At 37.8% G+C, this 53,357-nt stretch overlaps 3 protein-coding genes across 3 annotated transcripts in view; 1 reads left to right on the top strand and 2 right to left on the bottom strand.

Moving 5' to 3' along the window:
- Positions 1 to 10,634, bottom strand: part of rybpa (RING1 and YY1 binding protein a) — a 15,519-nt gene extending 4,885 nt beyond the window's left edge. The window contains exons 1-3 of the mRNA XM_039652878.2: positions 10,479 to 10,634; positions 9,927 to 10,052; positions 2,650 to 3,234 (exon numbers count right to left, since the gene is read on the bottom strand). Coding sequence (XP_039508812.2) covers positions 2,650 to 3,234; positions 9,927 to 10,052; positions 10,479 to 10,504 — 737 coding nt within the window. The 5' untranslated portion in view covers positions 10,505 to 10,634. The remainder of the gene's footprint in view (positions 1 to 2,649; positions 3,235 to 9,926; positions 10,053 to 10,478) is intronic.
- A 1,593-nt stretch (positions 10,635 to 12,227) lies between these two features.
- On the top strand, positions 12,228 to 18,670 carry ppp4r2a (protein phosphatase 4, regulatory subunit 2a). The gene is made up of 9 exons (XM_039652877.2): positions 12,228 to 12,388; positions 12,993 to 13,074; positions 14,544 to 14,714; positions 15,345 to 15,438; positions 15,539 to 15,576; positions 15,699 to 15,755; positions 15,901 to 16,038; positions 16,627 to 16,913; positions 17,221 to 18,670. The coding sequence occupies exons 1-9, from the start codon at positions 12,355 to 12,357 to the stop codon at positions 17,556 to 17,558; spliced, it is 1,239 nt and encodes a 412-aa protein (XP_039508811.1). The 5' UTR covers positions 12,228 to 12,354; the 3' UTR covers positions 17,559 to 18,670.
- A 158-nt stretch (positions 18,671 to 18,828) lies between these two features.
- Positions 18,829 to 50,505, bottom strand: pdzrn3a (PDZ domain containing RING finger 3a). Its single transcript, XM_039652876.2, has 10 exons — positions 49,474 to 50,505; positions 45,618 to 45,704; positions 43,455 to 43,562; positions 23,998 to 24,263; positions 23,784 to 23,874; positions 23,439 to 23,534; positions 23,205 to 23,267; positions 23,021 to 23,122; positions 22,725 to 22,805; positions 18,829 to 22,587 (listed from the first exon to the last, which is right to left on the bottom strand). Exons 1-10 carry the CDS (start codon positions 50,185 to 50,187, stop codon positions 21,121 to 21,123), a joined length of 3,075 nt encoding a protein of 1,024 aa, XP_039508810.2. The 5' UTR covers positions 50,188 to 50,505; the 3' UTR covers positions 18,829 to 21,120.
- Positions 50,506 to 53,357: the final 2,852 nt, after the last annotated feature.

Here is a 53,357-nt window from a genome sequence, read left to right as displayed (position 1 = left end):
TTTGCAGCGGCCTTGGTTCCAGAAGAATTTTTTTCCCATCTGGATTTTAAAGCACTGTATGCCATGAACCGAACCAAACCAAACAGCTACGAGGTAAATCCCAACATTACAAACGTTGATTTGAAGCACAATGGTATTTTAAAATGGGATAAAACTGATCCCCCACAACTAAGCCTGGTTTCTCCCGAAGTTTATTTTCTCCATTCTGATGGTTTGGGTTCCAACATTACTGTACTGACACCATTGCTTGAGAACTGAACTGAGCTGGAGGATAACATCACTAGTTTCTGCAGAACTGCTCTAAATATGAAAGGGACTAATTAATAATTGATGATCTTTACAATGGTACTGAATCAACACTGAATTAACATCAACTGAACAAAGACACTATTTTCTTTTAGAGCTGCTGTACAGCCGAAATGAACTGAATCATTGAATCATTTTACTGTTATCACTTTCGCCTAAAACGCTGTATAAATAAAGATGGCTTGACTTGAGCACTGCAAATGACAAATTCAAAATTAAATCTTAGGGAGATTCCATTATGATTTCCATTAAGATATCCATGGTGCTTCATGGGAGTGGGTGGCCGCTAAAGTGAGCTTGTTTTGCTTCTGATTGGTGGAGATTCACTGCAGAATCATGGGTAATGTAGTTTTCACCAGGAATTCCCATTAAAGGTAGGGTAGGCAAAAAAAAACAACATTTTTTGTTTTTCTGGTTTAAACTCTCTTCACATCTTGATAGCAATCTTTTTACAAAAAATAAATCTATAGCTTCTGTGGAAGTCTCACTGAAATTCAGTCTGAAAGCATTGATATAATGTCCTACCTGCCTGTCAACATATGTATTTCCATACCTCCACACACCTACTCACGCAAACATCCCACATCATCCCCATTTCATGAGGATATGCAGAGTTGTAGACAGAAAGTCACAGAGCACCACAAACAAACACCAGCCACCTTTCACAGTTCCTCCTGAACCAAAACAATGAGCTTATGCTGCATTCACACCATGTCGTAACCATAATAGCACAAAATAGCAACCTGTGATGTTCTACCAGACTCTTATGAGTAGTGGTCGACCGATATGGGTTATTTGATGGCGGATGCCAATATCTGAGAGCAGGGTGGTCGATGGCAAATATAAAGCTGATATATAAATATATATATATATATATATATATATCAATAAAAATAAAATTTTAATATATATATATATATATATATTTAAATCAATATTTAATAAACTAGACTTATATTTAAGCTGTGAAGCTGATCTTCTGTTCGCATTCACTCACTGCGCACGGACCGTCACTCGCAGTAACACGTTTATGCCAGCTACAAACGCACACTTCCCAAGAAACCACAGCTGGATTCAATTAAATCTACAAGGTTTGTGAAATTAAATATTTATTAGATATTCTGAGATATATCTAATAAACCCGTTTCCTGTTTCTAACCCGTCAAAATAAATGTCTGCAGCGCAGTCAAAATAAAAGTCCCGCTTTCAAAACATCGGCCAATCAGAAAAACTTATCGGCCGATGTGGATATTTTAAAAATGCCAAATATCGGCCGATATATTGGTCGACCACTACTTATGAGTTTCTCTGGCAAAACTATCAACGCCGAAATTGAGCACATTCATGTAGGGGTGTGGCTTTGGAAACTCTCTCTTCAAAGCTAGCTTGCTATCGCTAGCCTCTCCAAAATTGCCTACCCAACCTTTAAACTTTATTATTTAAAAATAAGTAGAAATAATGCAGGCTGATGGCTTCAACAAATATACCACTGATTAACAAATGTTTAGCTCACAGTCGCTGTTGCATCTTAAATGGTTTATAAGTTATCGTCAAAAATCAATTCGAAATTATTGGGATTTTTACTTCTGGAACCTGACTGTTGCACCCTATAAATGTAAAATTGACAACGTGTCAACAGGTTTAGAAGAAATTGACATCATGAATTAGTTGCATGTGTTTGTCTTTGACAGCCCTTATACCAATATCTGATTTACGACTGCACAATGAATAGAAATTAAACCGCACACGATTTGGCAAAGGCTAATTATTTAATGTGCAGCACAGCTCTGTGATCAGTAGTAAATGCTGCTCCACCTGAGAGCAGAGAGGACTCGGACGCAGACACGGCAAATATGCAGAAGTAGACAACGCACATCTTCCCAGGAAATCCCTGTGGGCTTCATACTATCGCTGTAGCTGAATAAACAGAAGATTGAAAGCTTTGATTGATTAAACATGACTAATAAACACACGACCGCTTTATTCTGTGTAAGCAGCCACATCATCTCACAAAAGGATGAGCTCAACTGTCATTATGAAGCGAGTTTGGAGTTCATGTTTGGTTGCACGTTATAAACGACTCAAACTTACATTGCTTTCAGATAAAGCAGAATTTACTACTACTGATCACAGAGCCGCACGTCACTGACAAGCTGCGCATAAAAAAATAAGAAATAAAAAAATACATAATCACAGCTTTGCGATTTCATAATCGCAATAAGCCAAATCGATTTAAGCGTGATTTCATGTTAATTGCGATTAATTGTGCAGCCCTAATCTGATTGGATCAAACCAGGACCATAAAAGACTATTTGCGGAGCATGGTTGCATAACACCACTCACTTTATCTTCTTAGCAGTGGGTTTTTTACTGGGCGTCAGGCTTTTATGTCTCTCTTTGGGTTTCTCCACCATGGCTCGTTCTATTTTCCCTTTTTTGATTTCGTCTCTCTCTGCACCCATCCTCTCTGCGGGCTGCATTCCAGAGTCTGCCGTGTGAGGATGATCCTTATCCATGTGCTCTCTGTGAGGCTGAAGTTTTTCCAGCATTGCTCTGTCCGTGTGCTCTCGGTCTGTTCTGTTGTGCTGCTGCTGCTGCTGCTGAAGAAGGTTTGGGGTCAGTCCTGTTCGCTCAGGCCCCCTGTCTGTATCGAGCATTTGCGGTTTGTCCAGCCCGCGTTCCTGTCTCCGATCCTTATGAGAATGTCCACGTTCAAGCTGACCTCCATCCAGACCTAATCTCTCGGGATGGTCGGAGTCAGGGTGGAGACTGCTGAGTCTATCTGAGTCGGAGTTGTCCATGTCGAAGTGGTCGTCGTCAGGAAGGTGTCTGTCTGTCCTTTCCCTTCTTTCTTTCTTGGCTGGGGGTGGGGCGGCGCACTGTTGAGCGACCTGCTGTGCCACGAGTTGAGAGTTTATCCTAGGTTTTCTGGAAAAGATAATGGTACAAGAAATCAAGTGCTATGCCAATAATGGAGCAGGACAGGGTGAACTCAGGTAAAGTGGGACCATTTCTGCTACTTTGCCACTGGCGTTTTAATATATGATGCCAGACAACCCAAACACGACACCATTTTAGAAATGATGAATGAAATGTTAAATACAAAACCTAACATGTCCCATTTTACCTGCACCCTAATATGTTCAGCAGATTTTGGACACACGTACTACTAGTTTCCATATTAGTTTTAATAGTAAAAATAAGGAAAACTATTAAATGGATGTATGGAAATTAGTTTGGAAAAATGGCATGCTATTGACCAAAGCAGATACTCTCAAAATGGAAATGACTTGGCTAATATATTGGATTTATGCAGAGGCATTCTAAGCATGTGCCTATGCTTCTACAAATGAAAATAAATTATATTTTTTATTTCTTATTAGTTCACTCTAATGCTAAAACTATGATATACAATAACTTTATAAATGAATACAATTTAAAATATCGTAATTTTTAACATAAATCATTACTATGGTCACCCTCTACCTCTGTCTGTGGGTTTTGCAAATATTTAACCAATGAGAAATACTAAAAAAGAGCTTGTGACATAACTCTCATAACGCCATTACCTCCTCAAACTGCCAGTCAAACCTCATAACTCCGCCCCATCTCTATCCTGAATGAAGTGCCACAAGCAGTTTGGACCATCACTGCTTATTTGCGATGCACGGGTAAATAAAGAACTGGTTCTCTGAATACAGCATTTTCTTTACTCAACAACACTATATAAAGGGTAATCCTTTATGTATTTGAGGAGTGGATAAGAGTGTCTTGCATTTGTCATCGAGCCACAGCCAAAACGGCCTGTGCGTAGCGCTACATTATATTGTGAGATTTTGGCCAAATGACAAAAAAATAAATAAAAAAAATAATCAACAACAGAAAAACAGGGTAAAAACAAGTGCCCACATACATAGCTACAATAGTCTTCATAGCTTTAAGCTAATAAAAATGTACGCAATGGACTGTCTGCCTCCGATGTAGCTGATATAATGACAAAAAAAAAAACATTCATGGAAAAAACACTTCATTTGAACTTGATTTTGGTAAAGTGTTAATGATATAATAATGACACACACTATCAAATTTGACATCACAGTGTTTAATTATTTTTTTTTTAAATTGTGTCTTTCCCACTTATTTCCTTTAAAAGTAGCGGTCAGTAGTTTCGGTCATATGGTTTGACGGTTGAGGGGGTCCAAAAGTAGCTTTTGCCTTTTTCACAATATGAGGCAAATCCAGCGCTGGATATATCATTCTATCAATAATTTTACAACACATGATGGAGTTTCATGTCTCAATATTCTCAATACTATATTAAAGCATTGAGAGATCAATTCTAGGCAACCGAGTTTGCTTTAAGAGTATGAGTGAGGGGTGTGTACTGGAAACATTACCTCTGAAAAAAAGAGTGAGTTTCAGCTAAGAGAGAACTACAGTAAATATTCATGGATCTGAGTTAATAATACCCCGCTGGCGGCTCTCTATGATGCTCTAATTATATTACCTGCTCCAGATTTAACTTCATACCGACAGAACATTATCTCCATTCTCTAATCTCATTAAAAGAACAAAGTTCGTTTTTCCAAATAAAAATATTATCTTTGCTGCAACGTCCAACGTCCTTTACCTAGACTGGTAAAATTATGCCCCCGATTATGCGATTATGGCGTTATATCACAGTTTCGAGTTTTGCCAAAATCCCCATAGCAAAGTTTGACAACTGAAAAACTACTTTGACCATTACTATAGGTGTGTTGTCCACTCTACAGCAAAATACTGTTTCTGTGTGGTCCTAAGAATGCACAGATGTATCAACCAATTATTTTCGGCCACCAGTTTTAAAACAGCCAATGATGTTCTGTCAATCATAAGGGGGTGGAAAAACTGCAACTGCAAATCATACTGTGTGTGTGAAGAAAATATCTTGTGTTGAATCTAGGGCTGTCTAAGTTAACGTGACAATAACAATAGCGACAAAGCAGGCTCTATTTGACCCTATGAATCACCTGTAGTTCAAGCCAGGGTTACCAGCTTCAGTTTTTCCCATACCAAATATCATTTTTAGTGCGCCACCAATCTAATAATCGCAAAGAGCTTTGTTACTACCGATACAAAGTCTTTTTATTTCCATCCATTTTATCACGGAATTTAAACAAATTGTGTTTTGCCGCTCTTTATTTCCTTTCTGGACAAGGACAGTACCGTACATACATTTTCAATGAAGGGACAGAAAACTCTAAATCTAAATCTAAATCTAAAATATCTTAAACTGTGTCCCGAAGATTAACGGAGGTCTTACGGGCTTGGAACGACATGAAGGTGAGTCATTAATGACATCATTTTAATTTTTAGGTGAACTAACCCTTTAAATGTGAGGTGACAGATTGCTTTAGTGTCCGGAGCGCGAGTCTTCTCTTCCTCTTCAATACGTGTTATAGCACAAACCATGCATGAACATCCAAGGACATGAGAGCCCGACCGATAAAGGATTTTGAAGGCCGATACGAATATTTGTTGGTTTTAAAATCCGATATTCCGATATATCGGCCGATATTTTTTTTTTCAGAAACGAGCAACAAAACATTAACAGATTTCCCTAACATTAGTTATGTATGAGTTTTAACTAAAATAATATGTTAAAGCATTTTAAAAAGAAACTAGTTTCCTTTCATTGTTGCAACAGAACAGAGGAACCAAAGCTCATTAATGTTAATGTTAGCGGCCTTCCACTGATGATAGTGGCATTAGCTAGCTTTGTGGTTAGCTAGTCTATGATGAGTCATAATTTAGCAATGGATAGCGTCATGCTGCAAATTGTAAAACATACATTTTCAATAAAACAGGCCGAGGAGAGATGATACATCTCATTGCTATAACCGTCACTTGCTATTAAAGAAATACTTCAGTCACATTGTCAAAAGTTAAAAGTTAAAAGGACAGTCAGTCAACTACACTGTAACAACGTAACGTAAGTATTACTAGCTGATTCCACTTCACTCTCGGCTTATGTAACAGCAGCAAAACTGGACATGATAGTCACACATTTTGTCATGCTTATTTGAGTTAAGAGAACTGATGGAGATGTTCTTTTAATTGTTATTCAGGTAATGTATGTCTCGTGACCAACTCACCATGAACACACTTCACCGATGACTATACAACTCCAACACTCATGACATGGTTGAAGCATGTTTCGTCCGACGTCCGTTTTTATTATATTTTTGAAATATTCATTTATCGGCCATTATAGCTGCCGATACAATAGTTTGGAAAATGCCTAATATCGGCCGATAATATCGGCCTGCCGATATATTGGTCTGGCTCGAAGACATGTTAAAAGATACAATACAACTTACCGAAATGTCTCATGCCTCATGTAATCGCTCAATCAGTGTTTCAACCGCGGAAAGACATCAGTAAAGCAGCTTGTGAATAATGTCACTTAAAGGGATTGTTCACCCAAAAACGTAAATTATCCCATGATTTACTCACCCTCAAGCCATCCTAGGTGTATGACTATCTTCTTTTGGACAAACACAATCGGAGTTATATTTAAAAATATCCTGGCTTTTCCAAGCTTTATAATGGTAGTGAATGGGGGGGAGGGGGGGGAGATTATGAAGCTCAAAAAAGTGCATCCATCCATCCTAAATAATAATCAATACGGCTCCAAGGGGTTAATAAAGGCTTTGTGAAGCGAATTGATATGTTTGTGTAAGAAAAATATTCATATTTAAAACTGCATTAGCTATAATAATAACTAGCTTTTTGCGGCTGCAGGGTGACCCCTAACCCGACACATTGCCCAGAGGATAGAGTAAAACAAAACACCTGTCAACCTAAGCTTACGCTACTCGTGCCTCAAACGTCATGTGTCGGGTCAGAGTTCACTCTTCCGCTGACACTAGACTCACGTACGCTTGTTACCAGAAGCCAATATAGTTAAAGGTGGAATACCTAAGATTTTTGCATTAAAATTAAATTAAAAGGCCAGTGTTATATATTTAGTTAAGATGATAACTTACAATATTCCAAATGTTTGAAACAATGTTTAAATTGAGATTTTAACCAAGGAAACGGGGCGTGTGAGCAGGGGTGAGCTGGGAGTCGCCAGTAAATCGCGTTATTTCCGCATTACCTCAGTTTCCGCTCGTACTGCGTGTAGTCCTGGACAAATGCGGAAGTTGTAGTTGTGAGTTAGCGTCTATCAAGCCACAAACGTCGGCTTGTTTCGCGCATTTGTTATGGAATGGAGCACAATTATTCTTTAGCGATTGCACCTGGTTCTGTCTACAAAGACAAGTCTCATAAACGCAAACGTCAACGAACGGGTCAACCAAACGACCCAAGAAGAATTTGGGACAAGAGAAATAAAACCAGCTCAACATCGGTGTGGCATTTCCTAAATGGAGAGAACTTCGTGAAAAACTCTAACTAGAAAGACACGTCAATCTTGCATGTGTTTTACTTGACAGCTGAGTAACTTCGTGTTCTGTATTCAAATTTCATGTCAGTAAACGATGCAAAACAATTAGTATTATCGCTAGAATGTCTTGTTGTATATGATGTGAAAAATCGTAAGGTCATATTCACCGCGAATACTAATGTGAACTGTTGGCTGTATCTTAGAAAACGACGCTTATCTGAAAAGTGTTTCAACCGTCCCGGCTCTACCCTAACATCTGTGATAACTAATTTACTTTTAAACGTTACTTTTCTTGCGGTTATGTCAGTTTTATTAAAAAAAAGCGTGTCATTAAACACAACAGTTATAGAAATCGAACTTTACCTCATCCATGACAACTAATTTTTGATTCCCGTCTGACTGATTTATCCACGGTGGAGTTGAAAACAACAGTTCCCATCATTCCGCGTTCCTCCACGGCGTCATCAGGCAAAGCCGTTGTTGGTGTTTTGAATATATAGCGCCCTCTAGCCGGAATAAAAACTTAGGTATTGTAGCTTTAATAAAGTTATAAATATGGATATTTTCTGCATGGCTTCGCTTCAGAAGGCATTTATTAACCCACTATCGTCATATGAATTACTTTTATGATGGATAGATGCGCTTTTTTGCACTTCAAAAGTTACCATACCCTCCCATTATAATTCAATTCAAATTGATTTGTATAGCGCTTTTCACAATACATATTGTTTCAAAGCAGCTTTACAGCTTTTCAACATGCATGATACATGAAAATACCAAGCATTATACAGCTTGGAAGAGCCAGGATAATTTTTACTATAACTCCAAATGTGTTTGGATGAAAGAATAAAGTCACATACACCTTGGGTGGTTTGAAGGTGAATAAATAATGGGATGGGATAAATTACAGCATTGTTTGGTGAACCAACCCTTTAAGAAAATTAAACCATCTGTATCAGTATCGTCAGATATCATTCTGAATAACCGGCAATCGGTAGGGAAATTACCCTCAGCTGTTGCTGCTCTGGTGTAGATGACACTCACTCTCAGTCACAGCAGAACGGCATCATCAAACAAACTCTCTACAAGAGAGCACGGACTTATCCTGTTGCTTCAACAAAGCTAGAAAATCAACATTCAAGCAGGCAATTTATGCCGAGAGGAGATGCCTGCATACTTCACACCGCACACAGAATACATGAAAAGACTGTCACTTTGACAGAGATATAAACACCTGCGATAGAGCCACATTCATCCCACGTGGTAATGGAGCAAAACTTAAACGGATATGGTGTTTCCTTCATGATCAGAGCAATCCTTTGAAAAACATGAAAGATGAAAAACTGCAAATTTACTGGGGTTTAAAAGTCTGAGACCACTGGCGAATTAATACCCTCATTTTTAAGCATATAACACATTTATACAATATTTTTATTAGAATTGTCAGCATAAAATTTGAATAAAGAGAATTTTTTTTTTTTGAGAATGCTCAGGAAAGAACCTAATGTTTCTGATATTTTGTACAGAACCGTTCACATGTTCAATGCCACTTATTTGATATAGTGACCTAGAAAAAGAGTCAGAAATATCCCCACTGTATCTCATTATCCACTATTGGGACATTTAAAACAGCTCGCATAATTATACACTACCATCTGTGCTTTGCTTTAGCAAAATAATTACACACATGCTGATGATCAACTCCAACATTTTTTAAATGCATCCTTTTTTTTCCCAGACAGACCCCTTTCCTACATCTTTCCTACATCGTACCCTAAATTCAAGCACATAACATTACTAATATAATAGCATCAGTGCATTAGTGACCACAGCGGTATATAAATCTGCAGGGTGTTTGATATTTTGCACAGTACTGAACAAACAGCTCAGCGTAACAAAACAATAACGCTGCACTTACAAATCAGATGCTTAATGCAGCATTTCATTTCCTATAGGATCATATAATGGGGCCCTGCGCACAGACCAGGACACTTCCATACCAGCCGGATCCTGTCCTAGAGAGTGTCATTGAAATTCTACAGGAATCAAATGACGTCAGCATGGATAAAGACACAATCCACAACAACAAGCCTTAATATCCATTTTGACATCCTCGCTGCATGCATGTGCAATGTGTTTATGATGGCTATGAATGCCTAACTCCCTCTTACAAGCTGCAGTGTCACTTTACCTTGTAGATGTACCTTTCCGCACATCACATATACTGCATTTGAATGCCTCTGCACTGTTTTTGAAGGTGCAGACGCTACAGTCCCAAAATCCGTTGTCTGCAGAGGGCTTGGCTTGTCTTTTTGGCCTGCAAGAATTAAAGAGGAAATGGTTAGGGTATTTAAATAGCATGCTGCACCCTAATTAGTGCGAGTGTCATCATCATATGCACTTAATTCTGCGTGCTGTCGTAGAAGACGCCTGTCCTTTACAACCACACAATAACACTTGCAATTTGACGATTTTGCACGCCTAAAGAATAAAAGGGCTTTATCTGTTGAAAAAAAGGCGAAGAACGAAGAAGAGAGGAGGCGTTTCCTAAATTCCCTTTGTCTAAAGCTGGATACCGGGAGTCAGGCAAGGCTTCGTATCCGCCATGGCTGCGCTTTTTTTTCCGTTAAATCCGACCAGGAAAAATAAGTAGACTTTAACCGCACTACGCGGCTGTTCTTCAATGTACACAAACGCGCAAGATGCTTTATGAAAAGACAGAGGAAATTAGATGTTTCTATACCTGGATGGGCTTTTCTTGTCGCCCATAATGGGAGAAACACCGTCTTCCAGAGGAGGGGGCTTCTGTAATGTACAGTGTGAGCTCCAGACAGAGCCGCTGCTGCTGTTATCGCACACTTGCACTCGCTGACCGCTGCAGCGCGAGGCGTCGGTCCGTCACGTGGTCTCGCCCTGAGCCAATCACAGCCTCCGCAGGGTTAAAAGTCTTATGTTTTAGAAAGAAATGTGCTCATTGGAAAATTATATACAGCATACTTTTATTGTAACCTATGCAGCTACATAACAAACAAACAAACAAATAAATAAATAAATTATTCCATGTCGCCTTCAGGATATAGAGTGAAGTCCAATTAAGTCCACAATGAAATTAAAAAAAACTGGGAATCAAAATGTAATGTAATAGTTTATAAATGTAAAACCTGGAAATGAGCAAAAATAAATATAGGCTATATATATATATATATATAAAAAAAATAAAAAAACACAGCTCAAACCTGTCTAAGTTGATTTGCTGGTTTTAGTTGGTCTCCCAGTCTGGTTTGTCTGCAGAAAAACATGATTTTGATATACAGTAACTTGAAAAATAAATTTTTAACTCCCTAACTAAATGAGTAAATGTGCCATTGATCTTGTGTCTTAGCACAAAAGTCAGATTTTCTTGCTTCTATTGAAGCACAAGATGCAATCTGGATCATCTCAAATCATCATCATCAGATTTTGCACGTAACTTCAGACGAAGAAAGTAGTAGATTAGAAAATGACAGCAAAATCAGATCAGATCCATATACTCTTTTTAGCACTCTATGAGAATTCAGATGTCGTTTGCATGTATGTATGCATGTATGAATGCATTAATGTATGTAGGTATGTATGCATGCATGTATATATGCATGTATTTATGTACTGTATGTATGTATGAATTTATGTACGTATGTATGTATGCATGCGTGTATGTATGTATGTGCATGCGTCTATTTATGTATCATGGTGAATGGACGTACGCATGCATGTGTGTGTGTGTGTATGTATATATGTTTCTATTTGTGTAAGCTCTATTTGTTGGATCACCGACAAGCAATTTTAATAAAGAACTTATAGAAAGTTTAGATGTAACACAGAAGAGAAAACACTATTAAAAAGATAAATGTTGGTTGTAAAGGTAAGACACATGTTGGGCATATTCTCATAAGTAACAATTAACTTATATCGCCTATAGGCTATAAAATACTTTTTTATGGTGCATACACTGTCTGCATCCCTCTGGTCACCTTTTAATTGACAGTATCTTGCAAATACATTTAGACATATTCATTATTCTATTTTACTAAATTAATTACATATCTGTTAATATTAACCATTTGACTTCATTTGACTATAAATTGTGAGATCCAAAATTCTTATGCTATTATTTAGTTACTCTTCAATGACATTCTTTATTAGATGGCATTGTAAGTACTATTTCATGCAACCTCATAAGCAATACATAAAAGATAAAACAAAACAAAAACAGAACTGCTTTATTATGTTCTTTCTAGACTGATAAATCACTGCCTCTAACTAAGTCTAAATATGACAGTACAGATGTTACAAGGTCTGCTTATTATATAACCTTCGACGTTTTATTTGACGTAGACTGGTGCATAGGATTTACAGAGTGATATGAAACAAATTAACAACAAACTTGTTTCTTGGTCTTTGCAAAAAGAACAGTTTTCATAAACATCCAGACCTGGCGCATGCTCAGTAACAGCATTTGGGTAGTGACGTCACCGACGCCATATTAAAGATTTGCTGCTGTTTTCTCTGTGTCGCTGTTGCCATCTTTCTGTTTCCAGCTGGACTCAGAGAGACCAGAGTGTAGCAAACATACCTCCACAATGGAAATCGATACACTTCTGGAAGCATTTCGAGGTACCGCTAACAAATAATGAATAACAGAAAAGGTTTGGCAAATTCGTTAGCTTGTAAGCTAAGCTAGTAAATCAAACTAGCAGCCAATGCTAGGTGCTGGTATTGCCGGAAAAGCTTTAAATGTCACTAATAATCGATATCGATCGATTCTCAACAATACAAAGATAATGTCTATGAGTTGATCTTGTAGATGTACCACGTTGGAAGTTGATAAAGTCCTCTGCTACACGGGAACAGATAGAAAGCCGGTTAGCTGTGAGCCACACTGTTGTTATGTGAGCACAGAATACACCGGTTCAGTCGCTTATTTACTCTGTCTGAAACTTCTTACTTGCATTAACTTGGCTGCATAGTCAGCAAAAAAAGTTTGTCGGGCGCTTATTTGTGTGATTTAACTTTGTAGAGGTGTCTGGAACAGAAATGTCAATTTTAAAGTACTTTATTGTCATTTTTTATACAAAATAACCGCGTGAACGCACACTACAAGCGATGACAGGCAATGACAGTAAAACAAAATGTCAGTCATTTTGAAAAACACAATAGTACGAAAGAAACATTTCACATGATATTAATGAAGCACTATTGTTTACTCTGTTCACTGTAGATTTCGAGAAGAAAGGAGAAAAAGAAACCTGCCCGATTTTGGACCAGTTTCTATCCCATGTTGCGAGAACAGGAGAGACCATGTAAGTCCAACACTCTCAAAGAGAGAGAGAATATTGCTTTATTCACAAGTATTTTAAAGTCAGCATGAAATAGAAATAGCAATGGAGAAAGTTACATCACAACGCATTGCATTCTGGGGCGGTGCCTCGATCTTTAGTGGATCTAGTATGCTACATACTGAAATTAATAAACAAATTAATACCATTTGTTGTTTTCCTTAATGATGTTTAACTCATAAAAGAGTAATTATCATTTCAACAAAGTGAGATATAGAAATTCTACATTGATTAAAAATAATATATGGATATGTTCACGCAGAATAAAACTTGTATAGCAGTCTTTTGTGCTTTTAGTCCAATGCACGATTTTATTTATTGTACTGCTCGACTTTCGACTTAATTAATTTTACCACGGGGATTATAAAAGTCAACAACAATGTGTTCAACAAGCTGAAAGAAGTCTATCCATATTTTATTTTGAAACGTTTAAGTGTAACAAGTTTTATTGTTGTCATTGTAAATATTCACTTTCCCATGGTCATGATGGGGAATCTGAGAATCTGGGTCACATTCAGTGGACAGACACTGACACAGACTGTTTTTTTTATTTTTATTTCTACACTAGACAGCCAAAGTCAATCCCTAGAAGTTTGTAACCTGTTTTGTAGTGGCTGTGTGCAAGTTCTGCTAATTCACATTCACAAGCCGGCAAACTGCAACAGTCATATCCGCAAACAAAAACAAAACTTTCAAAAACACTCAGCAATGTGATTATTTTATTGTTATTCAATGGGTTTAATCAGTGACCATGTTAATAGATATATCCAACGTCTTCCCATCACCCCCTCAACTTGCTTCCCATAGTGTTTTTACATGTAGAAAAGGTGAAAAAAGGTATAGTGTTGTCCAGTTTTCTCACTGAACGATGATGCCAGTTTAATATGGCATGTCTCCATGCAATGGTGACATATTTCACAATCACACTACCTTAGCAAAAAGGGGTCTATAGGGGAAAGGGGTCGATATATGGGGTCTAAAGACAGGCTGTGATGTCATCTTTACATTCTCTATAGTCTTTTCTTCCCTGTTGTGACGTGTATATACCATTGAAACTGCTTCAATTAAACAAGAAAAAATGTTGGTCAGGACTTGATTTTGTCTATGGGGAATTGATTGGATGGTCGTGGTTTGCTATTGGTTGATCTCCTGTGAGTGACAGGTTGCACTGGTGTGAAGGCGAAAATAATAATCCTGCCACTCACAAGAGATCGCATCAATTCGAAAACAACAACTGTTCAATTCTGACGTCTCGCCCTACGTTTCTTTTCGAGAAGCTGTTAAGCTTGGATATATACGTCACAATGGAGCAGAAAAGGCAATCGCAATTTTCAAACACGACTTTACTCATTCAGAGTGTGTTGTGAGAGTAAAACTATTAGAATAGAGAAGTTTCTAATTTTCTTTATTTAATCATTTACAACTTTCCTCAGCATTCAGTGGTCTCAGTTTAAAAACTACTTCCTCTTCAAACTGGAGAAAGTGATGGATGATTTTAAAGCCTCGTGTCCAGAGCAACGAGGACCTGCCAATCCTAACGTTGAGTACATTCCCTTTGAGGAGATGAAGCAGAGGATTCTCAAAATCGTCAACGGATACAATGGGTAAGAGACGGCTGACATATTTCACAGTTCGAGGTGGGGAAAAACATCGATACAGCGTAATCTTGTTATTTTGAGTGGGGTTATATTATTGACAAATGGAGGCCAAGTATTAATTGATTTAGCGCCTGCTTTTTAGCTCAGGATTGCGATTATTGTGCATAAATGCGGGACATAATAACAATTTGTAAAAAGTAAATAATTTCTCTCTCGGAGAGGCACAGTGAGCAGTGTTTTAAGGAAGCACATTCACTTAATTTGTATTTTAAAAACAAATACATTGGCTTTTGACAATTAATTTGACAACTGTAATTTCTATTAAAATGTCTAAAATTTGAGGAAGGAAAAAATTGAACGAAGGAGATGGATATGAAGATGAGAACTTTATCTTGTTAGATAAAAACGTATATGGACAAAGTTTTCCTTTGGGGACATTTGCAGTTGAGAAAAGGTAATCTTAATGCATTTCACTGTAATACTCAGCATGACGCAAAATGTTTAAAATCACAATAATTTATTGTGGCTTAAGAATCACAATGATATTGTATCGTGGGGCCTTTTGGTGATTCCCAGCCCTAGTTGTTTTCATCCCTGTGTGAAAATATTAAAATTGAAAATGATTTTTTGCTTTAGGATTCCTTTCACAATTCAGCGTCTTTGTGAGCTTCTTACTGAGCCAAAAAGAAACTACGCAGGAACAGAAAAGTTCCTCAGGGGTGTGGAGAAGGTATGTTGTGTTATTTTGTGTGTGTGTGTGTGTGTGTGTGTTTTTTTTTTTTTAAGTTGATAATTGAGGAAGATTAAATTTTTATTTTTTTTTTTCTCAGAATGTGATGGTGGTCAGTTGTGTGTATCCTTCCTCAGAGTGAGTTAAACTCTCTTTCTGCTCTATTTTGGGCAGCTTTTAATATCAGCTTTTAGTCATTCTTGTAATGTTTTTAGAATCGTTCTGCTGTATTTAATACTATTATGCATCTTTTTTTAAAGGAAAAAAGGGTCAGGTTGTGTGAACAGAATGAATGGTGTCATGTTCCCTCCAGATAGGTGAGTTTCACTTAAACCACCATTGTGGAAACTTTGAAAACCGCCTTATTAGTCACTAAACTAATTGAGTTTGAAATGTTATTGCTCACTGTAAAGAGAGACTAGATGTACCTGATTTTGATGTGCCTTTGATTGTCTGTGATAGAAATGTGAATGGTCCAGGAACACCCAGGCCACTGAACAGACCAAAACTCTCCTTGTCCAGCAGTGTAGCCACCAACGGCCTTCCTGACAGCACAGAAAGCAAAGAACAGGCCTCTGAGGAATCAGAGAGAACGGTCAAGTAAGTCCCAAATGCCAGTGTGTGCATTAGAGATGCATGGATCAGCTCTAACGTCACCTGAATCTGCTGCTAAAAATAAATCATCCACGCGCCACACAGCCGAACCTATGATTGTCTCTGATTTAGATATCGCATCTGATCGTCACATTATTCCAATTCTCAGTGTTAAGCGTGATGATATGGTAACATATTACATTATAGTAGGTTGATCTTAAATGTAAGTCTTCTTTGGCAAAATTACATTCCCTTAATAGCTTAAACGCAGGCTTTACTCCCTTCAAACTTAAATTGGAATGTCACTGTTTCCGTCACTGCGACTTCACACACACACATTATATACGTATATGAAGAGTTCAGATGCAAAAGCCTCTAAGTGCCATTTGAAATTTTCTTCTATAATGATCATTTTTATCAAGCTTGTATATTTAAGTTCAGTGATTTCACTTAAATGGCAATGATAATTACCTATTAATTGTAATTTAAGTGAAATTACTGAACTTAAATATACAAGTCTGATAAAAATCATCATTAAAGAAGAAAATTTCAAATATAATGTTTTTTATATATATATATATTTTTTTTTTTTAGTGAGTCTTCAGCATCAGAAGCAGACTGTTCACACGTTGGTCCAGTGAAGAGTAAACATTGTGAAGATGAAGATGCAACGAATCCTGAAACACCTGAAGCAAAGAGACTCAAGTTTGACAAAGAGGAAGATGATGATGATGAAGATGGGATGGAGAAAGAACCAGGTGAAAAGCCGTTGTCCTGCATATCAATAGCAGAGAGCTCATCGGATCTACCGCAGTCCTCATCAGACGTCACTGCGGAGGTGAAGGATAATAAACCTGACAAATTTGTCGCTGAAGACCAAGGTATGTCCTTTTCTAACATCCTGCGTTCAAATTTATCATGGCTTTAGGGTCACGGTTTCGGTACGGTTCGGGGGGGAAATGACTGCTAGCAAATAAATAAAACAAGAAAATAAGAACAAATGATCAAACTACAAGTATATCAGTATAAAATAAACTACAAGTATATCAGTATAAAATAAGTCGCATGTATAAATTGTTTTATTTCAAGCAGCTTGGTCATGTTGAGTAACTGCTGTGCTAATATATTATATCTTTGCATATCAGCAGCTGTTTGCATACATGACATTTTCTGCTCCTCTCTCTACAGAACCCTCCAGTACACAGTCAGAGGTCGTAGAAAACGGGGTTGACAAATCTGCTTCGGAAGATTCCCCCGACCCCTCCCACAGTCAGGCGACCGCCAGCGAATCGGACCTATCAGAGCAGCAGCCTGAGAGGGAAGAGGGCACCGAGGAGAAATACGACCCAGTCAGCAGCAGCAGCAGCAGTAGCAGCAATAACAGCAGTGACGAGGGAGTGTCCAGCGCAGAGACTCGATCTGCATGTCCCAGCAGTTCCACAGAGCCGACAGCAGAGGGCAGTACTACTGCAGAAATCACTTCAGACAGCTCAGAGACTGCAGGTGACACCATGGAGCAAGACTGAAGCGGTTTTTTTTACACTCTACTGTACAAACACCCCGAAAATCACTTATCCTGCAAGTTTAGCAGATCCTTTATAGACCAGGAGAGGAGGGCATCCGGTGACGTCCCTAAAGACCTCTCGTGAAAACATCTCCTCCTTATGACCCTTCTCAGGGCATCTTGACTTAATATGGGTTCAACTTCAAAAACTGGAAGCTCATCTTTCTGGTGGTTTAGTGGAGCATTTGCCATCGAATAACAAGAAAGCCTTGCGTACATGGCCGTTTTCTGTAATCCTGTTCTAATCACGAGCGTCTATCAACTCGACACCTTTCGCTTCACGTCAGTCTTTCTCCTGTTCTTCTACGAGGGAAAATGTGGCAAATGAATTTGTGTGAATGTGTGCACATGTTTGTAGGGGCACTTCCTTTTAGTTTTGAATAGTCAACGAATGATCTCAGGATTCCCGTTGACAGACAGACCAGTCTAAACATTCCAGGAGAACACCCCAATTTCTCCCAAATTGCCTTCTGTATTCATCTGCTGGCTTGAAGCACCAAGTGCTCAATAGCAGAATTAGACAGATTTCCTTTTTCTTTTATTTTTAGATTCTTTGATTTTAACTGCCTTCCCAGCATAGCACCGAAATGTATTAATCCACTGATGCTGGTAAATAGATTCTAAAATGGACTAATGTGATTTTCCATGCACTAGATACTTGAGTGCTGTTGGTTGCAATGTGTAACTTAATATAGTGAGCCTGTCTTTTCAACCGACATAATGTGCTTAACCACTATTGAGCCATCCTTATTTGTCATAAGCTTTTCATTTTGTTTCATCGAACAATGGCAAACATTTGTATGAAGGTTTAAACGAGCAACACTGTCAACACCCACATCTCTTAAAATACTTTACATGCTTCCTACAGGCATGTATACCCTCCTCCCCATACTTATTTCCACAGCTCCTTTTTGATATGTAGAATTTTTAAATTAGATTTTGTAGATTATGATGTGTTCACTGCTTTTGTGAAAAGTGAAATTGTATGAACTCCATGTGAACTGAATGCTTGGGCTTTCAACAGTATTCCTGAAGAGCAATAAAGGTTCACGTTAAAAGCAGCGGTATGCTTAATCTGAGGCATTTCTAAACTTTTATCTGAATAAAACTCTTTGGAATAATCGGGTCAAAGACACAATTCATTTGCACTGTAATATTTGGGAAGTGAAACCTAATTAGCCATCACGTTTAACACGTAACCGATGTGCGAGTAATGGGCAGTAACTGCAAACTAGAGTTAGAATTTTACTTCAAATGAATCAATTCTTGGAAAAACTATGATCAGTCATTCAATAAAAAAATTCATATATAAACTGATGTCAATTTTTTGGAGCGGGCTCAATTATTAAAACATGAAATCAGTACTCAGGCATGTGATTGGCTAAGGACAAAAAAGCAGGAAAATGTACCGACCCCCCCTCCACCGATCAATATATATCACAATATCTTTTCCGCAAAGTGAGAGCAAATGTTCAATCAAAGTCAAATATAGTCTTCACTGTATAAATTATACATTGATTCTTATTAAAGCTACTATTACAGTTCTCAGTCAAGAGCAGTGAGTGATTTCCTCTGTGTTTTATTTAATTAACATTAAATTATAGATAGTTCTCCCAAAAAAATAATTTTCATCATTTACTCTCTCAAGTTGTTTTAAACCTGAAAAAGTTTCTTTCTTCTGTTCAAGTTATTTAAGTTATTTGGAAGAATGTCGGTAACCAAGAATGTTGATGTTCCCCAGTGATTTCCATAGTAAATTTTTCCCTATGGAAGTCAATGGGGACCAGCAACTGTCTGGTTACCCACATTCTTCAAAATATCTTCTTTTTTGTTCAGCACATGAAATAAATTAATACAGGTTTGGAACAACATTACAGTGAGTAAATAATGACAGAATTTTTATTTTGGGGTCAACTATCCCTTTAAGAACAAGCGGCTGCATTTTTATTATTAGGGCTACTGTCACTTTAAGACCTGTACGCGACACGTCTAATATAGCCTACACGGAGCATTTGACAAGCAGATTTCTCTCAATTTGCTTTGAATTTAGACATAACCAAATGTTCTTATGTAAACCTTGTGTGTATTTGAGAGTATTAGCGAAATAATACTCGAAAGATAACTTAGTCCAGCAACCAGGCGCTGTTAGACAAGCTTTTAGTGCATGTGCACGTCGGGTGTTCGCGCTCAGAACAGCGTATCAGCAGTGAATGACATGTTTAACCTGCAAGGCTTTAAAGCACATGCAAATTAACTTTTGTGAACTCGCTGAACAGACAGCCGTTCCTCTGCGTTAATATTGCGAGTATTTGTCGCGTTGTACACTAATGCTGTTGAGACGGAGGTGTCAGGACTGCAACTGACAGAATGCACGATATACATATTCATACAAAAGCAGTCAGCAGCTTGCTTGGAGCAAGGATCATAGCGCAAATTTGAAATATATCGATATATCGCCCAGCCCTGGTGACCTAACTGTGATGTTCTTGTCAACTAACAACGATACCAGCGCGCGAGAGCGACTAGAGATACGAAATTGAGCAGGTGAACAAGCTGAACCAATTAGACATTCTCTGGCTGAACGCAAATACGCACGTCAGCCAGTTATGGGTTATGTCCTCATATTCTCTCCTTTTCACTCCGGCTGCCGACACCCGCCCCCCTCTTTTTTTTTTTTTTTTTTTTTTTTTTACAGATCTGCATGATTCACGTAGGTCACATTTTCAGGTCGGAAAATCCGGAATTCCGGATTAATCCGGAAAAATCACATCCCTGAGTACTTTGTTTCCACATCATTGTGTACTCCCAACTGTTGCATCACAAAAATCTCCATAAGCCGCGTTTCCACCGCAATTACCAGGAACTATTTTGTCCCAGGAACTTTTTTCATAGAAACATTGTTTTGCCCCAGACCGCTTGCTTACTGCGTTTACACCGCGGACTAAAGTATCGGCCCGGAAAGATTAGTGATGTTGAACTGCGTGCGACTGCTCCCCCCAGTCTGCGTGTTTGTTTTGAGTTTTGTTTGGAGGAAATTCAAGCTTTGCTGCTTTTGTGTGCGATTGGTTTACTAACGAGGTAATTAACAAAATGGCAGAAAAGAGACGAGCACCCAAAACGTATTTAGAAAGCTCATAATGCTATATAAAAGTAGACGTTTGTTATCAGCGGTCATTGATGGATGGTACGAACGCTCGCCATCGGGCAGAAAGAACAAGTGGTAAGAACCAATCTGCATGTTCAGCGCACAAGTCCCACCCCGAAAGTTCCCGAACTCTGAAAAAGTACTACCTTGCCAGCAGGGACTTTCTGGGGGGGGGGGGGGGGGGAACTTCATTTAGACCCTGGTTCAATCCTGCCCCAAAGTTCCTAGTTCCTGGGGAAAGTTCCTGCGGTGGAAACACAGCTATAGATTTGTATTAAGTACCTAAATGACCCACCTCCTTAAAATGAGGCAAGATTTCCCACAAACACCCGCACACAATTTTACACAGTAAACAAGTGCCCGAAACCAAAAAAATCCTTTACACTGTAGTCACAGAAAGGAAGGAATTATAGAGTCTATTCCCATCTGTGGACTTTGTGCCATGTGTCAGCAGCTCCTGAATGGTCATCCAGCTGTCAAATATCCTCTTGTTCCTCCTTTTCAGCATCTTTTTACGGCTAAGCTGGATAATATCAGGCTTCTCCTTGTCGTTCATTGCTCCTGTTTGTCCCTTGTTCTCCAAGTGGCACTGCTTGACCAGTTCACGCCGTTGACGCTGTTCCCTGGCTAGTGCCGCATGCTGTTTGCGCTCCTCCTTGTTCCAGTATCGACCCAGCTTTAGTTCACTCGTTGCATCGTCATCTGTAGTTGCGCTGCAGCGTTCTTCCCGAATGCGCAAAGCACGCTCTTTCAGTAGCTGATCCCTGATGGGCCTTTTGGTGATGTACCTTGTTCCATCGCCACGGATCTTTACTCTCCACCCCATCTTGGGCCGGGCCTTAGTGGGAGTGGTTTCTAGGCTGGCCAAGCTGACTTGACTCTGGACGTACTCCACAGCCGAACTCTGCTGGATAAGTTGCATGTAGCTTTGGTAATGTTGAGCATGGGCTGGGATGTAGGCTTTCTTGTGTGAGGAATGGTGCAATGAAGGGTTCCTTTTCTTACTCTGCTTTCTTCCCCCCTGATTCGTGACCTCTGGATCTCCAGGTAAACTCTTGGTGGGGCTGATCTCCTGAATAGGAGAGAGTTGATGCTTGGAGCAAGCTGTTGTAGAGTTGCGTCTATGCATGGGAGAACCTTTACTCTTGTCTCCAGGAGCCATCCTTTGGGAGTCAGGAGAATCTGACTCCAGAGCAGGATGTAAGCTCCAACAGCTCTCTCCGGTGTTGTAAGCACTAGTAGAGCCTTCGTAGTCAACCTGGTTATTAATGAGGTCCTGATCGACTTTAGTATTTATTTGCTCAGTTAAATGCTTGGTGCAGCATTTTTTGGCTTGCCGATCATCACCTTCAGTCTGAAGCCTGTGTGCTCGTATGATACTCAGGCACTCCAGCTCAATGTTCAGCAACTCCTCATTAAGCATCTGAACCTCCTGATCATCACAGTCTACACTAACCCTCTTTCCATATAGTGTGTTGTCATGCTCCAGAAATCCCTGAAGACCACTACCATTGACCAGGCATTTCAGTTCAAGCTGTTTCTGAAAACGTTCACAGGCCATTCCAGGTATGCCAAGGAAGTTTCCACTGTCTCCATTGTCAACTAAAAGGAAGGAGTCATTGCTTAAGTGCATGTCCCCACTTTCAAAAGTGCCTTGACTATACGTCTTGTGGTTTTCTGGGAGAGTGTCACAAAGGGAATTCTGGTCATCTCCTAAGTTGTCCTGCTCTGAGCTTTCATCATTACGAGTGCTTTCATCAGTGCGGCCAACGCCACTGTCTTTCTCGTGATGGTTGGACTGTAAGGTTGCCGTATCAGTAGTGCCTCCATCTTCTTCATGTGTGCTCTGTTAAAGTGAGTGGGAAGATGTTTTAATGGCTTGCAAATCACTGTAGTGATGTTATCACCTTTAGTTGGATCAAAGAAGCTATTTACTGTTGACTTGACCCTCATTAACTTATCTGTTGCAGTGAACTCCCTGACCTTGTTATGCTGTTGCTCCAGCATGCCCGTGTGCAAGTCATCTGCCAAGTTGTTTCGATCCTTCTCCAACCAGCTAACATCCTGTAACCCAAACCAAAAATGTAGTCATTCTTTTACTTGGGGGGTCTCCAAACCTTCTTCTGGAGGGCCACCTTGGAAGTTGGTTCAGGTGTTTAAATTGGGTTGGAGCTAAACCTTGCAAAAAGGTCGTCCTAGAGGAGCAGGATTGGAAACCCCTGACATAAATCAAATTAAGTTTACCAAAATCATCTGCAAGTTCACAACAGTTCACAGACCTGACTTTCTGGTCGAGCCACCAGGAGGGTCACATTCTTACTCTCCGCCTCGGTCAGAAGTGTCACTGCCTCCTCATGGCTCTGGATTTTCACTCCATTGATCTTCAACATGTGAAAAGTAAAATCGATTTTATGTTTTAGTCAAAGTATTCCAAACCAAAAATGAATGTGGAATAAAGTCTACCTGTATAATCTGATCTCCTTCCTGGAGTCTGCCATCCTTTGCTGCAATTCCTTCTGGGGCAATCTAAGCATGGTAAGAACAGTGTATTTAGCCTTAACATTTGATCCGTGAAACACTGGAAATACCTAAAGCTGCACTGAGCAAGCTTTAGAAATTGCAAGGTGTAATTGGACTTGCGGACAAAAATTGCCTGATCGATTGCTGTCCTGATAAATTCCTACTTAAGAACCCTACCTCACTAATAAAAATTGCAGTCGTCTCGTCATCAGTTTTGTAACATAACATCAGGCCAAGCTTATCATTAGTAGTTTTCCTCTGCAGATCCACTTCCTATGAAAACACAGATTATTTATTTGGATGGCAAAGAGTTACCATTTTAATTATTGGTAATATAAAACATAAGCAAAAGCATTTCTGAGAATTTTATAGTGCTTGCTGCTCTTACGATAGCTCATTCATTTGCATAGTAAATCCATGTGAAATTAAAGAGGTCTTGGGAAAATATTAGAAAGTAAATGAAATCAAAATTAAAATGACCTCATATCTCTAGAATGAATACAGTCTATGCCAACACAATACCTCATATTCCAGTCCACTACTCTCAATGTCTTTCTGTACGCCATCATGCAAGTCTGTGGAGTAAGTCGAGTCACGTCTTGCCATTTGGCACCTTCAGTATAATGAAACATGAACATTAACTGAAGCCTCGTTCACAGCAAATCTGAAAAACTCAAGTTATGATGGATCTCAACTTATGATAAAACTGGGCAAAGAAATGCTGACTAGCACTTACTGTGAGGGTGAATGGAAACTGTCCAGCACAGCCATACACAGTGGTGCCGGAGGTGACGGTAACTTTGCCATAGTCTCTATATGTTTCATATATTTCATTGTAACATTGGTCTGAGTACTGTTGTCCACCCTTTGGGCTGGTTCATGAGTATTGAGAGTCTTGTGCACAGGCCTGCGCAGTACCTTGACCTCAATGGGGTCTTTGGCTGCTTGGAAAGCCTCTACTGCTTGGTCATGGGTCGTGATGGAAAGGCTCCTTCCATTTACCTATGCAAAAAAAGAGGGGATGTTTAAATGAAAAAAAGTGAGGTGTGGTAATTTTTGATAAATAATTTTTGGTATTATTAAGGTAGGTAGTGTTGGTATAATGCATTGCTAAGTAGCCTAAGTAATTTGAAATAGTCTTCTACATGTTCATAACGTAAGGAACAAACCCTACTGTATATTTCTGACATGCATACTGAGCATTTCATTATATTTTAGAGAATACACTTTTAGAGAAAAAGAGAAAACTCTTTTAATCTTACGCACTGCACTTGCTTTGTCATCCCAACTTTACCGTATATACTAAACTTGAGTGCCACATGTGGCTGTACATTAACCTTAAAACCAGATGTGAGGTCAAAATCCAAAAACCTGTCTGACACGATCTATGTTTTGATCATAGTTCTGAATCCAATCCAGACATTGTCTGATGTTATTGTCACAGCTTTACTTTCAAAATTTTGCTGTATTAATATTACCCACACTATATTTTTATATATAGCATGATCAGATATTCAACCAACAAAATATTCCTGGGGCCATGAAATTTGTGAAAATGATCAAAAAGTGTTGCAGACTGGTGTTTAAAACAAAAATGGTGGTGGGGAAAGTTAAGTACAGTTAAATGGACATTTCAAGTTTAAAAATGTGTACCTAAATAGGAACATAGTAATATACTTAAAGTGCAAAATATATAATATATAAATATTAAACTATAAGTACAATGTTAAGTTCACTTAAAAAAAACTTACAAGTATACTTGTAGTATAGCTTACGTAGAGTATACTTCAAAGTGTACTTTCATAAACTAAAAAATGTGTATTTAACTAGTAAACTATCAGTATAACAATAAGTTCACTTGTATAGTTGCAGCACAAACAAAAACTAGTTGTGTACTCAAAGTTTACTACAGTTACACTTAATGTATCCTTATACAATAAAAAAGTGGGCCAGTTTACTCTAGTTTACTAAGGGAATTCAAGGGTCCATTCAACTCAATTGATTAATTTAATAGCCATATATATATATTTCAATTATTAAACTGGCTGACTGGAATGAGAAAAGCATAGAACTATAAGACACCATAAGGTTACAAACAACCTACAAGACACAAGTTAATGATTTGGTGACCAAGAACGAAAGACTCAAGGCGAATGTTGTCATATGAAACAATGACTTCTTGACCTAAAACAGTTAATTTGGCTAAACATTGCAAAGTCAGTCCTGAACGTGCAAGGGCAATACACCGATATATTTAAGTCCGGAAGCTCAGTTTTAACATTATCACACAGTTAGTGAGATTTCATTCATTGATTGGAGTCCAACAGGGTGTGTAAAAGCTTTTGAATCACACAAGGAAATGGCTAAGTGCCAGATAGCTAATGGGAGAGAACTTCATTTATCAAAGCGCTGCAGGTCTCAAATCTCAAAGCTAATGTCTTCAGGGACCTCGACTCAATCTGCTGTCTGTTCTGGAATCTTGCAGTGGCAATAACACACATGGGAACTTTGTCAGTGTGCCCATTCATGTGTGAGCTGACAAACTACTTTAAATTCACTCACTCGCACGGTTTCTCTTATGCCTTTTGGCACACGGGGCAGAAAAGTCACTGAATGTACTTGAGGTTAATTCAACGAGACACCCTTTGCCTGGCTATAGCGACTTTTAAAGTTCTGTTTGTAGAATTGTAGCTTGATAACCGATTAATGAATTAAACTCAAACTTTATTTCCAACTTTTTATAGAAAACATTTCATTCTGTATCTTGTCCAATTCACATCGTTTAAATTGAGGGGCTATAAACCAAAAAATGAAATTGTGCGCAATTGTGTGCATAAAAGAATTTTTAAGTTTTGTTATAAATTTCATTGATTGGTAGCTGCAGCCTTTGAATATTAAAAATGCATAGATGGGAAAACTAAAATATGTTAACATCAGATTTGCAACTGGTATTGCTAGCAAATTTCACAAATAATTACAAAGAAATGCATTGAAATAAATGTGACGTTTTGAAGTAGAAAGACTGAAATAGTATGTTTTACAAATATTTATTTACTTAAAAATTTTATACAGTGTACAACACAACATACATTACAGTACCGAAATTATTTGCCATATAAAAAATAATCATAAAGTATCTAGTTTCAGCAAAGTGATGCACCAAAATTTAATAGAGTTTGATTGGCTGCACTGACTGTGATATGAAGTTAATAAGCCTTATTTTGTCATCATCAATTTTTTGTTTTTATTATTATTTGCATTTAGCATTTGGGGTAACACTTTACTTAATGCATTTTAATTTTAATCTTTTTTAATGCATTGTATTGTCTCATGAATAATTAATAATCGTAACCACAGTTATAATACGTGATAATACTTATGCTACGTGCTTTAAATAGGTATAATGCATTGAAACACATGACAAACAACAAGGAATCTGGAAATATTTTAATGTATTATGAATACCTTCCAAATGCATTATCGATTAAGGCTGTAAGTAAAGTGTTATTGCATGTGTCCCCCCCTTGCGCTCTGCAAGTTTAGTTCACATTTTCAGTCATATAGGAGGTCAACTGGAGGTTAAATTACAGTGGAAGCTAATTAAACTGGGATTGTGGGAACGTTACCGTTCTATAATAAACCAAACCACATAAACAAACAAATAAACAAACAGCCTTTAAGTATTTTGACGGGACCTCAAACACTTCTCGCTCTTCTTCAGTAGAGTGTGACCCTCTCATGACCCTGTCAAAAGTACACAGTCTCCAAAACACATTCCTTCCTTCGGCAAAATAACCTTTCGCAACCTTTTTAGCATGCAAACATTCGGCGTAACCTCAAAGGCATTTGATATTTGCTCATTCAATCAAATTATAATTGATGCAATAAAAAATGACTGACATTTCTTAATTCATTTAAATTTAATCAGACATCCAGAGTATGTTAATGAAGAATAAACAAACCAAAATGACACTGTGACAAGTCAACTGCAACACAATGTAGTGATTTTTTTTTTTTTTTACCTGACATGTGCCTTGTAGTAGTTTGTAGTGCTCATCTGACCGCTGTATCGCACAGAGACTGCACCCCATGGTGGAAACACATCAGCAAATAGCAAAAAAACCTGATCATGAGAAAGTATCTACAGAGACTGAAGCTTACAGACACAACAACAACAGCAGCAGCAGCGTGAGTCTGTGTTTGTGTCTGTAAGCCACACGCATGTGAGAGCTTGTTCCCTCCTCCCATTCAGTGCAACCGTCTCTCTCTCTCTCTCTCTCTCATTAAAGGAGAGTGTTGTCTATATCCTCAACTATGTTGTTTTTATCATCATAAAAATAATTCAACCCTGTAATCAACAATCCACTACATTACCAAAGATGATGATAACCACGTTCCTCAGGTTTCGTAATGTGCGGAAACAAGTCGTGAAAATGTTTTGTTGCAGGCCAATTAAAAAGATCACTTCTCCAATTACTGGCACGAGCATGTCGATAGGAAAATTCTTGCAATAAAATGAGCAGCTCCTGTAATGCCAGCAAGCTCAACGGCGGTACAAGCACAACCGGAGGGTATTGCCATTTGTTTTTCCTCCAAAAGTACACGAATGTTCAGCCTGTGGGCTCCAGTCTGAGATGTAATCTGGCATGTCACAGACAGGGTAAAGGTTACTAAGGAACACCATGTGTTCATTGATTCGGATCATATTACTGCAGAAATGAACAGGAATTTAATGGTTTATTATATTATGAATAAAATCGTATTTGATCTTTCACATATAAGAGGTCAAAACAACTGTAATTTCAATTTTGTTTAAAGAAATAATACTTTTATTAAAGCTACACTGTGTAAGTCTTTTAGTCTATTCTTAGCTTAGTTCACTTAAACACTTAGTTCTTTCAAAAATATATGTGCTCATTAATGTATATTTACTTCGTTCAAATAATAAAGTATTCTCGTGAGTGTATAATATGCCATTGAAAATACATACGGGTAAGGGGTTCTAATGTCGGTCGCCATGTTGCCCCTCCATCTTGAAAATACATTAGCCAAAGAGGGACATACCCGTTAATTCAAGCTTCGCCTTTCGCGTTTACATTTGAGTTAACACTCATGGACGAGGTCGAACTGGAAGCCATGTTAATCTTGGACAACATTGGCCACCGTAAGAGTTAAAACGAAATCGGAATTGAGAGGAACAGAAATTAATATTCACTGGATGGTCATATACCTTTTCACCGCTAGATGGGGGTAAAAATCACACAGTGTAGCTTTAAGCAAGCATTTAATTATGGAAGCTGGTTTCCGAGACTAAATAAATATTTAAAAAAGGCAATTGCGACTTTTTCATTTCACCATTCTTTTTTCTCGCAATTGTGAAATTAAATCTCACAATTCTGACTTTTTTCTCAGAATTGCATGATATTGCGAGTTTGTATCACGCAATTCGAAGAATAAAAGTCAGAATTGCGAAAAATAAAGTCACAAGTGCAAGAAAAAAGCGGAAATAAGCTTCCATATTTAATTGATCAAAAGTGACAAAACATTTATAATGTTACAAAAGGTTTCAAATAAATGCTGTTCTTCTGAACTTTGTATTCATCAAAGAATACTAAAAAAAATAATTTCATGGTTTCCACAAAATTATGAAGCAGTACAACTGTTTTTAACAATGATAATAATAATATCATATTAGAGTGATTTCTGAAGGATCATGTGACACCGAAGACTGGAGTAAAGATGCAGAAAATTTAGCTTTGAATCACAGGAATAAATAAATAAATAATGGAGTCCTATAATGCCCTTTTCACAAGATGTAAAATAAGTCTCTGATGTCCCCAGAGTGTGTGTGTGTGTGTGTGAAGTTTTATCTTAAAATACCACACAGATATTTTTTCTAGCAATTGTCACTTTTTGAGGGTTAGCAAAAATGCACTGTTTTTGTGTCTGTCCCTTTAAATGCAGATGAGCTACTGCTCCCGACACAGAGGGCGGAGCTTCAAGAGTGTGTGTGTTAGCAGTTCCAATTGATCTATGGCTAAACCACGCTCCCTCCACTCAACTCGGACACACAGTCAACATTCGGGGACAGGCGCTATGGCAGCCGTCACAGTAGAGACATTTCACAGGAGGCAATTTGTGATTTTTGGAGACAGAAATATTATATATTATCTCAAAGTCACCTAAAGGGCCTTAACTATGCATTGGAGGGTTATATTAATAATTTTATAGTTGAGAAGGTCGATTAAAAGCTTCAGCTCAACGCAAAAATGTCCAGGTCACAGTGTAAACGTGATAACCCGCATATCGTTGCCATCACCGTTTAGTGCTACAGTATTTACATGAATCATTCAGCACAACATTGTTAACATTTGTTATCTCGGTTATTTACAGATACGTTAATGAAGCTAAGTGACATGATGTACAACGCAGCTAGAAGCTAACGTTAACGTTTTCTAATGCTAGGCTAACGTTACGTTAGAGATTTCAAAGATAACGTTCAAATATTTTGTTGATTTAACTTTGAACAGATGTAGACATCCTAGTTTAATTTCATCCACGTTTAGTTGCTGTTGTGGTCTACCACATAACTTAATCCAGAGCACACACTTATCTCAGTTAAGATGTGGCTTGGGAAAGGGTAAAAAATACACAATGTCGCCCAGCCTCTCGGGACCCTAGTATCGGAGTTGCATGTAGCTACCCCATGCACACCGTCTGACCATTTTAAACTTAAAATGACAAGAAAAAACATATGAAAACCCACTAACTGCAATGCATTTCAATGGACGAGTGTATTGGGTTAGCTGTGCACTGCGACTGGGTTTTAGGTTTGGGTTCAAAAACTTTTAGCCTTTTATGTTCAAAGAGGAGTCAGACAAAAATGGAGCCACTCAAGAAGAAGTGACAACTTTCTGAATGGTTCATTCAGGGGTAGGCAAGTTCTGTCCTAGAGAGCCGCTGTCCTGCAGAGTTTGGCTCCAATACTGAAAAAACCTCTCCTGCTTATATAGCCTTAGTAATCCTGAAGACATTGATTAGCTTGTTCAGGTGTGTTTGATTAGGGTTGGAACTAAATTCTGCAGGACAGCGGCTCTCTAGGACCGTACTTGCTTACCCCTGGATTAGTTGATGAATTTACAGAACTTCTTATCTATCTTCTAGCTATTGATTAGCATATTCTTTCATGATAATCTATAAATCACAGTCCGGAGGGCGGGGTTTATGTCAATTTTAGGGTTAGTGATAGGGCTGTGAATCTTTGGGTAGACAGGGAATCGATTCGATTCACGATTCATAGGTTTTCGATTCGATTCAAGAACGATTTGTGCAAATTCAGAACGATTCAATTCAATGTGATTCACATCAAAATTCTATGCGATTCGATTAATTAGATTCGATTCTTATTTTTTTATATGCATTATAGTATTATTTCAATGCTTCACCCAATGGGTCTTTATCTGGGTTTGAATTACACAGCGGCCTTCGGGGGTCAGATAGTGGGGATTTTGTCCATTGTTAATGTTAGTTCATGTTTGTTTTTAATTTTAATAAATATATTAGGCTATTATTCAAAAAAATTCAATGGCCTACAAATTAGCATTTGTAGAAACCTAAGTAGCCAATTTTTGAAAAAGGCTTTTAAAGTATTGCATTAAATTACATGCACAAATTAATGGAGACCTTTTCATCAGTTCCATTTTGCATCCTCTCAGTGCATTCGTTAACATCTTTTCACTGGATTTTGCTCGCGCTCGGTCCCATAGCTCTCATGTACAGATTTTTGAGCAGTCCATGATTGAGCTCTCCAGCTCTCTATCGAGAAAGCAATAGTTTTGAGGCAAACCGCTCAAGCCATTGATAAAGCTGCCATGCCATTGCGTGGGCACTATGAATAAAACGCTTTCATTGCGTGGAAACGTCGCAGTTATTTTCTTTAAGATAAGATTTTACTGAAATGGGCCATAACATTGACATTACCCGTCCTGAGCTGTGAAGTAAAAGCCCACTTTATTCAAGGGCGGGCATTTATTACATGGAAAGACTCTCCGTACACGCAAGCTGGTCTCTCGCTCGCATCGAATATTCACTTAAATAAACGATTCACGATTCAAAATACATGTTTCAGGATCGATACAAATGCTTTGTCAGGAAAACGAGTGAATCGTTACACCCCTAGTTAGTGATGTCACTATCCCGGGTCTCAATCTCTCAATTTTGAGCGTTGTGACTTAACAGAAGTTCTTCAAACAGCAACATTACACACTAACTAAAGTTAGAAAAGTGAAATCATAATCAACCCATTAAAATAATACAATAGTAAACAGTTATTTTTCAAATGTAATAATACCTCACAGTATTACAGACTTAACAGATTTTGACCAAATAAACAACATGGCATCATGGCTTTAGCATAAACATACACGCCACTTTCAAGTCAAGTGGCGTGTTATCTATACGCATTTTGAGCTATCGGCTTGTATGTGTGTATGTCTACGCCATTAAATGTCTGAGAGATTCCGCGTATATGTACACGCTGTTAAATGTCTGAGCGAAAAAAGACGGGTAGGTTTTAGGGACAGGGTTTGGGTAGGTCCTATAATATAACGTTAAGTCAACGGCGTTCATAAACACGCTGAAAAGCGATTATGCGTGTTGATAGCACGCCAAAAATGGAAATACGAATTGGCGTGTCATACATACGCCACTTCATGAGATAAATGCAGCCTTGGTGAGCAGAAGAGAACTGCAAAAAACCTTATAACTTCTGAATGGTTGTGTAAAATACTTACATTTGAATATAGAAACGTATATTTTTCTTGAAATATTTAGTTAAATAAATACATATTTACATATGCAAATACCATGTTACACTTGGTGAAAGGGAAGAAAACTAATATGACAAATGCTGAGTAATCTTGGCGACCGCGACCAGACACATGGCGTTCTCGAGGGAAAGAACACGTAACATCCAGCCACTTCCAGATCCCTGACTCCATACAGTGTGTTTGATATGCATGTAAACACCGAGGAAGCACATGGTAAAAGCAGCGGTAAAGGGTCGAAAGTCCCTTTACACTATTGTGTACTAATACTCAGATATCATTAAGCTGTTCCTTGGGGTCTATATAATCCCCTCACATGGTTCAGTGCTCCATCAGGCTAATGAAAATCTCTGCTCGAGGTTGTGTATCACTGAGCTTCCGCAGTGCATACAGCCAACCTAAAGCTGAAGTGTGGCATTTAATGTGCACTTTCCTCAACCAATAGCGTTAGTCATTATTTCTGCAATTACGTTTGCTAATGCAAGTGGTGCAGAAATTAAACATCCATCCCACTTATAATTTAGTTGCAGGAACCTCCAGTGTGGAATCAATTTAAAGCATTTGTCATGAAACTGGCTGGCAATTGAACTGATTCATTACAGAAATCGAGAGCTTTTTCTGTTCTGTGCTTTGTAGAGATCCATAATGTCTTTGGACAGCTGTGTCTGTGTGCTGTAGTTTAGTGTGGTCGTATATCTTCGATTTCTGTCTGTAAACTGAGGAGAGATGATTCAGTTTGTGGAAGAACACAATGTCAGGACTGAGTCACCTTTCGTGACTGTGCTGAGAGGAGCTCCGTCTCTTTTGAACATCTTAGGAAAACCATGACTCACACACTGACTGTTCTGTTCTGCTATTCTAATCCATCTGGATGTTGATATAAAAGTGTACCAAAGCCTGTTGTGGTATCTGTTCGGAGTTATTAAGTAATAAAGCAAACGAGACAGTAGCAAACTTCCTCCATTTTGTTTACGTTCTAGGCCGTGAGGTTCACGACTGTCCCCGTGCAGCAGCACAGTTAGATCGATGGTAGAGCACCTTTCATAACAGAGAGTAGTTCATCCACGTGTGGCAATGGAAAAGAATCCACAATCACTGCTTTATTTGGCTCTCTAAAGTCAGCGCACATCCTAATTTTACCTGCCTTTTTCTGCGTAACACCAGTTGGTGACACCCGTGCAGAGGCGTCGATTGCGTTCTGTCAGCCCAGCTGCTTGCACGCGGTTCGATCCTACGAACAGAGAAGTGGCAGACGCACAGGTGCTAGTGTATTTGTCCATCAGTGGGATTTCAGATCAAGTCATTATCAATTCAAATATAGTTATTATTATTCAAGAATGTCTTTTTTATTGAACACTGGTGTCTGCTATTGGCCATTTTACACAACCAATATAACTCAAGGGTGTATGATAGTCACCATGTAGCGTTCCAGTATTTCATGGCGCAAGCAACGCCACGGTCATGGATTTTATTCCCAGGTAACGCATGAACCTATACTGTACATGTACACCTTGAATATGTACGTCTGAACACATTAAGTAACTGATTTCATATGGCTGGATGATTAATCGAAAAATAATCGAAACCGAAATTCAGAGCCCATAACGGACGTAATTTTACCATGTCGGTTATTTCGGCTTTTGAATCCTATTAATATTTCCGCCCACTGTGTGTTAATGTACTTTTCCCTTAAAACATAATTACACACCGCGTGTGTAGTCACGTAACTCCGCCCCGTTCAGTCTGCGAAACGCATCCGTCCAGTTCACAAAACGCGTTGATTCCGGGAAATTGCCTGAACAAACACCTTCTGTATGAACGCAAACACGACCTGGGATTGGGGACAGAGCCGTGTTGTAACGATGGCGCTTAAGCCAGAATCGTTCGTCAGCGGGAAACTGTATGTAATGCGCTAGTTTATGATCAAATCAGAGACTAAAAAGGCGCAAGCGTGTTTTCTCGAGAGAGAAAAATCGCAGCTCATAAGCAAACTATAGACGCCGCTGAGACATGTCACGTGTTTTTGCGGGTTGTGTGTGAATGCACTCTCTGATTCCTCAAATACTGAGTCAACTCAGCTACAGGAGCTGCTCGTACCAAAGAAACACGCGAAAAAAAGCGAGAGACTGAAAAACGCCCAGCAACAAGTGCCTCCACTCCACAAAGCAGCTTTTGATAACACAAGCATTTACAAATGCTACACAATATGAAAAGGATTAGTTTTTTAGTTTTATTTTACTTTTAAGATGGCAATATTTACAATAATTTATTTTGTTTACAAAAAGAGATATTTTCTAAATTTTGTATATATTTTGAAATATTTAATAAGCATTAAAAGCTATCTGTGTGTTTCCTTATTTTAGAATTAAAAAAGATAGGATTATGCACTCATATTAGAAAAAAAATACATATTTACAGTATAAGCCTTGCCAGTGACATATGAGGAAGATTTTTTTTTAAATAATTGTTTGATAATCGTAATCGAGGTAACTTGTTCGATTAATCGCGATTATGATTTTAGCCAAAATCGTCCAGCACTATGGTTTCACCATGTCTTTTTACTCTTAACTAGAGCTGGTCTGGGTTTCCCAAAAGCAACAGTTGCCACCAATGGTCTCTACCGATGCTTTTGGGAAACGCAGCCCTGGGCGATTAATAGTTAAAAGATTGAGATCTCGATTCAAACAATCATGCGATCTCATTCATAAATGTACAGTATAGGTATGAAACAAACAGTTTCGTTATTTTTGTGTTACATTCATATTATCACAAAAGTACTGGGATAAAAGTTTCTTTCAGATATAAACACTGATGTCTACAGTGATCAAAATAGTGCAAATCACCTTTTCAAAGTAACTTGGCGCATTAAATAACAATTGTATTAATTACATCTTTACACCAACGACTTAATATAGGTCATTGAGAGATGCATTTAATTCATTCAAGAGAAGCATTTACTTGTTTCATTACTGAATTATTCATTGAATTTCATTCAAATGCTTTTTTTTTACTATTCAAAACTAGTTCAACTGTTCAAAAACATTTTAAAGGGGTCATCGGATGCAAATTTCATTTTTACATATAAATGTGTCTTTGCGGTGTGTGGACATTACCACCGTACAATGAAAAAAAAATCCTTTGTTTATCCTCAAAAAGTCTAAACACTCTCAATAATCAAGCGGTTTGACTTATGATGTCATATTGCTCATGCTCCGCCCACGACCACTGACGGACTGTCCCGTATTAGCATATTTCCGCCTTCAGCCATTTGTATAATGTCTGCCAAGGCAGCACTTCACATGTCTTGTGTCAACACGGAAGAGAGGGGTGGGGAGAGCAGTTGCTCATTATCATTTAAAGAGACATGAACCGAAACGGGACACTCTGAACAGAACCATTAAGAAATTTAAACCCAAGTATATTACAAACTTTACACAAAGACCTTACAGAATCATACCAACTTGTGGAAAATGGGCATCCGATGACCCATTTAAATAGACGGCAACAATATATTTTGTCAGAACCTCTGGTAAATTAGGCTACATGTTATTTTGTTTAGTTGTCTGTTTAGTAGGGTTGGGAACCCGAGAACCGGTATTATTTTTGAAAAAATACCGGAACCGTGCAAAATTCCTAAGTTTCGGCTCCGAAAACGGTTCTGGTGTGATATGTGGGCGAAGTGCTGGGAGTAACGTTAGATTATTTATTTATTTATTTATTTGCAAAAAATGCTTAATAATACAAGTATGTTGAATTTGTTTACATTACCAGTCTGTTAAACTCAATTGTCAAGTACTATAAGAAATAAACACAAAAAGGATTGAGGATTTTTCTCTTACTAATATTTTTTAATGAATGGGAACCGGAATCTGAATCGCTTGGCGGAACCGGAATCGGAACCGGAACCATAAAAAAATTTCTCACGATTCCCAACCGTACTGTTTAGAATCGTGGGACAAAAAAATCATGATCCTCAATTTAACCTGAATCGTGCAACTCTACACTTAACTGTGGTTAATCGTTCTAACTAACACTTTGCTTTTATCTTAATGAATCATGATTCAAACAGTGACTACTATTGCTTGCAAAGGAGCCGCACTCTCCACAATCACTATCTCCCCCACCACCATAAGATACTGTCTCCTCACATAAACATAATTACACAGTCACACCACACTCACTCATTTCCACAGAAGACAAGCCAGTAAACCTGTTTACAACATCTTGACATGAAAGCACTTGCCACATAGACACCTTGTTGTGCACATTTAGGACAACTTGTACAATAACAACCACAAATAAACCCATTAAACTTCTGGGGGCAGGAGTCGCCTTTCACGTGTAGTATGCTAATGCTACATAGCGTCCTTGCAGAATTAAGCATGAATATTTTTGGAAATGAAACATGGAGCTTATGAAATAAAACAACAACAACTGTTCAAACACAGACAGCTGACCCTTACAAACCCACCAGACGCCAAAACAAACTGAGGTGTTACAACATTCTGCTCTTGGCAATTGTCTGTCCGCTTTATCACAGCAATGCTAATTCTACTTCTGTTAAAGGGAAATAAAATCAGCAGCAAATGAAAAGCAGCAGTTTGGGATGAGAAAAAGTAAATGAAAATATATATATATTACCTGAATATTTTCCATTATAAAGGGATAGTTAAAAATGTTCATTTTTGGGTGATTGGTCCAAATTTATTTTACGATTTTATATTCATGCATCACATTATACTGAGTAGAATGTGCAAAATTCAAATCCGTACATATACAGACAAATCACTGCAGTTTCCACGAAACTAAAGACTTGTAGAAGCAAGATAAAATGTTTGTGGCTCAGGAGATTCACATCGCTTTTGATTTGACTCTCATCACGTTTAATGACAGATAAAAACAGGACAACTTGCTGGATAGTAATTGATGAATTTTCATTCCTGGATCTAACACATGCACAGCCAGGGTGTGAATTATGCTCTAGTCATCATTTGTTAACACTGGTGAATTCAGACAATACTGTAGTTAAACAGGTCTGGTCTGTTTTCTGGCTATTTATATAAAATGACCTTACAAGATGTAAGAAGGAAAAGAGGTGCTGCGTGTTTTTACTAAGCCATGAAAACGTGGCTTTATTACTTGAAATGGCTTGCTGAGAAACGCTGTAATGGTTGCTTTGCAAAGATGTGCCTTTCCGTTCAGTGCTCCTATAAAAAATAGCACACATTCACAGAATTTAAAAGAAGGTACTTCCTTTCAGGTTTACCACGGTTTTCAGGCGGAATTGGGCTACTTTTAAACTGTAAGGTTCAAGGTTTGACCTATTATATTTGGCCGAAATGCTTGTATTTAAATATGTTATATTCTACTACCAATGATAAAACTGTGCTAGATGTTAAGTTTTGCCAAGAAGGGCCACTGGTAGGGAGCCTTTGAGCTGTGTTTATGATCACTAAGATACAGTAGTTTTCAATTTGCATAACAGTGATTTCCATGTAAAATATGTATTGTAGGTATGGGAATGGCATATTTTGAGTTTTGATATTTGGGATATGGTTATTGGGTTATTTTTGATGGCCATTGGGCTACTTTTGTTACACAGACCTTGCAACCCTGTTTCCTTTGAGACTAATCGCACTTTCAATTTTTAAAATGGGAAGAAAGGAACAATGGGAGTAAACAATTGTACAAAAGAGCTGTTCAACCTCCTTTCCACAGGAGAACAGAGGATGCCAAGAAAAGCAGACATGAACATAAGACAAGAATCACATTTCACATGTGAAATTTGGGCCACTTGAACCTGTAAATGGATGATCAATACAGGAGTCATTCACAACTCTTCATACCTCTATTTATCCAAAGAAAACAGATTTATTACAGTCACCTTTCAGAATGCTCAGAGTGTTACTATTCATATGAGGAAAAGATATTCATTTAACTTAGGGGTGTCCTGACTTATGCAACCCTGTATTTTAAGGAAGAACATTTATTTATTTATGATACATTATTCATTCACAAAGAAAATTAGTGTCCTTAAAGGATGGATTTTTCCTCATTTTTTTATTAAGGCATTAAGGTCAATTTTTTTATTCCTCTTTTTAGGCAACTTTAGCATGGGTGTCCAAACTTATTCACATCACTGTGTATATATGGAACAAATTATATATATATATATATATATATATATATATGTGTGTGTGTGTGTGTGTGTGTGTGTGTGTGTGTGTGTGTGTATATGAAGAGTTCAGAAAGCAAAAGTGCCATTTGAATTTTTTTTCTTGAATGATAATTTTTATCATTTATATATATATATATATATATATATATATATATATATATATATATATATAGTTTGTTCCATAGTTGTAGGTTAATTCATATTTCTTATAGTTCTATTTATATCATCTAATATATAATTTTGAGCACTATCATCTAAAATATGTCATCTAACATAATTTCAGGAAATATCCCATATGTTGTATTATAACATGCTAAAACTGAAATTTAAATAATGGACATTTAAAGCAAAATTCTGTTAAAAAAATCACGAATTGAAATTTCAAAGGAATTCTCTGAAGACTGAACCCTGATTCCATTCTGTGTGTGCAATCAGTGACACCTTGATGACACACTTGGATTGTCATTATTTATAAAGCAAAGACTAAATGACTCAAAATAGGATTATATGATTAAGAAATGATTTAATATAACTTCAGTAGTCCAACCAGAAGCAAGGAAGGCATGTGAAATTTGAACTCATGCATAGACACACACACACACACACACACACACACAAATCAATGGCTGGCTGCCCGATACACTACAGTATGAAGCTTTTTATTCAAACTCTCTCTGAGAAGCACAAGCAGTCGAATCTGTGGAGCACAAGAGCTTCTCTGTGCCAGACTTTTCAAAGTAAGCTTGCCAAACTCACAGTTCTGGCCCTATAAACGCATGTCTAAAATAACCATCATACCATCATTTTTTTAGTATAAAGTTTTGCAGTGGTAATGTTTAACATTATGTGAATCATCCAAATGTACTTAATAGACATACAGAACAATAATCTAGGGCAGTGTTTCTCAAAGTATTAATACATTTGAATAAAATGCAATTTTTTCCGTTCACATATATTTTTATCACAAAAGTGTGCTATGATTTCCTTGACAATTTTTTTGTCATTAATTACTAATATCTTGCATAGCTTCCACCAGCTATTATTACTGCTAATATTACAAAAAAAAAAAATATATATATATATATATATATATATATATATATATATTTGTCACTTTGATGTGTCTGTATATATGTGTCTAAATATAGCATAAGGTTAAGAACCTGTAGTGAAAGAGAATTCACTATGGCATTAAATGTGACTACTAAAAAAGTTGAGTATTTGTCCAGTGACACACAATATTTACATCAGATTATCTCTTACACATGACAGAACAAACCAACGCATGCATCATTTGATGATGAATTACCAAAGGAATGTTAATAAATCTGCACAGAAGACATTTATTGGATCACGTGAATGCTGATCTCGCTGGTTTTGTTTATGTTTATTTTGAGATTACCATACCACGCACATTAATCATCTTACGTCAGTTCTCATCTTCATTCCATCTGAATGTTTTATGAGGTAGTAGGTAAGCAGGCAATACCCATCTGGTCTTAAGCATTTATGACAGAGCAACAATGCACCGCATGACTGTGATCTGTTCTAGATGGCAGGTGTGGTGAGATCTGCACTTGGATGCAATGAGTTTAGAAGTTACAGTAAGAAATACCATAACATAACTCTACTTTCACTTGAGATGTGAATATTTCCACAGCAGATATCACACTCTAAACAACGCTGGGTTGTTTCAGCCCAAATTTGGGTCAAATATGGACAAACCCAAATGTTGGGTTAAACATGTAATTAAAAATTTTAACCCAACTTCAACTTTCACTTTCAACTGTAATTTTTTTAATTACATATTTAACCCAATATTTGGGTTTGTCCATATTTTACCCAAATTTGGGTTGAAACAACCCAGCATTTTTTAGAGTGCAGAGAGCTAAAATCGTAAAATATTAGCCTCAAATTTCCTTGACTTCACTCATTACCATTCAAGGACTTTGCAAAAATACAATACAATATAAATTATATTTTGAATCTGCATCTCGATTATGAGGATATGTGAATAAAAAAAAATGATGATGTGCGAGGATAAATCATTAATAGACTAAATACTGCAGAATTCCTTAAAAAATGTTTTTTAACAAGTGCCAATTGTTCATTTCATGGCGACTTAGTCTGAAATAGGGCAAAGCTATCGCATGTCCGACAGGACCACAGAATATCTACATTTAACATGGTTTTCTAATGACATTACTCTAAAACGTGTCATGTGTGCATCTTTTGCTACAGCTATATGGAGCAGTACATGTCCACACATTCCTCAATTTAATCTCATTAGACGTCACACACACTTAACTATAATTACAGCACATGTATTGCACTTAAATATGAAGAACATTTCACAATCATCATGACTTCATTAGAAACGGCTTAACTATGGTATGTCCTTTGAATTGTTCTGTCATAAAACATCAGATGCAGACACAGATAATACAGTATTCAGTCATTACTATCTTAGATCACAACCATGATACTTACTCAATATCATCAACAAGCATACTGACGAAAATAATAATTCACAAATTTCTAATTAAAAATATGCACTACCACTCATACGAAATAATTGTAACATACTGTCAATACTGCTTTCATTCCTAAGGCCAAATGCAGTTTGCATTACCTTCATTCACTGAGCTTCCGTTCGGCACAATGACCATTGTCAGAGCCCTGTTTCCTCATTACTCTAATCTTCCCATGATCCCTTCTGATGTTTTTCCCTGTACCTTTAATCTATTTCACCATGTGTTGCGATTATTCTAGCAGCATTTGGAGATCTGAAGTCGAGAAAGGCGGTGTCAGGGTTTAACTCGCATAAACACGGCACACCAAGATCAAAGAATTTGTTTCTCAAATGAGATAGACCTTTCAATAAAGCGCCCGGGTCATAAACGAACGTTAGACAACGCATAAAAAGGCCAGTCTCCTTTTGGTACCACGTGAATTCTCTGATGGATCATGAGTTTTCTGACAATAAAGGCACATGAGTGATTTTCTTGACAATATCAATCAAGGTCTGACAAGTTCAAAGACAAGCCTGAGAATGACTATTTTCTTCAGAGAAAAATAAATAATTTTCTTCCAAACCCTGTCTGATCCAGATCACCTCCTTCTAACCTAGATTTCCTGTAGGATGCAACAGACCCCCTAACGTGAGATGCGAGTTCAAAGCACCTTTTATAAACACTGAAGTCTAAAATATCATTGCTGTCCTGCTGACCTCCCAATCTGGTGGTCTTAGCCTCTGAATTGGCTCACCGCAATAGTTTTCACCACACGCCGGTGTGCTTAATGAAAGTATCAGTGGAGGAATGCTTTCGTAACCCCAAAACCTGAGGGAGGAGTATACCGTGCTTGCCCCTGTCCTGCCCGTGCATAACTCAGGAGAAAAAACATTCCAATAGTTTGTTTGTCCAGATTTACAGGACGTCACAAAAATGTTTACAGTATGTGAATCACCTGGGCATGTCTTTAGGGTATGCAAGAAAGCCTTAAGTTAATCATCTTACTGTCATTCCTGCTATACCACACATCTAAAAACAAAGAAACAAACCGAAAACAAACAAACAAATGCTAATCTGGGCTCAACAAAAAAGCCATATTAGGCCAACGCTATATTTTTGGAATATACATGCATTTTTAAACCTTGTTTGGTTTTCTGTGACATTTTCTGTGACAGTTCAAGGATTCTGTTTCCGAGTTTTTTTCTGGAAGAATGAGTTAACAATTACAAAACCAGTCCCTCCAGGATTTCACGATTTTTTCACTTTACAATAGCTGTATTATTTATGGAAAATCATATGACTTCAGAAAACCTTAAATACAGCATAGAAGTCATATAAATTGTAGGGATGCACCGGTGTGAACATTTTGGGCAATACAGATAACCGATAGTTCTTAATATTTGAAAGCCGATAACCGATATATCGGCCGAAATACAATTTTGAGAGCCTGATTGCACAAACAAAAGTCTCACATTAAATTAAAATCCATTTCCCAATCACACAATTATAATGTTCTCATTATAATTTCATGTAGCCGATATGACAGCACATTTTGCCCTTAATTATATTTTCCTTTTTGATTCCAATTATATTTCAAGCAATTAAGATCAATCTTGTTGAACAGTGCACATCTTAAGTGTCTCAAGTGTTGAAGGAAATAATTCATTATTTATCAGCTTTAATATATCAGCCAAATTTTTTTATCGGGCCGATAACGATAACATAAAAATGAACAAATATCGGCCGATACCGATATGCTGGCCGATATATCGTGCATCACTAATAAATTGTTTTTATTAATATCATGTATCATTTCTCTTTTTGTATGTCATGACAAACACATCATACAGATTTGAAACGACAAATCAGAACCAACTGTGCCTTCTCAGTTTATAAAGGGGAGCCCTGAGACCACCACAAAAGCTCCATGGCTGACATCCTCTTTGAAACTAGCAGTTGTATCATGCATTCTTTGGGGAACAACTCTGGTGTGATGCACAGATTTCAAAAGGCTCTACTGCCATTGTTATGTTCATCACGTCAGACAGACAGCAAAGAGCCCACATGAGACAAAGTGAGTCAAGAAAGAAATCATCATGCTCTGCTCTGCCCTGCTCTGCTTGTATAAGAGGCCACTCGATAAAAACGTGGGTTTTTTCTTAGACATTCAATGCGAGATGAGGTTTTGTTTGCTCTTTTGTTGATATTTACAAGCTACTAAATCTTGATGTTGTGTTGTCATTGGTATGTGCCCATATAGACAACGCTCTCTTTTGTTAGACGAAACATTTTGTTCCTGTTAGATTGTGAATAACTGACACAGTACTGCTGGATGAACAGACTAACACCCTTTTTAAAGGAATCTGCCCAGTGTGAAATCAACCTACAATGGCGCCAACATTGTTAGTCTGACTAGATCTGACAAATCTAACAGACAGACTGTGAAAACATTGGGACCAGTTGAGGAGCTCAGACTAGCGGTATGATGTCTATCTACTTTGGCTTTCATCCGTCTAGTCGTTGTCTTGGTGACCCTTTCGAGTTTTTATTGCATCCAGCATGTTGGCCTTCATCCTGTCTAAGAAAATTCTTCACAAACTGTGCAAATGACCTCTATATGCAATTTGAAAATACATTTTGCACCCATAAAATCAACTCGTCCACATCACTGACAAACCTCAATGATCCTGTCATGAACATGCAGTCCGGCCTTCTCAGCTGCTCCGTTTTCCACTATCTTAGATATATAGATCCCATCACTGAAATCTTCATGCTCCTCTGGTTCCTTAGATAGAAACAAATGTTGAAAATTAGACAAGCTAGCACTGACAAAATTGGCTTTCAATAAAACCTAGCTCTGTGTACAGTTGAAAGGTGAAAACACTTTTGAAATCTGTGTTACCTGAGAAGAGAAAACAGACAAATGAAAAAGGCTACTGTCTTCCCTTTTGCCAAATAGGTAGGAAAACTTCAACACCCATAATGCACTGGGAATGTTGCTGTCCAAGGCCACTCCCACCAGCCTGCTCTTATTGGATATGCTTGACCAGACTCAAATACCCTTTAGTAAGAAATACTTAGCAAACTTTTAGTCATAGTGGCGTCGACTTGTATTGTTCACGGGTGCAAGAATTCAGTTAGTTTTGGTTTCAGTGAAGGATCTAGCGTGTTGTAAGAATCGTAAATACGAAGAGAACGGTGCAACGGAAAATCTGAAAAACCTCTGCGTATTCAGAGGTATTCGGACAGTTTTTAATGTTTTAATTTGCTTTAGTATAATTTTCGGGACAATTAGGGCCAGATTTGGGATTCAAGGCAACAGATTAGATTCCGAGACTGTCCGACAGGTGGTGACCATAGAGAATTATGGTATGTCTAAACTATTAATTAATTAATTAATTAAAAACCTGACAATTACTTTTAGATCAATAGCTAATAATTCAAAATCAATAGCTATTTTTTTTACATTTCATGAAAACATTCATTTTAAAGTGCCCCTATTATGGATGTTTGAAAATGACCTTTCATGTAGTGTGTAACATAGCTCTAAGTGAATGAAAACATCCAGCAAAGTTTTAAATCTGAAAGTGCACCGCATATTAAGTTAGTGTCTTTCAAAAGTAAGAGTCGAGCTGTTTCGTTGTGACGTTAAGACGAAACATTAGCATATTGCCCGCCCACTTATTGTGTGCGCAGACACCAGGGAAAACTTGAACCTCAAACACTGCAGCTGACTCCTGTGGACACTGGACAGCATCATGTCAAGAAGAAGCTGTGCTCTGCAACGTGAAGGTAAAGCCAGTTTTTTATTTTCACTGCCAAAGGACAGCATGTGACGAGTTTATTAAAAAGTTATTAAAATTCATCTGAAATTTGTCGTTTGAGAATCATTGAAAATGTGGTGATGTGCAAATGTATATTATGAGGAAATTAAACAGTTTTTTGACCTTTGATGCATGTAAACCTGTTGTAGGAGACTCCAAAACTTTAAAATAGCATAATAGGGGCACTTTAATATATCAAAACCCAGTTTCCGTCATTAAAGAAGCTCAAAACAAGCAGCTTTGTCATCATTACATAATTACAGCAGAAATAACAGAAATATAGGGGAAGTGGAGGCTTCAAAATGGCCTTCGAAAACAAAACAAAGCAAAAAAAAAATTGTTTGATTGGTATGTCGATTATTATTATTAATATTTTTAATTCAACAAAATTGAACTGTTACACAACAGAAGACTATAATTAGTCCAACAAAATGTTCATGGACTTTTCTGTTTTTATCTTGAACACCACTTCATGTTGTTTGGCTCAGTAAATTAGAGCATTCTGGGAATTCAATTAAAATGTAAAAGGCATTCAATTAAATTCTGAATGGATCATGAGCCAGACCCAAGGGTACGCTGACTATGCTCTCTATGCATAAATGTATATACAGCAAGGATAAACTTGCTTAACTGAGGCTGTCCATTAGGAGTGAACAGGTGGTAAACAGCCTGTGGTGAATCTCCACTAGATTAGAGAAGAGAATGTGATGTGAGTGAAAGCCAAACCCACAGCTTGCTCTCTCCTCTCCACTTGGACACAATCTATGTGAGAATTTAATGGCTCCCACGCTCGCATTTCACACAGTGTACTCGAGAGAAATGTGTGGAGCTCAAATAGTGCAATCTGCAATTATCTTTTTTACATGTGGCTTAGTTGCTGATTTTGTTTTTCTTTCTTACAACGGAGTTGAGTTAAAAGACAAACTTGACACTTTACATGCATTTCATAGCATTTTCTTTCTATTTCTGTCATTGACAGAAAAAACTATATTCTACAAGGTTCTTTGCTTACACACCTCACACAATCTTCCTCCGATGATACTGAATCCAAGAGATCCTGATGTTCTGTGTAGGGTGACTTTAAGGCTCCTCGTATCTTCTCCCTGGATAGGACAGAAAGAGAGAAACAGAAAAGACATATTTCATACGCTGCGACAGACTGCTATACAGCAGGTTTCAACACAGCTTCACTGACCACACTAACCATCTCTCCCCTAAGAAGTGGGGCTCTCCCCATTAGTTACTCAATGAATCGGCAAAGCCACATGAGATTCCAGGGTATTTTCATATTTCAAGCAGTGAAGACAGATCACATCCTCAGAGACACATGGCAAAATTACAGAAAAGGTGCTATAAATGTCTAAAAATAATTTATGAACATGTGTATATGACACTAACAACACAGTGAAGTATTCAGAAGAAATTACAGAGGAATTAAACCCGACTTATTTCCTTCAGATCAGGGTGAAAATACAAATATCTGGTAGTTTTATGGATGGGAGATTTGTTTTGCAGCAGGTGTGGAAAAAAAAGTGTATTTTGTACCCTTGGTATTGTTCAACTTTTTTTATTTTATTTGATTGCATATTGAATTGCAGCAAGATTTGTTAAAGGAGTAGTTCACTTTTAAAAAAAACTTTTGCTGATAATTAACTCACCCCCATGTCATTCAAGATGTCCATGTCATTCTTTCTTCAGTCGAAAAGAAATTAAGGGTTTTGATGAAAACATTCCAGGATTTTCTCCATATAATGGACTTCAATGAGAACCAAACGGTTCAAGGTCCAAATGAGAGTTTCAGTGCAGCTTCAAAAGGCTTTAAGCGGCACCAGACGATGAATGAGGGTCTTATCCAGGACCCTTGAGTCATGACTTGAAAAAAGATTCGTTCATTTTGATGAACGAGTTTGAACAGGAGAGTCACGAACGCGCATCACAGAACAGAGCAAGCTGAGCATTTGTGCTTATAAAACTTAAACTTTTGTATTTATGTTTTAAATAACTGATCATTTCGCTTGATAAGACCCTTATTCATCGTCTGATGTCGTTTAAAGCCCTTTGAAGCTGCATTGAAACTCTCATTTGGACCTTGAACCGTTTGGTTCCCATTGAAGTCCATTATATGGAGAAAATCCTGGAATGTTTTCATCAAAAACTTTAATTTCTTTTCGACTGAAGAAAAAAAGGCATGGACATCTTGGATGACATGGGGGTGAGTAAATTATCAGCAAAAGTGAACTACTCCTTTAAGCAGAAGGAAAAAAACAGTTAAGTTAAATCCATATTTACAGTTTTATGACAGACATCAAAATGTCTCTCTGGGTTTGATCAGCTGTCATGAAGCATATGTGCCTGAGTGAAAGTCAAGGCAAAGGCCTGTGACTTTTCAAGAACGACAGACTTAAGATAGTCTTAAAATATCTGAACTTAAGTGAGTTGTCTATCAAACAGTCCTAGCAGTGACATCCCCTGCTGAAACAGCGGCTGCAGGCGGAAATCTGTCACAATGAGTGAGACAAACATCATGAGCTCTTGATTAGAGTCTGACTCAACCACAGCGAGCCGAGAGAACAAGAACGGACTCTTTTGTTAACGTATTATGTCCCTGAAGTCCATAAGACATGCCTCCTGTCAATTCAGTTAGACTTATGTCTTAAGTTTTTTGGTTTCACAGACTATCCACTCAGAATGCCACTGCCAAGATTGCTTGCATATGACAAGAGACAGCATAATTATGCATCTGAATACAGAATGAAGATGTTCGAGTTTTGTCTCTTTTGTTCAGATCTAGATCGTTCAAGTGTGAATGCTCTAAGCTGACATGAAAACGAACCGACAATGCTGGCTTGGTGGCATGAAGTCTTTTTAGTGAAGGGAGAGTAATTGAAATGTAAAATCAGAGGCTTCCAGAAGTTGTTTTGTAGTCTTCAGTAGAATCTTACTGTATACTGTACATCTTGATAGGAAAAACAAACGTAAAAAGGAAGAAAAAACAGATGTCTCTATGTGATACAACACATGTAATTATATTTTATGTCAATTATTTAGCTTATTCTTATTTATTCTAATAATGCACATAGGCATTTTCTGTTATTTGTATTAGATTATTTTAGTGTTGTGTGTTATTCTAATGGTCTTTAGTCTTTGTATCACCCTGTCTAAACGTCTATATATGAGTATTGGTCATGGTTTATGGACAGGCTACTGAAGATGAACTGATTCATCATGTGGCTTTCTATTGCACCATCAATTTAATTAGGTTGGTTATTAGTATGTTTTAAGGTAAAAAGTAGATTTTTGTATGCTAACTTTAGAAAAATATTTGGTTATACAGGACCCAATTTGCCATCCTGTAATATCTGAAACACATCTTCATGTTTTTGTTGTAGCTCTTGAGGCAGGTGTTAATATTATACAATATATTAAAGGAATAGTTCACCCAAAAATGAAAATGATCCCATAATTTACTCACCCCCACCCATAGGTCTATATGACTTTCTTATTTCAGCCAAACACAATCAGAGTTATATTAAAACATATTCTGTCTCTTCCAAGATTTATAATGGGAGTGAATGGTAATTTGAATTTTGAAGCTCAAATAAGTCCATCCATCCATCATAAAAACCCATCACTTCACTTCAGAAGGCCTTTGCTAACCCACTGGAGTTGTTTGGGTTATTTTATGATGGATGGATGCACTTTTTGGAGATTCAAAAACTCTATTCAATATATTACAAAGCTGGGAGGAGCCAGGATATTATTTAATAACTCTGACTGTGTTTGGCTGAAAGAAGAAAGTCATATACACATGGCTTGAGGTTGAGTAAATTATGGGATGATTTTCATTTTGGGGTGAACTATCCCTTTAACTGCAATTTCTATCCCATTCAGATAGTTTGGAAATACCTGTAGGCCTCTGTGTTTACATTTATTTTCAGAAATTATATGAAAACCATTAAAGGGATAGTTCACTTTGAAATTAATTTTTGGTATGTTTTAGCTTACCTCAAGGGCATCCAAGATCTAGGTGTCTTTGTTTTCGCAGTATTTTCAATTTTGATATTTTTAGGTCAAACTGTTCTTGTCTGTCAGCCATTTATAATGGAGGTCTATGGTCACCACCTCAAAGAGCATGCACAGAGAAGTCCAAATTAAACATGATTTAACGACTTGTATATGTAAGTACACATTGATGGCCCAAGACACAAAACGAGCGCTTTTTAAAAAGTATTTAGGCCTATATCGTTTTTACCTCTTGTAACCACAGCCATGTCCAAGTGATCTGGGCGCAGGCGCTTTGTGGATACAACAAGCGGTAAAAACGATTTACGGTAGCTCGCACCTCTGGGAAAATTATGGGCTTTGATTTAGACCTCTGTGCATGCTCTTTGAGGTGGTGACCATAGACCTGCATTATAGTTAAGCATTAGTTATAGTTATGTATAGGTAAGCTAAAACATATCAAAAATGAATTTCAAAGTGAATCCCTTTAACTATAATAGCATACATGTTGTAAAACCAAAGATGGCTTTTTGCTTTAGATAATATTTTATATTTCAAAAGAAATAGGCCTACTATTTTTCATGCTTCCCTCAAAACATTAATAGGCCTTGACATAATTTTCTGTCATTTTGAAGGGTCCCTGGCCTCGCTGTCAAAATGTTCACATCATTTGTTTCCACCCATTTAATTTAGTTTCATATGTTTTAAGAGTAGCCTATTCTTAGATCCGTGATTAAATTAAAAGTGGTAATAAACTTCACAGCATGTTTCCACTTTAATTTGACTTACACATTTAAACGTTTCTTCAAGATTTAGATGTCTTTTTTTACAGTGTTGTTCACTCCATTCACACCACATGACGATACTGACCTTCTCAAGAGGCAGCAGGCATCTGTTTGACAGCGAGTCAATCCTGCTCTTGTACTCGGTGATTTTCTTCTGAAATGTGAGCGCGGTGATGTGCAGCTCGCAGTGGAGTGCGGAGAGTTTGGACAGGAGAGACCTCTCTCTCTTACTGAAGCTCAGGGACTGACTCTTCAGCTCTTCCTCCAGACGCAGCGCTTTGGTTTGGAGGAGACAGCTGTGTGTCTTAAGTGCTTGGAGACAGCTGTGGTCATCCGACCTCTCCTTGAGGCTCAGCGCCAGTCCACATCCACCCTGACAGACCTCCACCGCCCTGTGCTCGCATCTCTCCCGCATGTGTGAAGCAACATCCTTCAGGATGAGCACCGCGTCGCATCCTTCATTCCTGCATCTGACCGGAGAGAAGTCGCACGTCTCCGCGTGCTCTGAAAGATGCTGGAGCTTCATTACCCGGTTGCAGCCTCGTTCACGGTGCTCGCATTTGACGTCCAGTTTGAGAATTAGTTTTTTTAGGGGCAGGACGTGGTTCAACTCTTTAGTGGTGATTTTTTGGCACAGGGCAGGACAGCTGCTGACTTTGGAGAACCACCGTAGAGCGCACGCGGCGCAGAAGACATGTCCGCACGGAGTGCTGAGAGGATCCTCTAAAACTTTCCCACACAGTTTACAGATTAAGTCCGGGTCCACGGGACCCTCAAAGCGGTCTAAATCAAAGCCCATAATCTTGGCGTGACGTACGGGAACGACTCCGAAAGAAGGAAAGAGCTGTCTTCCCAGTTCCCACGCTGATGAAATGAGAGAATAAACTTCGAGTTTCACTCAGGACTAGAGGCGCGAGCTACCGTAAACACTCAACGAGCAGAGCAGTGCGCGCGTGTGCGCGTGCATGGGTGCTCGATTAAATAGGCCTACAGTGTTGTTCAATAGATCAGCTGATTCATATTTTTGGGATAACTATGATACATTAACCTGAAAATTTTCAGATAGCCTACACAAGTTAGATAAATTCACCTCAAAACGGTTTCGGCTTACTAAATGTTCTCACAAAATTAAAAATAGCGTATAGGCTACAGACATTCATCAAAAGTGCTGAAATGAGAGTTTGTCATCTATGGTCAAAAGAAAAGTTAAGGTGGAGGGGTCATCAGCCTAACATTGTGAAATATTATTACAATTTAAAATAACTGTTTAACTTATATAATATAACCATTATAATATGTGGATTTTTTTTGTTTATTTCTTATTGTTATCAATGATGAAAACAGCTATGCTTCTTAATATATTTATGGAAAGTTAAAAAGCACAAAAGAACAGCATTTATTTGAAATATAAATGTTTTTTAACATCATAAATGTTGTTATTGTCACTTTTGATCAATTGAATGTGTCCTTGCTAAGTAAAAGTATTAACTTCTTAAAAAATAAAATTTTACTGACCTTTGAATATGTAGAATTTATGGAGGAAAAAAATTAAGACAAAAAGTTTTTTGCCTTGTGCACTACGAGGGTTTTTTCTCAGTTGATTAATACTGGCTATTATATTTCATAAATGTTTTTGCTATTTAACAACATTTAAAATAATACATTATGCAGTTTTTGGTAACACTTTACTTGAAGGGGTGTGCATAAGACTAACATGACATCTTCATAATCATGACATGACATATGTTATGAATATGAAGGAAGTTGTATGCATGTTTATGACAACTGTCATTAAGTGTCATTTGCTCAGTTATGACATTTTCAATGCAAATATGACATTACTTGAGATGTCTTTGTTATGACACCTTGACAAACAAATACATCATAACCTGCCTGTGTCTTTGTCATGACAATTTGACATTGCTAAGACAACTCAACCTGTCATAAACATAGCAGATTAATTATCAAACTTAAGAACCACCTATAGCTTTATTGGTTAGCATTACATTAAACTGTCAGGTGGTTGGTTTTGACATTGGCTGTCATGAAGCCATTATAACATTTTAATGACAAATTCAATTAGTACCACTATAGTTGAGGTCACGAAAAATAAAGTTGACACTGACAGGTTATGATGTATTGGTTTATGTCAAGATGTCATAACAAAGACATCTTAAACAATGTCACATTTGCATTCAAAATGTCATTATTGAGTGAATGACACTAAATGACATTTGTCATTAACATGCATAAACCCTACTTCATATTCAAGACATATGTCATGTCATTGTTATGATGAAGACGTCATGTCAGTCTTATGCACATCCCTTCAAGTAAAGTGTTACCCAGTTTTCTTGACAGATCGCATAGTGTAAAGTTACACAGTTTAAGCCAACTGGACATTGAAGTTTGTGGCCTTGTGGGGAAGCTCTGCTTCTTATCAGGCCTGCCGCATTTCTAAAGCATCAGCACTTGCCTGATCCCCCTGTGTAGATACAGCGGTGTTAATATATTTCCCAGCGCAGGGTCAAATGGCAGAAAAAGTGTTGTGAGAGGCTGCCTTATCAAACTCCTGAAGATTGGGAGGTAAATCTTCTGCGTCTTACATGGCAGCTGGCGGTTTTTGCTGGAGGAAAAGGAAGATGGAAGAGTGCGCAATAATTAAAGACGTTCTGTTAGGCATAGGCTACGAGGAACAACGCTATTCATTAACATCTTGTTATTTTTTCAACACCTAATTAAAGGGGAGGTAAAGGGCACTGTTTAAAGGCATGTGTGGGTAAACAGCGTTTATCTCAACCTATTAGGTTTATGGGATTCTCTGACAGGCCATTTGACAGTTCACCTTGTAAATTAACGATTTTGAAGTCCAAAAAAAAAGAAAAAGATCTAGTTATTATGATGATGTCTATTGGAACCATTCATAAAAAAGGCAAAGCAAACATTCACAGCATAAAGAAGGTGCCTGTCATGGCTCATTCAACGCAAGTGCTGATAAGAAATAGTGTACTCTGGAGACACAAGCAAAAAGACGAACAATCAAAAAATGTTCAATTACGTGATTATGTTCTGGTCTGGTATGAAAAGATATTACCTGTTAAAAAAACAAAACAATGGCCGTATTTTTCATATTTGCTTGATATGGTTATAAAGCTGTGAAGAGACTTTTTCTCCATGTTCTCATGTTGTTATCAGCACTTGCGCTGAATTAAGCGGATAGGGCAAGATGACAAATCAACTGAACAACAGAGCACATCTGACAGCTAATAGTGAAAATTAACAGCCATTGTCTGCATGAAGCCTGCATGACAGGATAGACAAAAAAGGAAACATGTAACAACTTAAATTGTGTGAACTGTCACTTCATTGGTGTGATTTAATGCCTTAAAGCTAAAACGAAATTTAAATACTGTCATCATTATCTCAAGTTCCAAACCCATCTGTGATTCTTTACTCTGAAAATAGAAGTTTTGAATAAAGTTCACGCTGCACTGTTCTATATGAAAGTGGATGGGGGCCACTAATATTGGGTCCTACTCGGCAAACACAGAACGTTCCCCTAATGTTCCCATATCTTTTTTTCTTTTTTTGGGAACCAAATGAGAATGTTCTAGGGACTTTCTCTGTGGGTTCTTTATTTTGCAACATAAAGACAACCTTCCCATTTTCCCTGTTCGCCACAGGCTATTTATTTAATAACCTAAATAGAACATCCCGAGAATGTTCTCTGTATGTTATTTATTTCATAACCTACCCAGATAGCATACACATCCGGACCTCATCTGGGCCAACTATGGCACATATGGCTCAGTTCTGGCAGCAGCAAAGGTCTAATGGGTCGTATCTGGGCTACACACATCAAGCCGGTTTTAGTGTGAGTTTTGGCTCTACCACTATACCAGAACTGAGCCAAATGTGCCGTAGTTGGCCCAGATGAGGCCCAGATATGCTAATGCCAGGCACACTCAG

This window comes from Pimephales promelas, chromosome 20 (assembly GCF_988280905.1).
Source record: "Pimephales promelas chromosome 20, fPimPro1.hap1.1, whole genome shotgun sequence".
In the NCBI taxonomy this organism is placed as follows: Eukaryota; Metazoa; Chordata; class Actinopteri; order Cypriniformes; family Leuciscidae; genus Pimephales; species Pimephales promelas.
Note: the sequence above shows the minus strand (reverse complement) of the source record. Positions and strands in the feature narration are given on the sequence as shown.

Bases quoted from the DNA above. Each gene is read 5' to 3' on its own strand.
- ppp4r2a (XM_039652877.2), top strand. From the start codon at position 12,355: ATGGAAATCGATACACTTCTGGAAGCATTTCGAG. The intron at 15,577-15,698 runs GTGAGTTAAACT...CTTTTTTTAAAG, and splicing joins TGTGTGTATCCTTCCTCAGA to GAAAAAAGGGTCAGGTTGTG. The intron at 16,914-17,220 runs GTATGTCCTTTT...CTCTCTCTACAG, and splicing joins ATTTGTCGCTGAAGACCAAG to AACCCTCCAGTACACAGTCA.
- pdzrn3a (XM_039652876.2), bottom strand. From the start codon at position 50,187: ATGGGCTTTGATTTAGACCGCTTTGAGGGTCCCGTGGACCCGGACTTA. The intron at 24,264-43,454 runs GTTTGTCAGTGA...TTTTTTGCATAG, and splicing joins TTCATGACAGGATCATTGAG to GTAAATGGAAGGAGCCTTTC. The intron at 23,123-23,204 runs GTAGACTTTATT...CACATGTTGAAG, and splicing joins AAGGAGATCAGATTATACAG to ATCAATGGAGTGAAAATCCA.